This window comes from Thermobia domestica, chromosome 3 (assembly GCF_964235325.1).
Source record: "Thermobia domestica chromosome 3, izTheDome1.hap1.1, whole genome shotgun sequence".
Classification (NCBI taxonomy): Eukaryota; Metazoa; Arthropoda; class Insecta; order Zygentoma; family Lepismatidae; genus Thermobia; species Thermobia domestica.
Genome location: NC_137456.1, coordinates 243,723,759 through 243,795,847, shown reverse-complemented (window position 1 = coordinate 243,795,847; position 72,089 = coordinate 243,723,759). Strand labels below are relative to the sequence as shown.

The 72,089-nt window shown below is 35.9% G+C and overlaps 1 protein-coding gene across 1 annotated transcript; it reads right to left on the bottom strand.

Annotated features, from left to right (window-relative positions):
• Window positions 1-15,476: 15,476 nt before the first annotated feature.
• Window positions 15,477-70,475, bottom strand: LOC145680999 (uncharacterized). Its single transcript, XM_081752262.1, has 11 exons — window positions 70,221-70,475; window positions 65,774-65,907; window positions 59,906-60,153; window positions 56,879-56,984; window positions 53,592-53,817; window positions 46,210-47,837; window positions 41,844-41,986; window positions 37,596-37,729; window positions 29,394-29,716; window positions 22,515-23,314; window positions 15,477-15,804 (listed from the first exon to the last, which is right to left on the bottom strand). The coding sequence occupies exons 2-11, from the start codon at window positions 65,859-65,861 to the stop codon at window positions 15,664-15,666; spliced, it is 3,837 nt and encodes a 1,278-aa protein (XP_081608388.1). The 5' UTR covers window positions 65,862-65,907; window positions 70,221-70,475; the 3' UTR covers window positions 15,477-15,663.
• Between the last annotated feature and the right edge of the window lie 1,614 nt (window positions 70,476-72,089).

Sequence of the window (72,089 nt, the reverse complement as noted above, 5' to 3'; positions counted from 1 at the left end):
TTTTATATAAATTACTATGCTTTAGGCCAGGGTTCTCAACCTGGGAGTCGCGAAAATAAGCGGAAGAGATAAATATAATTAGAATCTAATACCGAAAAAATATTTTTAAATATGATTTTGAATTCTGTTTTCATAGGCATATTTTTATTTTTATACATACTGTTAAGAACAAAAAAATAGGTCTACTAAACATTTTCAAAAGATACAAAGTTGTTTAAAAATCAGTTTAAATGAAAGAGGTACGATATGAAACTAATGAGAACTGCATATTGAAATACCATTAAAAATACAAATACAACAAAAACTTGCATATTGAAATACAATTAAAATTGAAAGCTAATCAGATACCTGAACATGGTGTGATTTCACTATAGTGCGGCAATGTCCAGTTCGATCTTCGTGCTGCACATTATCAAATCATTTAAAATATTCAATAACTTTTTTCTAAACAAGTATCCGAGTTTTTAAACCAAATTAGAAATCACTTTATTTTTTATCATATGACCCAAAATTAAGGGAGACATGAAGATTTAAAAGTTTCAAATTGCCTCTGTTTTGAAACAGTATGACGGATCGGATTCGATGTTTGTAAAACGAATGAAATGACCAAATTTGGTTTTAATCCATTCCCTTTTAGGGAAGTTATTGTATCCACTATATACAAGAAATGGATTCTACTATTAGAAAAATAGATGAATATCGTGAGATCTCCGCAACAGGTATATTAAAAATCCCACACAGACTTATGACAAACCAGAAATTGTAAGAGGATCGCTGGCAAAAGGATGTGATAAAATGGGGGTCACGATAGGAATTAGGATGAAAACCACTGCTTTAGGTGAATTTGCCTCCACTGAATTCCAGTTTTACTAATTGTTAAAGTGGTGTAGTAAATTAAGACGAAGTTATTTCGCAAAATAAAATGTAATTTGTTTAGCAAATGTTTTGATTTTCTTACCCTACGTATTAGAAAATATTTTTTTATGAGAATTGCCTGCTATATTAATATATGTATTTCATTTCTTACTAAAGTTTTATTTATTTTCTTTAAAAACAAAGGCTGAGGAAAAGTTTAACAATTGCTTACACTTTCTAGATAATATGTCAACAATTGAGCTACTTATGTTACTATGAATACTAATTGCTCTGTTTATGAGACTATATGTAGGAATGCATTAATTAAGCTCTGTATATATATTGTTATTACTTGTAAAAAGACATGATGAATTCTTTCAGAAAAGGGTACGGAATAATTTATTATGGCCTACGAAAACAAGACAGAAAAAATAAATGCCCTAGTGAGACACCAACAGCTAGAGATGCAACGTTACTACCTCCTGTGTGTCCAAGCGTTGTAAGTGCCAAAGCCCCTTTTACTGCTTCAATAATTACTGTTAATGTCTCTGACCGAACTGACCAATCCAACGACACAACAAAAGCTGTTTCTAAAAACAAGAAGAACTTGAGAGGATCCATTTTAAAGGAGATTACTTACGTCCATCTTGGAAGTCCATTAATGTCCTATCAGTTCTTTTCTCCTCAAACTTCCAAAAACAAATCAGTCACAGTTGCCATGCCTCGGAAAGGTCACGAGTCAGCTTCAAGAACCATCGCAAGAACTGGAGGATGTCTTATTAATCTGGGAACCTCCATTCCACTTGATTTATTGAATTCTATAAGGGCATTCTCTCCGTTTCATACTGACACCTATCAAATTATGAGATCCCTGGACTCTGGTAGAGAATATGATCTGAAGCATTCAGCCATGAGACAAGTCAATGCATTTACTACCATATGCACCAAATTATACTTCCAGTACCATCAACATACAAAACAGCTAATAGGACCAGAAGCTTGTGCCCTCTCAAAGGTCACAAGTGGTCAAATAGATTCATCTTGGTATCCATGGACGACATACTACGTGGAAGATCATGAACTCCGAGAAGAGTTATGCATATTTACTAAGTATCAGCATTGCTTCTTGAGAGTAATGGATTTAGAGTACACGGAGCTCATTATTAACGATCAGCCCTTTTTAAGGATACATAATCAACCGATGTTGGTAAGTCCTGCGTTGATGTGTGTTGCGTTGCTTGTTGAAATACATTTCACTGACACTGTCAGCTTTGCAACTGGGAACAGATGTTTGGCTGAATGTAGTCAAGGCCTTCCAACATTACGAGCTCTGCAACTAATGTTGGTAACAACAACGGTTCACACGATGTCCACAGGAAAGCCAGCAGTCGACAGAGCTATTTCCGATGGTAATTCTGTCTCGCCTATTATTATTCCTGCTGTTAGCAATGGCGCCGCTGTAACATCTATGACAAATACAGCAGAGAATGATAGAGTAAGCGAGGGTGGAAGCCCAATGTTTGCAAAAGTGATGGAGCTTCGTGGCTATGAACATTATCATCTCTCAGATGCTCTGATAAAGCTCATCGTGAAAATTGAGACCAAAACCAGGAGCAATTTTCTGAAGCAGGTCATCAAGCTTCAGAGAAAACTTCTAAAGATCCAGGCATCGGACATAGTTGGAGAAGCAATAAAACTAGAAGAATACAGTCGAATGGTATATAAATGGATTGAAGATAGGGTGAGCACAATTGTTAAGGAGCATCTTCCGTGCCTTTCATCGAAACACGTACAAGAAGAAGAGAAAATACGTCTTTTAAAAAGAAATTTATTGGAAATTCCAAGTTTCGTTTCAAAATTACTTCAATATGAGAACCAACGTTTGGAAAAGTTGAAATCAAGTTTAGACCATCGAAGCACGATTTGGAAAAGGTTAATCTTTTGTACAGGAACATGAACGCCAATTCTCATCTTCTTGGACTCTGTAGGATTTTGTATGTCTGTGTTACTGTGTATATTGTATGTGTGTAATTTATAATTTGTTAATGTGTATATACAACTGTGCATAAACGTTAACTGTTTTATAAAAAAATAACAAAAATATTTTTAAAAAAACAAAAAATAGAAAATACAAAAAAAATATAAAATTTCCAAAAATTAAAAAAAAATGAATAACTTTAAAAATGCAAAAAATAATAATAATTGTAAACACTCCTGCATCGTGTACATAATGTAAATAATTGTAACATATCTTAGTGTTGTATTGTAAATATACCATACATACTGTATATAATGTAAATATTTGTAAAATATTTTACTGTTGGTGTAAATATGCTGTATATATTGTATATAAATGTAACATATGATAGTATATTGTAAATAGAATGTAAATGTATAAATATGTAAAATGTACATAACCTTTTGTAAATATGTAAATATGTACATAGTTAAATATGCCTTTTATTTCCGTTTTTCTTTTTCTTTTTCCTTTCCAGGCTACTAGCGTATCGAGGGTATACCTAAGGTGACCAGACGTCCCGTTTTAGCCGGGACAGTCCCTTCTTTCCAACCGTTGTCCCGTTTTTTTCTGATTCTAGAACGGGACGCCTAAATGTCCCGTTTTTAAGTAAAAATGACCTAGTTGTCCCGTAATTTATTATTCAAAATATAAATCGTCAATGCCAATTCTACTCTCTTCCGTACCAACACTCGTTGCCAAAGTTCAGCAGTGTCTAGAACTTCTGAATTTTTAAATGGGAATTAAGTGGTCGTGGCTCAAGTGGGAATTGAGTGGGAATTCTGAGTGTTCAACTAGTTAAAAGAATTGGTGGGTAGAACTTGAAATCTGGAATCATTATTCGTTGTGTGGTACACGTAAAGTTAGAAACAGTGTGTTATCACTCTTACTTGTGTATTTTGTAAATTGAAAACACTGCAGAGTCCCAAGTTAGATATCCCCCCCCCCTCGTAGCCGATTCGTATGCGTCCCGTTTTCGCAAGTGAAAATTCTGGTCACCTTGGGTATACCATGCTTCAGGACATATTGAATCAGATGATAAAATCAGTCCACAATACATGTATCCCATAAAGGTGAAAAACACATTATAAATGCAAGTATATAAGACTGAAAGAGGCAAAATCATTTAGAACAGGACAAGCATGTAATGCATTACCAAGGAACAGAAGTTCGTGGCAGTGCTAAAAATTCATATTTCTTAGCTAGCCATCATGCCGAACGAGGTACTCTCAGTCTTCTTCTACAATTCCTCGCACTAGGGTTTGGTAACACTGCTGGTATCCAGCGCCGAATTAGTGTCGTCTGCAACACTTCTATGCAACGAGTCACTCTAATTCCCGCATTAGTCGCTGGAGTGTAGCAGACAGTTAAACATGGAAGCTCCACTGTCGATCTGCACCAAGGAGGAAATTAAGACAGTGATTCGCTTTTTGTTTGTGTTAAACCTGCGGAAATTATTCGTCGAATGCAAGCACAGTACGGTGAGAGCTGTTTATCGCGAAACAAGATCTACGAATGGATAGAGCGTTTCAAACGGGGAAGAACTTTATGTGACGAGGAAAGATCGGGCAGGCCATCGATGTCAACGACTGAGGGCAATTTGAAAGTCGTTGAGGGTATGGTGATGGGAAACAGACGAATCATAGTGGATGAAATCGCCAATACTGAGGAGAAGAAAGAGACGAAACAAGCGCTCAGAGAAAGATTTGCAACCGATTCAGAAGTCATTGGTGCGATGCAAAATTGGTTACAGGTACAACGGAAAAACATTTTTTTTTCGACGGAATCAAAAAACTTGTAAAACGTTGGGAAAAATGCGTTGAAGTACAGGGAGATTATGTAGAAAAATAAGTATGATTCAGTTTTTTATCATTAGAATAAATGTACCTTTTCTCGGAAGTCCCTTTACTTTTTGACTTCTCCTCGTGTGATATCCTTCAAATAATTCCGCAGAAGTAATCCGGTATGATTTCATCGATTGATCTAAATGAGCAATGGAGGTCCTTTCACAACGTATCCAGATGGCTACATGGATAATAAGGACTTCTTAGAGGGGGCATACATGAATACTGAGGGGCAATGACAAATACGTCAAGAAGTACAACAAAACTGTTCGCTTATTTATGAAATATGTAACAGTCACAACTTCATTTACAAATCCAAAATTAGGAAAATTTGTCATTAGCATACAAATATTGAGGAAAAATTATCGTTTAGCCCTACATTCACACTAAACAAAAATTTCATACATTTTTCGATCAATTTTTGTGTCATTCTTTGTAGGTTTGTTTTCATTATCGTCCAGAAATAACAAGAACAAAAATACAAAACGTAAACCACTTGCATTTAATAGGAAAAAAAAAATAAAGAACACTACATATATAGATATAATTGAAAAAGTAGTTTCCTTTCTTTCTTCTTCATTTTTTTTAAACAATAATTAATGCAAGTTGCTTTGTGAGCTTGGAGCGCTATCTTGCATCAAACAGTTTTTGGTATTAGTAGAATGATTTTTTGTTACAAAAGCTCCATCACCCATCCTTGAAACAAAATACTGGCTTATGTCTTCACTGGATTCTATGATATCGATTCAGCGTTAATAGGAATTAAATTTCAAACAAATGAATTACATGTGTTATAATAAACCGTTCCTATACTTCTTGATATTTGCTTTTTATGCAATAGAAACAACTTTAACTTTCTCCGCTGATTTAGTAGCTAGGACGCCGGCCTCTGGTTCATGGGGTTCCAGATTCGAATTCCCGTGGAACAACCTTGAAATATGAACGCATTATGGTATGAAATTCAAACAGCTTCCACCTTAAACTGTAGTTCCGGGATGACAAACTCCAACAGACCAACTAACTGAAACAACTAATAATCGTATTTTTCAAAAATCAAAATGTGATAATTAATTGTGTAATAATATATGTATGTTAAGCTTCTTAATACCTTCCTTTCTATGCAACAAGAACAACATGTTATCTGTATTTGTTAAAAAATGACAATTCAGTATGTAATGCAATGCGTTTCTGGTATATTTTATATACCAGAGGTTTTCAAACTTTTTGCAGTTGAGACTCCCCTCACCAACCAAAATTTGAACGCACCTCCTGTCAAAAATGAAATATGTCAACAACATAAATGCATGTGTCCCTAAAAGAAAGACTATCACTATGATAAACTATGTTTCACTTATGTTTAAGCCAAAGGTGAAAGGGTAATCTCTGATCGTATGTGGAACAGAGGTGATACCAAGGCTTGGTCCACTATGTATTACTAAAGCAGAAGAGTGCAGACTTAAGTATGCGTGTTCCATTATAAATATAATCGTTTGCAGGATCTTTTCTTAAGGTTGGTGTAAAGGGACAAGCTTTGCCGGTAGATGTCACTACAGTCTTCGTATCTCTCTTATGTATTTTTTACCTTTCTTGAAAATTCAAAATTTCTCTTACAAATTTCGACCTTGAGACTTTAAATTTTTACAGAAGAAACTTCATTACCTATTGAAGACAGTAATCCGTGCCAATTTTTTATTTAGAATTTTGTTCATTGTTGAAATAGTTATACTATTAAAGGTTTTGATATCCATTTCAACAATGAAGAAAATTCTAAATAAAAAATCGGCACGGATTGTTGCCTTCGATAGGTTATGAAGTTCCTTCTCTAAAAATTTGAAGTCTTTAGGTTGAAATTTATAAGAGAAATCGTGAGTTTTTGTGAAAGGTAAAAAATACATGAGAGAGAGACGAAGAATATAGTGACATCTATCGGCAAAACTTGTCCCTTTAAACCAACCTTAAAAGTCCTCGCGCCTTCCCTGACAACCTTCGCTGCCTCCCCAGGGAGGCGCGCCGCACAGTTTGAAAACCCGTTATATACCATCAGCATATACTTTCACTTCTTTGTGCACTTCTGGACTCCACCCACTTTGCGAAGTATTTTGTTTCTTATTAATCGTATTCATTCCTTTATAAATTTGAACATGAATATATTATAGCGACTTTATGTAATATTAATGATGCAAATAAGCTTTATCCAACTACGCTTATTATGCCGCAAGTAAGTATTGCCATATTTTGCGCTAATGTATACACTTAATAAGTTTGGTGTATTATTAACTCGATATAGGCATTTAGCTGCTTTATGGCTATATAGTTAGCACTAACTCGCATTCGATTTCCGCTAATAGTTCGTATGGTTCAAATTTTCACGTAAAGCTATAGGTCCATGCCTCATATAGCATTGGTGTTGGGATAAAACTCCAAACAAACCGACTGACCTCGATACTTCAATATCCCTGTAAGCGAATGTCAAGTAAATACATATTATATGGTATACAGGCCTCCCAGCAGGACACTGAAAAAATATAGGACAGATTGGTTTATACAATAGAATATTATGCTCTGAAGCACAAATAAATAAGTAAATAAATAAATAAATAAAAATAAAATAAAAAATGTATTGTAAGAAAAGGCCACCCTTGATCCCAATAGGCAACTGGTAACAAGATTTAGATTAATACAGAATAAGAGTATTTACACCTTTTGCTTTTTAAACTTTAAATAGACCTGCTGTATTATTTTGGAAAAAAGAAACCGATTGAAATAAATAACTTGATTTACTGATTAAAGAAAAATGACCAACGTATTTCCCTCTCAAATAAACAATGTAAAAGAATTTCATCCATCATAGCTCTGCAAATTATATATACACTTCTAACAACTGTTATACAACGTAAATTTCAGGCCTTTTCCAGTTCATAAATAATTTCCAGGATTTTCACCCTTTTTCTGGTTTCCATGACTTTTCCCGGGCGTTTTCATAACACATTTTTATTTCCAGGTACTCCAGGACGCGTGGGAACAATGCATATTATGTACAGCAATATTGGAAGACGTTGGGAAAGTTGGTGAATACCAACACACCTCAATGGCAAGCCAATACTGCTGCAAACGCTGCTGAAAGAAAACGCTGATACAGCTTGCGTTATAAGAAACTGGAGCATGGAAAGGTTCCTCAGTTAAGCTTCGCTGGAGAGAACAAGCACATAGGAAACAAAGGAAAAAAGAGTGGACATGGGAGGATAGGAAAAGCAAATAAAAAAAAATAATAGTGAGAATTAGTGACTAGTCCTCAGGAAAAAAAAATGCTAAGACACATTTAGCATATTGCTATATGTAGCAATTTAAATCATCACTGGAATTGCCCTTGGCTTGTATTTTTAATAATTCAATGACTGAAAAATACAGGAAATAGAGGACAAGATTAAAATATAGGCTATATATAGGACAACTAGGAGGCCTGGGTATACTAGTGGCATATTTTAATTCGTATTATTTTCGTCTCGCCTCGAGACGAAATAGGGGTATATTTTTGAGAGATCATTTTCATTAGATGAGACGAGATATTCTTAAGTATTGTCTCGTGTCCTCTCGTTTCTTGCGGGTCGCTTCAATTACCAATCAGTTTGTAATTTGTATATAACAAATATCTTCAGACATGGTTATTTATAATAGGCTAATTCGGAACGATTTCACATATCATTCAATTAAAAGAGTTTACGGATTGGGGTGTCTAATGTCGCCGCATTACTCGTACGGAAGGGAATGTAGAATTTCAGTTGAGAAATCTTCGAGGGAAAAATAAATGGTTTACCGAGAAACATGTAGAGTCACGTATAGATACATGTCACGATACGACAGATCATTATTATCAAATATGTTCGCTTTATGTAGAACAAAATTAACTTAGAAGTTTTTTTTTTCTATGAGGATAATGCTTCGAGATTCTTAAATCATATCATCATCATCATTATAGGTATTCTGCCATTATTGGCAAATCACTTCCCTCAACCAAGAAGCTTTCATACACCCTTACTTCTTCAGTTAACTTCGTCTTCATATATTATTATTTTTGTGTTTTAATACCGTCCATCAACTGTATTTTTTTTTTTTTTACCACATTCCTCTTGAGTTGGACTGAATAACTCCAAATATTTTTGTAAAACAATCGACACCTATTTATACAAAAAGCATTATTTCTTAGTTTGAAGTTTTATTAGCTTGTATAAAACTACATTTCAGTTCGAATGCAAGTGTTTTACATGCACACAAATGAAGGAACATTTTTCATAGAATAAGAAATGCATTCACAGATCTCATTATCTACATTTCAACTACTTACAAACTACTACCTTATTGGAATTGTTGAGTATTATTGTTTAACACAAGCGATATTTTCGTATGAAGCAAAATGTTTCTTCGTGTGAGATTCTTTTACTGACTCGTTTCACATTATTACTATCACTCATTATTATTATTATATTATTATTATTATTATACTTTTTTCTAAGTTTACTGAAGAAAGGAAAAACACCCCTCCCTGTCGCACGCACGAATCTTTAAATTTATGTTTCATTTTTCCTATTATTTTTACCACTGATCCATCTGTTCGGTAGTTATTAGGGCTCACTTGCTGTCTTATATAGAAAATCTATCAAAGAAGCTTGATGTTCGAATATTTCGATTGAAAATCCCCCCCCCCCTTTACTTCAAATATACAGATGGTGATCAGAAAAATGGAAACACCTGTAGTTGGCAACACGTCAGACGTATGGGTTGGCAGTGGTGTCGTGGCGCCCGCAGCGCCGGACCGCTGGTGGTGGTGTGTTAGGTCAGTCTCCATACTACGTCAGGCGCAGTGGAACAGAAGTGTCCAGTGGCTGGAGCAGACGGAGGTACTGTAAAATAAGAGACATCTCAGATTTTCAAAGAGGGCAAATTGTTGGTGCGCGGTTATGTGGAGCGAGTGTGACGGCAGTGGCTACTGTGTTAGGTGTGTCGCGTGGGACAGTGTCGAAGGTGATGACGGCCTACACAACACACGGGAAAACCACATCGGGGAAGCGGAACAGTGGGCGGAAGAAAATCATGAGTGACAGGTCACACCGGGTATTAAAGCGCATTGTCACGCAGAATCGTCGCGCCACTGCGGAGCAAGTGACGGAGGAACTCAATCAGCACCTCCTCCACCCTGTTTCGACAATCACAGTCCGCCGCGAATTACATAACATGAACTTACGGGGTCGTGTTGCACGGGCCAAACCGCTCATCAGGGACCATAACGCTTTCGCACGCCGCAAAAGGTGCCACGACCATGCAACTAGGACCGTTGAGGACTGGAATCGTGTGATATTGTCGGATGAGTCATCCTTCACCCTATTCCCAACCACGGGCCGTGTTTATGTGTGGAGAACGCCCAAACAAGCTTATGATCTGCAGTGTCTCCGCCCAACTGTGAAACATGGCGGCGGCTCGGTGATGCTGTGGGCCGCCATATCATGGTTTTCATTGGGTCCTATAGTCACACTTAGCGGAAGAATCACTGCCAACGATTACGTCGCAATTTTAGGAGACCACTTGCATCCTATGGTCCGGATCTTGTTTCCGGACAATGACGCTATCTTCCAGGATGATAATGCACCTATTCACACAGCTGGCGTTGTTGCAGCGTGGTTTGAGGAACATCGGGATGAAGTTCAACACCTCCCCTGGCCCGCCCAATCCCCAGATCTCAACATAATTGAACATCTGTGGTCCGTCTTGGAAACACGACTCCGGCGACGATTTCCACCTCCACGAGGAATGGTTTAAAATTCCACTTGTTACCATTCACGACCTCTATGCCTCCATCCCACGTCGCATCAAGGCTGTTCGGAAGGCGAAAGGTGGCCCGACACCATATTAATCTGGTAAGTTGCAATTTCGTTCAGGTGTTTCCATTTTTCTGATCACCATCTGTATGTAAGTCAGTGTTTAGACAGAAATATTAGTAATCTGCAGCTAATATTTATAATAATGTTATGGCAGGAAAAGACTGGATAAGATCTAACAAAATGTTTTGACGTGGGCCATCATGTCACTAAGGAAAAGAAGAACAATCGAAATATGTAAGAATCATCTTGCAGAGGAGTGCTGGATGTTTGAAATAATCGGAGGAACCATGGGTTTATCTGTTGGGATGAGATAAAAAGAGCTTTATTATACAGAGGTTCATTGATTTATGTTGAGCTGACTGTGAAAGTAGTACTTACCTAGGAAATATCATGTTTCCACTACAGGTTGTTTTTGATCTCCAGGCTACTTCTACTGACTAATGCCCGGCATCGCAGTTTCCATTGAAGGAGACTGCCTTGCAGCTGGAGCTTGGGCACTGCATTCCACTCCTCTTTACAGGCTTTCCACAGACCGGAGACGGTGCGGATTCGACGATAGGAAAGGCGCCGCTTAAGGAGTCCAAAAGCACAATAGTACACTGGGCTGGCATCTGGACTCTTGGACAGGGATGTCAGAAGGAAATTGCCACAATTTCAATTACTTGTTCCATATGAGAAAGAGATGTTTTCGTCGTGTAGCCGGTTACCTCGTTTTGGTTCAGTTCAACCTGGTTCACGTCTTGTCCTTATAATGCTGAGATATACTGTGCTCAACTCCACAATGTGTTTATGCACCACTTATTAAAATAAATAAATGAAATACAAACACATAAACGACGTATCATCATCATTCGCATAAACAATTTTAGACCGCATATGGCACATATGACCACGACCACCGTTGCCATTCAATAGCTTCAACGGAAGGTTCTTCTACATCCGGCACATTCCTCAGATGTGGCTCCTAGAGATTACACAGGTCTGCTACCAAAAAGCTGTTTGCATAAGTTGGGCTGATTTTTACGCTTCTGGGTGCACCGAAGTCGAAAATGACCCCCGTTTCTTCCTGGGACGTCAAGTTTTTGCACAATCGAAATGTAACGTGGTCAAACAGGTAGCTGGAAATCGCTAAATTACAAATGCATCACACGAAAATAAAAATGAACATGGAAGATTAAATGCTTTTGTGCGCCCGGAAACATGAAAATACATATATATTGGTCCGGATGGGGATCATTGACACATATCTTAATGTGTCATGAATGAAAATACGAAATTACAAAGAAAAACTAAGAACAATAAATCTGTTCGTAAAACAAATTTAGTAAGATTACGTCTTAGATTTGTAAAACGTTGGTAAGTAGTTCTGGCTACACTGTTTGTTGCTCAAATACTACGAGTACGCGGGTTTTTGTTGGCCCTGATATTACAAAACTCATATCCGACAAAGACTTCATCAGTTCAATGACTCCAACTCAAAAAGAGGCTTGGATTGCTTTTACTGCCGTCATCAAAACGTTTTAGGGAAACCAAAAGGACCCAAGTGCAAAGAAATGGTTTGAGAATGTTGCACGCGTTCCGAAATCTTGGTTGCTCCATGAGTTTAAAGGTCCATTTTCTCAACTCCCACCTTGACTACTTTCCTGACAATGTGGGAGCAGTGAATGAAGAGCAGGGGGAGCGTTTCCATCAAGACATCAAAGAAATGGAACGACGGTATAAGGGAACTGGTGTTATGATGATGGCAGACTACTGCTGGATGTTGCTTAGGGATCTTCCAGCAGCCACCTACAAAAGGACAAGCTCCAAACGAAGTTTGACCTTTAAAAAACGACGATTTTGCAAGCAATCTGATTGAGGGTGGTATTACTTTTTTGTCTTCACGTGTGTGCGTGTTTCTATACATTAATTTGTGTTACGCTGTTAATGGTGTTTCTGTAAATCGCATATTTGTGTTCATATTTCAACAATGACCACCCGTTTGTTCGAAACCCAGACGTCCTAGGACAAAACGGATTCAGCGCGCCCCAACACATACGAATCAGTTAACTAAACCGAAACAGCTTAGCATTGTTTTATTTTTGCAGACCTGTGTTACTATCCTCTCCAGTCCCTGTCGAATGGACTTGTGGCACATCCTTAGAAAACAATGAACAGCTGCGAACTTCCACTGATGATTTCTACATATTCAAGCCACCGATTTTTTTCTTCTTCTTCCGTAAAGGCATCCTACACCTGCCTAAATGTTGGGAACAGATTGTCAATGCGGGGAAATATATCAGTAATATCTTGTCTGATTAGTTTAACCATCGAACAAGAAATGTATCAATGGATTCGAAATAACATGAACTAATAGAGAGAGAGAGTAATGATGAGTCAACCCAACAGAAATTACAGACACGTTACATTGACCACTTACTTTATGTGGCCATATATCTACAGAACCATACAATTCTAGTACTATTATTTTGCATGGTACTTTTAGAAATTATCAATTTCTGTGGAACCGAAACTGACAAAAATGAACAAAGATCAACATCATATTTCATATGTGTTATTTTCTTTTGGCGATAACTATACGATTATATAATTACAGAAGATTATATAGAAGAAGAAGCATCTTCGGTTGTAAGTTACGTTATCATTTCACGACTACTGGCTACAGCTATAAACTTTAGACAATCGACAGAGTATTAACTTTATGTATTTTGATATTTTCTATGTTATTATCTTTGTAGATAAATAGTTAATGTTCTTGCCTCTTATGTTTAAGATTAGAGTTCTTTTCTTGTCGAGAGCTCATTGTGTCCGGTTTCGACGCCAAATTATAGATCCACGTCTGACATATTCTTGGTTAAGAAAAGGTGTATTAAACTCTTATGCAAACGCTAATTTCTTTCAACGCTCTTGTAGTTACCGAACAAGCGTAGATGAACAGTTTTTGCTTTAGTTTTAAGATGGTAGGTTTCAAAATATCATCCCACAATCTTTATTAAAGTCTCCTTAGGGTTATTCCCTGAGTTCCATCAGAAAATGCGGAGATGTTATTTTTAATATAAGCACTGGTTACTTCCTTCTAAAACTTTCTTTCCATTTTCCAACTTTTACGAATTTAATTACAGAAAGACCTTTGGGTAGGGCTTCCAGACTTCCTGGTTTAACCAGACCAGTCCCAAATTTGCATTATCTGCCCTAACGGAACTGTTAAGGACTCTCCATGTCCAGTTTTCCTCAAAATATTAGAAAAATTCTACTTTATTAGTCACTGATACTCAAATACACTCACTTTTAGTGAGTGTTGCATTTTTTTAAAAACTAATTTTGACATATCTACAAGGGACAAATGCATACCTATGAATATACAGGAAATGGTCTTTCCTAGTAAGATAGTGAAATCGGCCCTTGATTCAAATTGGATCGCTATTGCCCCTAAAGGTTACCCTTGGCCTAAAACTTCCTCAAAGACCCCCTCCCCTTACCGAATTATCGTATCATACATGCTCAAAATTGAATATTTTTTAATTTTGGTGGGGGTGGTCGAAAAATTTTGAGTTTTACAGATTGTAGATACTATCTAGATGTAAATGTGCATATTTTTTTCAAAACCATCGATGCCTTTTTTTTTTTTGTGTGTGTGTGTGTGTGTGTTGAAAATTTCAAAAAATGGAGAAAAAAAATTTGGGGGGACACGTCGCTGATTTTTTGGTTAAAAAATTTGTTATACCCTTAGGTACAACATATATTTTTTTCGTGCCACGAAAGTGATGGCAACATTGTAAAAAAGAAATAAAACTGAAGACAAACGTGTTTTTCGTACAGTTTTCCCACCATTTTAGGGCCCTCGTGGTGAGGGCCCTTTCAAACAATCCTTTGACAATTTTCATTTCTCTTGCGTCCCCTCCGCTTCTGTCGTTGTTCGGTTGCTTCGATTGTGTCCATTTCGGAATAGAAACATCAAATACTGTATATCTCCGAACAGTGCTGCCATTTCAATCGACTCTTGCACAAGAAAATTACACAGTTCGCGGTAGACCGCTACCGATAGAGAACGCCACTGTGTGTGTGGCCAGTGAAGCAAGCACTGATAGATACGAGGAGCCGACCGAGGTGTGTAACTTCGTTGTGCAAGAGTCGGTTGAAGTGGAAGCACTGTTACGAAGATATATTTGGTGTTATTATTCCGAAACGGACACAATCGAAGCAGCCGAAGAACGACAGAGTCGGAAGGGACGCAAGAGAAAGGAAAATTGTGAACTCTGGCAAAGGATTGTTTGAAAGGGCCCTCAGTGAGTAAACTGCGCAAAAAACACGTTTGTTTTCAGTTTTATTTCTTTTTGACAATGTTGCCATCACTTTCAGGCCCCGCAAGAAATATATGTTGTACCTAAGGGTATAACAAAGTTTTGTAACCGAAAAATCAGCGACGTGCCCCCCCCCCAAAAAAAAAATAATTTTTTAAAAAATTTTCAACACGCAAAAAATAAAGAAAATATGCATCGATGATTTTGAAAAAAAAAAAGCACATTTACATCTAGATAGTATCTACAATCTGTGAAACTTTCAAAATTTTTCGACCACCCCCACCAAAATTTTAAAAATATTCAATTTTGAGCATGTATGATACGATAATTCAGTAAGGGGAGGGGGCCAAAGTTTTTTTGAGGTAGTTTTAGGTCAAGGGTAACCTTTAGGGACAATAGCGACCCAATTTGGATCAAGGGCCAATTTCACTATCTTACTAGGAAAGACCCTTTTCATAGAATATGCCGGTTTTCTAGTCTAAAACATATGGAAGCCTTACTCGTGTCGTGTCTCAAATAAAAGAAAACCAAACGGATTTCACTTTGAATGAATTAACAGAAAGGAAGATTTAAGAAAATTATCATATAGAAGAATGTAATATTTATTTTCCTACTTACAAAACATCATTTGGTCCGAATGTATATACACAAGATGTAATTCACATTATGAAAAATTAACTGAACATTCCCTTTAGGGAATTGTTAAGTCTTTAAGACACAAAATAATTACATCATGATTATAATTATCTGGAGGTCATTTTTTTTCAGTCTCTTTACTTATGTGTCGACGAGACACTATCTTCCTCGTCTAAACTTTTCAAGTCACGACGAACTTCTTGTTGGACTTGCTGCCATTTGGCGACTAGCGATGACACACCCTTCTTCTTAAGAGCAAGCCCTGGAGCTAATTTTGTCTGAAACAAAACAAGAAGTAGATATAAATACAATTCCAGGAAATGAATAACATATTTTATACATGTTTTCCACACAAAAAAATTTAAACAAAAATAAACCAATGAAATGCGAGGATGTTTTAAAATATATATTCACTATTGTTTAAACCATATATTAATTGAGTAATCAAAGATTTGGACTTGCAGAGAAACAAGCCAGGCTTACCACTATTTGGCGAGCAAAAATTTCCTGACTTTTACAGGTTTCCCAGGTCTATATACCGAGTGTATCAAAAGCCCGGGGTTGTAGGACAACTCATATTAATAAAGATGATATCAAAAAATGGGAAGTTCTTGGAAATAAGTGGTTTTCAATCTAAAAAGGTTGAATTTTTCCAGTCACACCAGCCGTTTGGGATCCACCTGATAATTCGGTCTGTGTTCTCTTTGAAGCACGGTGGTACTAATATTATACCACCTTTTAGAGAATTTTGCGGACGTTACACGGGGGTATACTTTTATTAGCAATGTTTTCTCTGGATAAGTAATTCTTTTCGCACCTAAGCAAATGTCACTTTTACAACACTGTTTTGGGTTGGCACCATTCCTATTGTACTGTCATCTGCGCCATTGTTTGCAGGAATTATTCTGTTGTTTTTTAGTGTAGACGACGTTCTCTGTGCTTCACTTCTCTGTCTGAAGCTTAGTTAGAAGACGTTTTCTTCATTTTGCAAGTTCGTTTGATAATTAGTGTTTCTGTAAAGTTCTTTGTGTGTGGTATATGTTTGTTACCACTGTGTGCTACTTTGAAATCTGTGGTAGTATATTTTCATTACCACCGTGCAAGTTCTCTGACCATTCTGTAAAGATCAAGACTGAAAGATAGCGACATAAAGGAAATTTTTTGTACTATACCATCTGATTCCGCATCAGAAACAGAAACTGATGATTCAGATTATGAAACACAACCACAATCATCATCAGCAGCATCATGTGAATTATCAGATGAAGTATGTACGAATCAGATGGAGCAGAATATCTTCCTGAATTAATCAGTACAACCTACCCCCGATGATTCCCTTCTCTACTAAATCGGGACCAAGTTCCTATATTACAGACATCAACAACCCTACTCCAATTGACCTATTGAAACAAGTATTCCCAAACGAACTAGTTGATTTGATTGCTTTCCAAATTAATCTGTATGCTAGACAGGCCGGAAAGCAATTCATTTCCACTACTGACGAAGAAATTCGAGTATTCCTAGGCATAAATTTGTTGATGGGAATAAAGAATCAGCTGTCTTACAGAGATTATTGGTCCAGTGCGTCTAACTTCATGATCATTATAGTGTTTCCCTAATGACAGCTCGACGTGTAGCGCCAAAAAGAAGTGGATGTGCTCAAGAGTATGAGGTGTCATTATGTATGTGTAAATCTAAAACATTTTCGAACAGTTCCATGGATACGAGTACGAAGGATACTACCGAGCATTTTTCAAATAAGACTGCGCTTTCTCTCAAGTTTTCAAATTGAACAGTGCCTTATATTCTTGTTCGTAAGTACAACACTGCAAAAATGTATGTTATACGAGTAAAGTTAAGGTGTAAAGGTTATTGTAGGTGTTTCTTTGTGTCTGTATATCTTATTTTCAGAGACATTTGTTTTTAGAAGGTTAGGTTGGGCTGGATTAAGAATTCATATTGTTGCATGGTGGTATTAAATATAGGGGAGCTTGCCCCAGTACCGAACAGTAGTAGTTTTTGCATTCCGGTGCAGTGGTTATTCTACATGCATCTATAGCATTTATCAACAGGGTAAGTGTTTGGCGGCACTTGTCTGTCGTGCGCCCCAGTCTCAAGTAAATCTCAGAAAATTAATCCTCGCTGGTGTCTTGCATTACGCATATAACTTTTACAGAAGATTTTCACCCTCTTCTGGTAAGTGAAATAAATTTATTTTATTCTCATAATATTTCTTAATAATTAAAGAAGCGTACAGTGTGGAAGCATTGACTAAAATTTCCACAGCCTTTAGTTGGTAATATTTTTTCCAATAGATCGTGTGGTCCCAATACCGGACACTCCGTATGTTCCCAGTACCGGACAAAAGAACTTACTTAATTAGTCTTAGCTGAGAAAATATTTAGGGTGAAATTTATTTTCAGGGTCTTGGTACAAGGATAGCTACATACAAGAAAGGGAAATGGGATGAAGTATGTATGAAGGAAGCTGTGGATAGTCTGTTAGCGGGAAACTGTAGTTCGGAGAGCTACTGGACAATTTGAACTGAAAGTACTAATATAGCTCATCCTATCAGCTAACAGTGTACGAACTGGATAATGTAATACCTATTAACATATCAAATAAATTGTATTTGACAACTACAACATAACATTTGCTTTCATATTCACAACCAGTCTTCCGTTTGATATTTGTAGTAATCTGTCTGGTACTGGGAACAGTTTTTTGAACAACGCAATTTTTAGCATTTTAGAAATCAAAGAATCTCATGTTCAAAGCTTATAATAAAAATGTTCTTGTTACACTATATTATTATCAATGCTGTGATTATTGTCAGCGTGTTTTCTTGTTCAATTTGTTGATTGGTTTTTAACCAAATAGAAAAAATGCTTAGGTGTACGGTACTGGGGCAAGCTCCCCTATACCACCCCATAGCTAAAAAATATAGGCCAGAAAAATTTGATTTTGCATTTTCCATTTTCTATAGCGTCAGTACAAAAGGAAAAAGTGTGTAATACGTGTAAATTCTACCAACGTAAAACTTGTGCTTCAAAGAGTTAAATGAAAAAACTACGTTTACAGTCCAACAGACTGTTCGTATGGAACATAGGATATGCAAAAAGGACGTGGAGAACGTGTACCTTGTGTGAGATAACCAAGAATACCTACAGTCATTTTCCCAACGATGATGATGTTTATATGGGAAGAGTTCAAGAGAACAGCCTGCTAAATTAACAACGTTGCTTTTTCATTTAACATGGGGCTCCTCACCAGTGTGATACCCAAATAGCTGGTGTGACTGGAAGAATTCCATCATTTCAGATCGAAAACCATCTACTCGATTTCCAAAAACTTCCCTCTCTTTCTAATTTTTCATATCTTTACTCATAATGGAGTTGGGCTATGGCCCCTGACTTTTCCTACACCCGGTACAATTAAAAAGAAAAAAGAAAATATTTTTTCTTGGACCAGGGAGTTCTTCATCTATGAGGGGCAGTCAAACGAAAACCGAACACACGCGAAAAAGTACAAATGAAATGCTTTATATTCGAAAGTAATTGTCAGACGCGTCAATACATTTATCTCACTGGGAGACGAGAAGATCAATTCCAGTCTTGTAGAAGGAGTTAGGTCGCTGATGGATCCACAACCTCGCCCACTCTTGCACTTTCTCGTTCGATTTAAACCGACGTCCACGAATTCCTTTCTTCAGGTCACCAAAAATGTAAAGATCTGGGCTGTACGGATGATGTTGAAGTGTTTCCCAGACAAAGCTCTAAAGCATATACCTCACCAGATTGGCAGTATGAAGACGGGCATTATCATGCAAAAGAATGATTCCGTCCGAAAGTATTCCAGGGCGTTTTGACTTTATAGCGCGTCTGTTTTCGCAAAGACGTTCGAGGAAGTCAACAAGCAGAGGGCCCTTGCAGTTGAAGAAGAAGGTCATCACAACTTTACCGGAACTTGTATGAACAGCTTTGGATTTCTTTGGCGGGGGAGAATTGGAGTATTTCCATTGTTGGCTTTGCCGTTTGCTCTCGGGCTCAAAATAGTGGCACCACGTTTCGTCTCCTGTAACGATATGGGACAAAAACGTATATTCTTCCTCGCGGTACCGAAACAGATACATCACACTTGAAGTCATTCTGTAAATCTTTCGATGCGGAATCCACTTCGTGCAATTTTTTTTCGGAACTGCAGGTGGTCTTTGATAATGGCATGCACGGAAACATGGCTAATTCCGACCTGAACACGAACTTCTTTCTCTGTGACTCGTCGGTTTTCCCGAATAAGACCATCGACTCGCGAGGGGAATGGCTTAATGGGCCTGTCCTGGGCGTGAAACGTCTTGCAGTGACGTATGTCCTCCTTGGAATCTCTTATGCCACTCCTGCACACTTGTCAGTAACATGTAGTGTTCGCCATACACAGCAGACATGCGACGATGAGTTTTGCGTGTCCCAACTCCTTCAGTCACCAGACAACGAACCATACCTCTTTGTCTTCTTTCCTTGCCTCCATTTCTAATGATGGACGAACACACTTTTCACTACGCTCACCTTTAGAGCAATAAACGAACAACTGTGTGCACCTGTGAGTTGGCACTATGCATTTCCTTTCCCGAGAGATGGCAGTATCGATAACAGCAGTGTTGCCAACTTTTGCGAAAAATGTGTTTTATGGAGGGTGTTCGGTTTTCGTTTGACTGTCCTTATGCTATGCAGGTACATGTATATAATGTGTATGTATAGGTAAAGAAATATTGAAAACAAATTAATTATTTTGAGAAGTATCCAATAAAATAACCAGGTAAGGTAAAAAAATGGTTCTGAGAAGCAAAAAATTGTACTTAAAATTCCCTGACTTTTTCCAGGATTTTTTTTCGAGTAAATTGAATTCCTCACTTCTCCAGGTAGGTGGGAACACTGCGAAAGGAACATATACATATACAGAACTGCTAGATGGCTGCAGTAACCCTGATAGAACAGTGATAAAAGTATACGTTTTACTAAAATGAAGACAAGAATTCCATTCCAACCTGTGCAGCGATCAGTTTTAACACTGTGCCACACACTGCTTTGTGCGAAACCGAATTAGTTTATATATATATAAACACAGTAGTACAAATTGCATATGAATCCTGAAAGATATAAATTAGATTCCAGATGTGTAGATGGTTAAAAAGAAAAGTCGAATGGATTCATTCCGATCAGTTTTCAACAAGTGATCCATGAAAAGGAACTAAACATTTAGGATATGGCGTAACACTAAAAGACTTTGTTCACTACTAACAACAGGCACAATAACACTCATAATTCAATTTTGACGAAATTTTACGTCGCGAAATAATATGGGTTCTCGTTAATACGCAATTTTTGCGGTTTCTCTTGATTTTTATCACAAACTATGCGGACAGCATGAAAATTATTATTACAGCCTATTTTGCAAGGAAAAAAGGAAATAAATAAACACCGTACTAGGACGACTGCTTACGATTCTATGGTTAAGTACTTCAAATGTGTGACACACTTTTCGTTTCGAATACTTTCAGACTGATTCCAAAGATACCTCATTTGGGAATACATCTTCCATTTTGTAAACACTATTCAAATATTTCCCCTATTTTCTTTCTTCGCTTGTTTTAAAAGACTTTTAATGGAAATTTCGAAAAATCTACGTCTCTATGCATGAATAATCTGGTATGAAAAGCATAGTCTATCAAGATCTACTTGCTCTTGCTATCTCGGAAGAGTACCAAATTTTTCATTCAGCTTGGAAAAAGTATATAGTGGTTAAAAAAAATGCACCGTTTCACTATTACTGAGTGGTTATAATGGGCGGTGGAAACTACAAATGAATCGTTCCCGGAAACCCGTCATTTTTGCCTTCACGTTCCACGGATTGTGCTCAATTAATATTATCAAGTACATGTCCCAGCGTAGCCAGTAATGTATCGGGATATAAAAGTAATTAAATATGTCGATCGGAAAGGGCAACGAAAGTCGACTATTTCTATCTTGGGAACATTCTTTAATTTCACTTCATTCATAATCAATCATTTGTCATCAATGGATTAACCAACACTGTATTTCCTATACTAATTTCAGCGATCATCGTTAAGGTTGAACTACAGAAAATAAAACAGTAGGTGACGCTTTTGTCCTTAACATCATAGCAACTCAATCTCACGGAACCACGTTTTGCTTTACAACTTCCAGGCACCTAGTAATAGTTTTGGTCTATAAGTAGAGTCCTTGCCTATCCTTACACTTTTTCTTTTCTTCTTTATTAGTGGACAATTTTGCCTTGTTAGTGTTGCATACAAACATGATAATACTCACGAAGTACATTTGCTGTTTCTTACATGAAACTATTTATAAATAAAAAAAAAAAAAGTAATGTTCTTAATAAAAATTTAGACAATGCTTTTGTAAAATACTGTATAGAGGAGTTCTCTTTTCAGGGAGGGGTAAATTGAAGAAATACGACTAAGACTAAAATTACTGGTCGCCCTTCCTAAGGCTGTGGTCTACGGAGTCTCATTTAAGCCTTAAATATTGAGCCGAGTACAAAATTTTAAAGTTCTAGTTAGTTTGAAAGTGAGAAATTCAACAAACAAACAAAAAGAAAAGTAACCTACTAAAAGCAGTGTAGTAAAAGTGGAAAAAAGACCAAAATCCAAGTTTAATGACACTGCGATTCTGATAGTTTACCAAAAATTTATAGTACAATTACTACTTCTCTTACCAGCAATAAAACTGTCCAAAAACTATTAACAGCCACACATGGACTGTAGGTAAGTCGAAATGTTGCCACCGTAACAGAACTTGTCTCTTTCTATTGCACTACGAGGCACAAGGAAGACTGACCTGTTCTTCTTTTGAATAATATTACCATTACATATTGACCTTCGACAAAAAGGTTCGTTTTGTTCGAAGTAAATATAATATGTTTTAGTATTGCTAACGATTTTCTTTCAACTTACCTTCTTTTTCTTTTTAGACGCTTCTGCTTCTTGCCGACTGTGCTGCAGAAGTTCTGGGTCTGGCACGGTTGAAGGCCCTGGAACAGGCTCAGCTGCACCATTTTGTTCAGCAGGGCCTTGTGGTATTGAACCTGAAGCTTCGAGGAACGCCAAATCTGAGTAGAATGATGCTAGTTCTGCACGGAGAGCGTCCTTTTTGGCAGGCGGCCGAGTGATGATATGGCTTGGAAGAGCAGACGCTGCATAAACAAGAGAGCTATTCAACTCTGCCCCACTGGCCCCGCTGCTACTAGACGACACCACAGATCCCTGATGGATACCTATAGCCGGAACAGTTTGTGGTATTGGATATGAAGTAGGAAGCTGACTATTATTCACTACAGTTAAGGGTTCTCCATCAACATCTGTTGAATCTGGAGGAGGAGGAGGTGATTTTGGAGGTGGAGGTGGTGGTAAGGTTGTAAGAGAAGAAAACTGGGAAGTTAATAGAGGCTGTGACGGTAATGGTGGTGCTGCACCAGGCAACAAAAGAGGAGAAGTAAATGATACTGCTGCAGCAGCTTCAAATATCTGTTCTTCAGGCTCCACACCTGGTGGCAGGGGCTGGTCTCTGGGAAGAGGAGGTCGAGGTGGTGTATCTTCCGGCGGCGGTGGTGGACTGGAAACTGGCGGGGGTGGAGGATCATCTGGAGGAAGAGGTGGCGGAGAGATTTCTGGATTTATGCTAGATCCACTAGCGCATGACGAATTAGATCTTGATGACCGGTCAGCCTTGCTATTACTTGGTGGCGATGAACAACCTTTAAAAAAATAATAATAATACTATAGATACATAAAAATACATACATATATGGTGTAACATATAATTTTAAATATCAATGGTAAGCACATAAAGCAACTATTATTTCTTACGTTAAAGCCAATTTTGGAACTCATACAGAGGTTGTAAATAAAATATTTGGCAAAATAAATAACACACATGTTTTTTGAACGCACATTCACAATCCTATTACCTAGTTATATTATAAATACTGCCAGAGGTTTGTGAATAACACAGAGAGTATTAACATCCAGGCAATTTATTTTGGTCATGTTTTATATTGATATGTTGTACACCTAACGCACGAATCTTTTTTCAAAATGTCCCCCTTGGCCTTGATGCAGGCACGAAGTCTGTCCCGCCACTGGTCAATGGCATTAAGTCCATGGGAAAATTGTTCACTGCTCGGGTCAAGGATTGTTTCAGACTGTCAACAGATGATGCAGTTTGTGGCAGATCTTTGCCTGAAGGACTGCCCAAAGTTCGTAGTCCATCGGGTTAAGGTCCGGGCTGCTAGAAGGCCAATGAGCGGTAGAAATGAAGTCGGGAACGTTCCGTGCCAGCCACTCCTCGGTTGTTTTCGCTTTGTGGCCTGGAGCGGAATCCTGCTGGAAGGTCCACCTTTCTCCAGGGAACATGGTGGCAGACAGTGGTTTCACTATAGGTGTTAGCACTGTGTCCTGGTACACCTTAGCATATGTTTTAACACTTTGTTCGCAAGAATGCAGCTGGGTTGTGCCTGGGTAGCTCACTCCCCACCAAACCATCACTGAAGCAAGATGATGTGGCCTCTGAACCCTTGGAGCTGCCTCAGCAGCTGCAGTAGATGACGTGGCATACACACGGTCATTTTGAGCGTTGTAGGCTTGCTCAGTTGTGAACATCTTTTCGTCAGTGAACAGAATCTTTCTGTGCAAATTTTTGGCGTAAGGCCGCAACAATCTCTTTGATTTAAAAACCCTCTGCGACATTAATGTTTGGGTCAGAAAGTGACCAGTCCGCCTCTTATACGCTCGTAGATGTAGGTCACTCCTGAGCACAGGAGACATGGTATTTCTGTTTATGTTCATCTCAGCAGCCATCACACTTTGTGATTTCTTCGAATTCTTGCTGCGACTACTTTCTGGACCTGCAGGATTCGTACCATTCGTGGTCTGCCACTCCTTGCGCGGTCAGCTGCCGTTCCAGTCTCTGTGTATCGCTGTATGGCGCGATACATGAATCTCTTGCTGATTTGTAGGGGTTTAAGGAGGTTGAAAATCTCACTTGCTGTCTTCCCGACCTTGTGTAATGCAATTACTGCTACACGATTTTCGTAATCGCCCCACTCCATCAGAACTCAGTACAATATCAACGTATGTCATGAACAGTCGAACAATACATACTACATGCATCTTCCTCTTTATACACAGATGGCAGCACTGTGCCACTCCGGATGCCTATAGTACCACTCCAAACTTTGTGACAGTATTTATGATATAACTAGGTACATGCGTTCAACGTTATCTCCTGTGTTGACCTGCACTGTTTTCCAAATCCCTGGCAACAGTCTTATGCTGTTGGAGAGGCTGTCTTTGTGGATCTAGACCAGCGTTTCCCAACCGGTGTGCCGCGGCACACTGGTGTGCCGCAAATGGACCGCTGGTGTGCCGCGAGGAAATCGAAACAAAATTATTAATTCTATAGCAACCAAATTGCAAAACATAGGGGGGAAAATGTACATTTTAGTATTTCACATTACTATGAATTTCTACTATGGAAAAAATTACTGTAATTGTAATATATTATTCTACATCTATTACTGTGTAGCAGACAGTATTTCGGCTCGTACACATTTCCACGTTTAGCTGCTATGTTATGCTTCAATTGAGAGTCATAGTAACACCGAGAAATAAAAGCACTTGTACGGTACGCGTCAAGTGAACGTTCGGAGAACATACTTTGGCACGTGAATGGCAGAACAATACTTTGTTCAACAGCTGTGTTTTGACTTCGACGCATCGCAAGCTCTGTGATTGCAATAATTATGCACCGGTTTTGGTTAAAACAGCAAAGTTAAAAGTACAAGACATTTGTTTGTTCGTTCGTTCGTTATTTAGTGATCTTCGTTCTTAGTGAAACGTTGGATACAGTTTTCGAAAAAGAAACCGTATTTTTAGAAATCTGCGTTCTGTATTTCATTGCATTTGTTTTCTATTTTAAAATTAGAATAAAAAATAAGCACAATGAATTAGCATAGGGGAAAACCAATTATCGAGCTTTCACCTCTGTGGAGGTGGAGATCAGTAACCACAGAAAAAAAAAAATACCATGGTATTTTATATTTGCAAATAATAATAATAATAATAATAATAATAATAATAATAATAATAATAATAATAATAATAATAATAATAATAATAATATCTATGAGTGTGCCGCGAAAATTCAAGTTACACCCGTAGTGTGCCGCAAGTTGAAAAAGGTTCGGAAACGCTGATTTAGACAATAAACTGCCCTACATAACGTAGCAGGGAAGGAATATCCGGAAACCTGATGCCTTGTGGTGTTAGGGGAGGAGTTCTGCTAACTGTGGAAACATATCAAAAAGGAGCCTCCCCGCTGGTCTAGTGGCTACGTGTACCTTTGGGAGAGCACAAAATAATAAGTTTACCGCCATTCACTTTCACTGACCATCCGTCTCCTTTAGCCTAAAGGGCATAACCGCGAGACGAAAATAAAATAATTTTTTTAGTTTAACATGTCAAAAATGAGGGGCTTATATTTGACGAGTATTGTGGATGTCCCAGCCAACAGTTGGGTCATTGTACTTGCCATGTGATAAAAACCGTGGCAAGTATATATATTGAAAATATATTGAATGAACAGCTGCTTCGGCTCCATTAGGAATACAAACTCCAAGTTGATGGGGAGACAAAAAGTTCTTAACTGGCTCTCGTATTCGGAAGCATATAATTTTAGCTGATATTCTGCGCCATATATTCCCTATGGCGATTGGTCTGATTCCACCATATTTCTTTTCAAGAGCAATAAGTTTGGCTCCGAAGAACAACGGACAAATTTCCAAGGGTACTTTTCCCATAACAATTAGATTGAAAAAAATCACCGAAGGCTTTTAATAGCTTTTCCTTAGATTCAAGTATTTGACATGATAAAAGATCTTTGAGAATGGAGGGCGAAGACTATCTAGACCTCCCGCGCTGCTAGATGGAAAAGAATTAATAGCATTTTTAACTTCGTTTACTGAAACTCCTTGAACTTTGTTTTGGTCTTCTGGAAGATTTGGGAAAGTAAATGTACCAGGGTGGGCTGGATATTTCTCCAACAACGACCCAAACACTGAAATGTCAGGGGTTGCTGCTGTATCATCTGATGTTAGTAGGCGAGCTTCTCCTCGGATGTCACCATCGGCTAGTTTGTTTTCTATAATCTTAAGATTTGAACTGTTGTGTTTAGGTATGGATTTCTTGACCTTTGGTGAATGTAAGGTTAAGGCGTCAATTCCTATAGTACACCAAAGACTAACTCTTCATTTTGCCCATGAGGTAAGATTCTTTATATTTTCACATTGTTTGGGAGCACTACAAATGGAAATATAAAATGGTTAAATATATATAGCATTCTTTTTTCCATTTGAAATAACTACTTGTTGTAACACCTCGGAAAGTGTATCGGCAACCGCACTTCGAGCACCACGAGGGACACGTCTTAGAATGTGTGAAGAGTATCTTAATGACGTCAATAGTTTATTCAAGTTAGACAACGTTAAATCCTGTGTGCTACCATTGCAGTTAGTGATGTTAGCATTTATGGCTCTACTATCAGGGGAACTATTATTATTGATATGATGACAATCTTCCTCTGCATTTATGACCGGATGCTTTTTACCTATATGAATGGCTATCCTCTTGCATTCACATATGTGTGTTTAGATGTTTTACCTAGAATGGAAGAAAGAAGGGTGGTTCTTCCCTCAAATGCTCATTCGAAACGTAAAGTTCCCCTGTAAAAATCCCTTGATTAACATACTATATGGAATAAAAGTAACACGTCTTGCAATTGTGATAATTCACAGGTCATTCACTTGGGATTTTTTTGTCTACTGTACTGCACCACAGATTTATTTTCAAACTGTGGAAAGTACAGAATAATTCCTTATCGCCATGAAGAGGTTACTAAACTGTTGAAGGAATAAGAAGACTGTCCATGTTCGTAAAAGGAAGGGTTCTGTCCCGTAAAACATATATTTTTGACTGTCCGTGTTGTGGAGTTGTCCGCCAAGGAAGGTTTCATTGTTTATCCAACTTGAATTTGATAACTATACACTAAGTTTTTAACTCAAGGTACGGCGAAAAGGAAGTTACACGCAAACGTTTTGATGTGATTCTCATGGGTTTCTGAATAACGAAGCCATCTGCTTAGTCTGAGCATTGATGGTCTGTGGGATCGTGTTAGTTACGCTTGATTCTGCAACTGATGGGATATAATGTCCAACAGTTTGAATCTGAAAATGTACGGGGCAAATGACGTAAAGTTGAAAAAAGTTTTCATTTTAAATAATACAGTAACAAATAACACAGTATTCAATGTTCATTACTTCAGTATATTATTAGTTAAAGAATGTTTGAATACTCTTAAAACTTTACTTTTCTTCTAACGAGCTTACCAATAAGAACATTGGAACTTTGAATCATGTTCTGGCAACAATGGCTGGATTGGTGAGACAGCTGTATCCAGTGGTCAAAGGCAAAATAGCACGGAAAGGTATAGAGTTCAACAATGCATATAAATTATTTAAATTTATATTACTCTGGACTTTCTGCTTGAAAGTTCCCAGGACGCGTTCTGTCGAGAATGATGATGTGAACTGGCTGTTTGAATCATGTGAGCTCTCTCTCTCTCCTGGATTATCTTTTATGGAGTTTTCATAAGTTTCAGCTGAAAATACACCACGAACAATTTGTAACGACCCATAAAATTTGGTCGTTCCAGAGCTTGTTTTGTATTGTTAGTTTAAGTTATTCGATATTTTCATTATTCGTTACGGTAATTTATATCGCATCATACCTCAAATGACGTTGAAATACGCTATGAGTATTAATATGTTGTCTATTTTGTTCTTTTTATCTTCAGAAGGAAAAGTGCTGAATGTAAATGCAACGTTAATGCATTAAGCGCACTTAAAACGGTAGAGCGCACCAAAATGACGGACATGTTTTGGGAAATGAAGGTAGTACATTAGTCCTAAACATTTATGACGGGATCAATGGATCTATTATCTTTATTTATGTGAATGATAACTTAAGTGAGTTAGTTTTGGAGTTCATTACGGAAAGCGATTTATTAATAATCATGGTAAATATCTTGTTAGTTCAAAAGTGTTGACGTTTGTAACCTGTAGTTTACCTCGTAATTGCACATATTGGTATATATATTTTTGATTGTGTTGTAGAACACGGAAAACTAAATCGCTTTTCCTCCTGCTGTAAATATATATTTACAGACCTTTGCCTCATATCGTATACTAAATTGTAAATAGATTAGAATTTCAGGTCCCTTAGAGCACCATAATATTATTCAATTGAGTTAATTTTTCTCGTAAGTTACTTTGGTCCAATATGAAACCAATTATTCTTTCTTTTTTGAGGGGTGGGGGTTAACTCAAAGTCGGATGTCGAAAAATACGGACCATATATATAATCACTTGTAGTTTTCATTCTATCTCGTTAGCTGTCACCTGTTATTACTACGATTTGTCAGTTTGTCATTAACATGAGGCATCTATCCGAGCCTGTAGTACCCGAAATCCAGGAGTTTTATTGTTATATGAAATTTTGCAAAATCGTGAACTGAAAGGAAACAATGAACGAACTATTGAGAATTTACCGCGTAATACATCCGCAAAAGTGGTGTAAGACTGAGTCTTAAAAACCCATTCCAACCACCGAAGCAGACGAGGAAAACTTCAACATTATCTTAAAACGTAATGCCATTGATTACTTTTGGATCTTACTGATAAACTCTTTAGATTTTTTTTTTCTTTCTCACTAATTACTTACCAGGTTTTGACAGATCAGAACTCGTCGAAGTAACTTCCCCCTTTTCTTTTGAATCTTCTGCTTTCTTTTTCTTTTTCTTCCGACTGGCAGCAGAATTCTTCCCATGCCATGTGTTTTCTGAAATTCTTGGCGGAGGAGGAACAGCTACGTCATCATTCCCTGACGAAATCATCGGCGGTGGCGGAGTTTTGGGCGGTTCGGGCGGCAACGAAGGATTTGAAGAAGCTACCTCTGACGCTGTTTGGGAGATGGATTCTATGCCAGGATACTCCCACTGTGTCTGACCAGTGGCTTCATTATGATAATAGTATCGCTTGTAGGTCCTATACCATATCGAGGGGGAAAAAAAGAATTCGTGTAATACGATGCAAAACAAAAGGAAATAATACATAAGTACAAATAATATTATTACAATATATTTTAAAATATTACCATAAATAATATATTGTCTTCTCCTCAATGCAAATGCTTTACAATGTAATTTACTGAGAATCAATCACTGAGTTTATAATGCACACACAGAAAAAAAATTCGGAATGTACTGTACCTTTTCCTTGTTCAATATTAACTGTTAATTCTAATTCACTATTTTTCATATTGTATATATTTACCAATTTTCCATTTTTCGCAATTTCAAAAAGAAAGAAAAAAAAAACGCTCAAAGAAGCAAATGCGTTAATATTAACACTGCAATTCCTTCGAACAAGGTAAATCCTTGGTGATGCTTCACTAAAGTTCGATGACATCTGCTTCTGAAACCGCTTTCAATTACAGGTAGCAACACTTGTTAAGTACATAATAGTGTAAAAGTAAACTAAAGAAAAATAATAATAATACAAAAAGGAAAACATTGAGTAGTGCGAAGGAATGCAATACGAAAGTGCAAACACCTTTTTCCTTTACCACGGCTACGTAACAACTACAAAAATTCGTTTTGAATTCCGATCGCTGCTAAAATGGTTCTTTGAAGTACTTTGTTTCTGCAAAGTTATGTATTCACATTCGTACGCCCGATTCTGATATATAGAAGTGATAGGAATTTTGGAATAGGTGAAGAAGAAACACGATTGTAATATACAACTGAAGGAAAGAGTACAGAATTTTCCAACCAAAGGAATGTATCTCTGTTTTTTATCTAAATATGATATTCCGTAAATATTATAAAGGTAACCCTAATACTGAACAATGTCAAATAAGAGGAGGGCTATTCAAATTAAATGTTGGGAGCTCAAGTTATGGATAACTTACAGCAATGATGAGTTGTTGAGCTTAAATTATTCACGTACCGTATTCCGATAAGTTTTTTTCTTTTTTTGCTTCTTCTTCTTTTTAACTTCAAAGAACTATAGAATCAAAGAGTATATAAAAACTTATAAAGGTAATGTCACTTAATGAGAAATATGATTATGAAATAACTTGAGGCCCTTTTAGATTAGACAACAACAAATGCAAACTTTTTTTTTTAATGCGTACGATATTCCTGAATTGAAAAGAGCGAACATGACGATCACACACCGCAGGTCTTCGCTTCAAAAGTGAGTGACTTACAATCAAATCACTGTGTATCTGTATGTTATGTTCTGAATATAGTACTATTATAAATACCTAGTAACTTGCTTATATACGCATTTTTTTTTTCGTATAATTTTTAAACAATGTTTAATTCTCTATCTTTATCCACCCAAGTTTATATTTTCGTTTTTCTTTTCTTTCTTCGTCAGTCATAGATCTAGTAATAACATACAAAGCAGTGTTTTAACATGCACGGTAATCAATGAATCAACCATGTTGATAGAAGTAATTACATTTCAGACTAATGTTTGCAAATTACTAGTAGTTTTCCATTTGACATTATGTGAAACGTATATTTATGAATGAATGGAATACGGATAGCCACTGTTACTTATGAAGATATTAATAACGGACTGACTCTATTACCGACTTCGGCCGAGATAATCGCTCTAGCTGTCTATTGCCAAACTCGAAATTCAAAGATTCGCTTTCGATCGAGAATTAACATGTGGAGTAACGGACATACATATGCACTAACAATGCAATTTTATAAGGCCCACTAGTGTGATCCTAATTAGCTCATTAACTGCTTAACACAGCGAATAAATAATAATAAAAAAATCGTAAATGTCGGTCTCAATAATGCAAATATTGTTAGTATTTTATATCGTTCTACACGTTCACTCTCCACAGCACAAGGTATTTACTCGTAACGCACAATGAAAGTGAAACTATTGAATTGATATGAACACTTCACAAACATTATTGGAGTTAGTTTTATTAGTAGATTAAAATGAATTGGTTGTTGCCATGAAAACCGACAGGACTAACGTGTGACTAGAAAACAGCTAACTGGATCTATTCCATTAAAGGCAACAGGGACCTGTATTAGAAGTAATTATAATTGCGTTATGTTCAAATTGTTAGTAAGTTAAAAGTTTTCATGAAATGAAATGAAATCTAAGTTTTACGTCCCATGCTTATGCCAGCTAGGCTAAAGGAGATGGTAATGATGAGAAATGAACGAAATAGTGCAATGAGGAAAGTGAGAGGAAACGGGAGAACCCCGAGAAAACCCACGCACACAGTGTTTGTCCACCATAAAGTTCACATGGCGCGAGCTGGGATCGAACCAATGACCCCATGCACCAGAGGGAAAAGTTTTCAAATTCGGTATAATATGCAATGACACATAATAAAGATTAATTAAATATCACATATCTTGCGTATTTTATTTAGAGAATCCTTATAATTTCGATACCTCATACAATCCTGATATCTTCACCACAGTGGGTGTCACTTACTTCCCTAATATTTGTATCACAGATTACAAGGCTTAACAACTTTTTAAGATACTTACTTCATTATGCTAGCACAAAGTGATCACTATTGTTTTGTGACACATGTTAAATAAATAAACTTCAATTTTTACCAACGTAAAAATACGAAGATTGTACTATCAACTTGGGGCTCATGTTCATATTTGTTACCTCTTTAAAAATAATTGAAGATCTCTTAAGAAATATCATAAAACTATACTGGTCACTTTTGTGTTTGTATAGTGATTTTATTATTATTATTGTTGTTGTTGTTGTAAAGCCTTATAACAATTAAAAGCAGGGAATTCGTGTTATTATTCAGTTCAAAATCGCTTGTCACAAATTCTGTTGAGGAATTTGAAACTTAAAATATATAAAACGATAATCATGTCTGTTGTTTACGGTTGCGAAACATGGTCACTTACTTGGGAGGAAGAACATAGATTGAAAGTATTTGAGAACAAGATACTGGGACGAATATTCGGACCCAAGAGGAACGATAATGAGGAATGGCGGAAGCTTCATAACGTGGAACTACATAATTTATACTGTTTACCGAACACTGTTAGGGTCATTAAATCTAGGAGGCTCAGGTGAGCAGACCATGTAGGCAGAATGGAAGAAAATAGAAACGCTTTCAAAGTTTTAACTGGCAATCCATTTGGAAAACGACCATTAGGAAGACTTAGGAGGAGATGGGAGGACAATATTTAGATGGATCTCGCAGAAATAGGAATACAAAGTAGAAACTAGATCCAGTTGGCTAAGGATAGAAGTCAGTGGAGAGCTTTTGTGAACGCGGCATTGAATCTTCGGGTTCCACAAGCCATAGAGTTAGTTAAGCCTTATAACCTGGGAAAGAAATATTAAGGAAGTAACATGAATTTTCCTCTCGACTTACTACTCAAAAGGTTACTAAAATCTGATGAATATACCAGGATTGTATGAGATGTCGAAATTATAAGAATTCTAAAATTAAAAATACGCAAAAGTACGTAGAGATTATTTAATTTCTGTCATACTGTTTACAATAGTTTGATTTTTAGAATGTTTTAAATAATGATGGGCAATATTCCATTAGTGTTACTCTATTTACAAATCATTAGGAACAGTGTTCTCAAAACTGTAAACCTGGTTCAATCATCTTTTAAATGAGACATTATGATACGGTACTCAGGTGATTAGGAACAGTGTTCTCAAAACTGTAAACCTGGTTCAATCATCTTTTAAATGAGACATTATGATACGGTACTCAGGTGATAAACTAAAAAGCTGTTAAACCTAAATGTGCTTTCGAATGAAACTCAGTAAGCAACAATGAAATTAAAAATAAAGGAAGAAAAATTACGTCTGTCGTGTTAAATGAAATTCAGCAACTTTTGGATATCTTTGCATCCGAAGCCCTATGAATTACCCGTAATCTTTTCCGAGTCCGTAGCAATACGGACAGCTGACCGAACTATTGAAAAGACAACAACAGCTTTTCCGATTATTCATCTTTCTTACCTTCTTAAGTATATGGCGCGTAAAGAAATATAAATATTGTGTTCTAACATTCCACGTTCTGCTCCTTCAGCTAAAAGTGGGTAATAGCAAGTGAATAATGAAGAATTGGTGGGGTAACAAGTGGAAGAATAAATACAAAGTAAAGCGAGATAATGCTGACTGCCAAAAACTCGCATGTCCTATGTTCGAATCCGGGACTTTTCTCCTCTCTAGCGGGCGTTCAGCCGCTACGCTATTATATTCCTGTGGTACGTGAAAAAATTATGGTACATTAAGCTTTTAAATGATGATAAAAAGCTGAATACAATAGTTTGATTGATGCTGTACTGTTGACAGAAAAACTGCATATTTACCTCGAGATATTTCATTTGTACGTATGTGCAGAAGGTATAAAATTTGAATTCGATTGCACAACATGGTATCAAACGTTAGTCGAAGAATTTCTTCAAATGCCATCCGGCCATGACGAGATTAAACAGCTACATCTAACTTTTCAAATAGTACCGTCAAACATACTTTATTACCTTCTAACATATTTCTTCCATCGTTTTTGTCCTTCGAACTACCTGATATTCTGCCAAGTTTTTATACAAAGTTATCATTTGATTTGGATTCTGACTGATTATGTAGTTCTATTTTGGTTTATTTTAGTTCTGACTTTTACTTTCTTATAATACATATTCGTAAGTAAATATAACAATAACAGTCCAGGAGTTACCAGTTGATCATCAAAGTGCACGGATGATAGAAGGTGATGATTAATACATATTCATGCTAGAACAAAAACAACACCCGTTCTCTCAACGACTGACCTACACCCTCCATTCCAAAAGAAACCGAACTTTTGAAAGCAAATAGTACCACTAGTGCCATCTGTTGTAATATTTTACCGGTAGATGGCGTAGTCCCTCATTGACAACTGGTATAAATGTCATGACATTTGGATGCACGGCAACAAAGTTATTGCGTTTCAACTGTCAGTGTGTTGCATACATCGGTCGGAAAATGAGTTTCAAACAACGAGCTGCAATTGAGTTTTGTGTTAAACTGGGTAAAACTTTTAGTGAAACGCACCAAATGCTACAAAATGCATATGGTGATGAGTGTCTGTCCCGTACGCAAGTTTACGAGTGGTTCAGGCGATTCAAATCGGGTAGAGAGACGCTGGATGATGACGAAAGATCAGGCCGTCCCAGAACCGGATTATCGGAAGAAAACATCGAAAAAGTGCGTGAATTCATCAAACATAAAAAATCGTCGGTGAAAGTTATTGAAATGGAATTAGGCATTCCTCAAACAACCGCATACCGCATTTTGACCGAAGTTTTGGGCCTTAAGAAGGTTAATTCGCGGTTTGTACCACACACTCACCGAAGACCAAAAAGTTGATCGAATTGCGCATTGCAAAGACATTGTTAAAAGTGCTCGGCAGGATCGAAACTTCTTGAAATCGATTGTAACTGGTGACGAGACGTGGTGTTTTGAATATGAGCCCGAAACAAAGCGGCAAAGTGCTGAATGGAGAGCGCCGGATGAAGGAACACCCAAAAAAGTCGCTTGGTGAAGTCAAAAGTTAAGGTGATGCTGATTTGTTTTTACGATTCAAAAGGAATTATCCACAAAGAATTTGTTCAGCCCGGCCAGACAGTCATTGGAGAGTTTTACTTGGGCGTCATGAAGCGTTTGCTGGCAAGAATTCGTCGTATTCGGCCCGAATATCGCGAAATCGGCAGTTAGACTCTTTTGGACGATAATGCACCATCACATCGTTCGCGACTTGTAACTGAATTTTTGGTCAAAAATCACATTATTCGGTTGCATCATCCGCCCTATTCACCAGATCTCGCTCCATGGGATTTCTATCTGTTTCCGAAACTGCATTTGGTGATGAAAGGAAACTGGCACGCATCGATTGATGCCATTGAGAAGGCGACGACCACAGTCCTAAAGACCATTCCAATAAAGGACATGGAGAAGTCGTTTGACAACTTGTTGGAGCGTGCAAATATGTGTATCGATGCAGAAGGGGAATACATTGATTAATAAAATTGATTTGTTCCAAAATGTACATTGCTTTTTTGTTTTTTTTTAAACGTTCGGTTTCTTTTGGAATGGAGGGTGTATAAGCATCAGACTGAAAAGGAAATAGGAAGAGCAAGAAAAATGTTTAAAAAAATTGAGGAACGTATATATGTATAAAATTTCAGACTACTTTGCATCCTGTTTAACATCATGGGAATGCAACTTTTTAGGTATGTTCTTAAAGAGTAAAAAATAAAAATTGGATGATTCACCGAAAGAATCAATAAGACTTTCGTCATTATTGATAACATAAAAAAAATTATTATAGCCGTCTTCATCATCATGATACTATTTTTTTAATAACAAACGATGTGCGATTAACACTTACAATTTCATACGTGAAAGATCAGAACATAAATATGTAGAAGGTAAATAAATACTTCAAGGACAACATGACTTCTAAAAAAATGCGGAAGTAATAAATCAGATCTTACAGGTACGGACACACCCCAAAAGACCTAGAAGCCATGACAGCTCAGTTGTTGTAAGGAAAGTACAAATAAATAAACTGAAAAAGTAAATGAACTGTAAAGACAGTCGCAAGATCAGAAAACTGCATCAATAAACATAAAACTGAAATTAAATTTACGCTTATAGGCTAAAGAGATTGTACATATATCAACACCCGGGCAGTGTATATCTAAGGTGTGGTAGCTAGTGACTGCCGCGAAGCTTAATAAGCAAAGCTAGAAACAAACATAAATGAGATGCTTATTATCCGTCATTCAAGAAATAAATAAATAAATAAATAAAAAGGATAATTGAAGTAACATTTTGTGCTGCTCGTATCGTGCTCCTGCCTAAACTTTTTCTTACGTTAACTTCATGTAAATATTCGAGTTACTTTCACTGATATAATTATACACATTAAACCTGATCTAGGTGCTTCGTTGCTACCTGAATTGAAAGTGATAATTATGCAGATGCTACTGCTGTTTCTTATACACGCACACATGATGGATAATGACGGAACTTAAGCGTAGAAGTAGCAGCAGACACTCCACAGGGTGGTTGATAACCATTCAGGGGATCCTGTCAAGAAAGATCAAAGCATAAATCTTGAAATGGTATAATGTCATTATAAAAGAAAGTACTGTAACAAGCATTTACAGAATCAAAAGAGAAAATGATCATAAATGTTTGTATTTAGGATATTCATACAAATTAAAATATGATTTTTTTAGAGAATTCTGTTAGAAAATAAATAATTTGAATTTATAAAAAAAATATTTCATGCCTTATGACTGAAAATTTTTGACTTAATTTATTTAATTTGAAGTATTCTCAACAGTATAATATACCTCTCATGCTACTGTTTCAAAGGAAGAAAGTGACATCCTTACCTTAGCGCAGTATTTTGTGCCGTCGACTCTTCTTTCTCCACAGACCGTCTTCTTCGCGGACTCCTTCTCAAGTGTATTATTTTTGGAAACCTCTAGTCAAGTTGACAACCCTCATGCTATTGCAGGCTTTACTCCATCCTCCCTCATTTTCACATCTGTCATCTCTTATTACCTTTTACAGCAATTCTACTTTACAGGCTAGCAAGAAACAGACTAGGATCTTTGCATTTGAACCAAACCACGGCCATTAACACTCATGGCTATTTGATTTTTATCTTCTTTAGGTACTTTATTTAAAAAAAAGAAAAATCCCTCACGTTAACTCATATTGCTTAACAATTTCCAAGTGGCAGAAGCCAACACTCAATACAAGACAGCACTTTGCAGTCTCTGTTAGAGAGAACAATTTGTAATAGGTATAAAAGAATGAAATTCCATACCTGTCCCATTGGCAAGACCAGCCTTGCGGAATCGCTTCAGCTTCGTGCTTTGCTAATTCTGCCGTGGTGGTTTGTAGCCAATAGAGGAAATAGGAGGATGTCAGAGCTCCTGCCTGCCACGCCGTGTACAGGGTCTACAATGGGAAAAGATAAGACAAGTACATATATATATATATATATATATATATATATATATATATATATATCTTACTACTTATTTGTTAGGATATTTATATTGAAGTCTGAGAGTGTAAGTGAGAAAAAGTTCTTACATGCAGACGATGCGTAGTTATTTTATGAACTGCTCAGTTTGTTTGATTGTTTGAATAAAAATTTTTAAATTTATGTGAAGTTGTAAATTTTGGTTATTTAGTCCTAATTGTAGATTTAGGTTATACAAGGTGAATCCAAAATCTAATTTGGACATTAATAGGTCGAAATGTGTAGCTGAGTACGGTCTTGAATAGACATATGAATTTGTTTAGTAAAATAAACGTTAACCAGATTTTTTAAGTGAAGATATCATGTTATCTGCTCATTCGTAGACCTAATTTCGCAACTGAAGAATAATGTATGTATTGGGTTTTTGTGCAACAATAATATATAATATTCCTGTTCTTATTTAAATAATTATCAAAAGAATGAATGGTGGTTCAATGATAAAACACACTACTTTGGAAAGAGGGGTTCCTGGGTTCATTATAGTCCAAGTGCGTTTCTGGTGGACAATATTATATCCATGAGTTTCCTCGAAGTTGTTCTGTTTTCTCCCACTGTCTCGTTCCATTACCTTTACTTCATTCATCTGTCTCCTTAGTTTAAAGATATACCTGCGGGACGTTAACTAAAGAGACTTTGTAAACAAGAATTTAATTTCACCTTTCTATATTACATGTTTTCCTCCACATCATATTTAGTATGTCTTAAAATAAGGATAACACTTGACTCGCACACTAACATTATTACATGTCATTATTTCTTATTCCAAAACTCATTACACTTTAATTTTAGCGAATTCATCGAATATTAAAGATTCAGCTAAAAATGGATTAATCAAACCAGAAAGCGTCCTTTTTGTCATTTGATTTTTATTTATTAGTTTACTTCTACAAATAGTCAGCAGATAATTAGTCATTATTGCTAACAGAATAAAGAAAGAAAAATACGTCTCATAATTCAATTGATAGAAGAATTCGGTAAACAATCTAGAAACAAGGAGTTAGTATCAATCGTCCATCCAGTAGTTAATTTTTCTGTTATTCCATCCTTGGCATCCTTGTTCTATACCTACTGATGCATTATTCACATATAATTACCGTATTTGTTTACGACATAATTTGCAGTACTGCACATTTTGTGCACCTTAATTTTTAAAGTTTTATTTTAAACTTTATTTCTGATACGTGTATTTCATGCACATACTTTTTTCTAAGCATGGTATGAATTTTTCTTACTTAAATACACCATCTGTTGAATTACCTATGGGCAGTTATAGAACTGGGCCGGTATGAACTGATATGACATACTGATAGCCAATTATTATCGCACAAAGCATATCGACAATAAAAATTTAAAACAAGTGCTCATCCGATCCCACAATGAACTACCTAATGTCTAATGGTATCTCCTTTATTACAGTCGCGCGCGGGACAAGTAACTGCCATATATTGTCCTTACTTCCGTAGGTCTCTAGAGTAGTTCCATGTGACGTGAGGAGTTGGAGCATGTAACCCAGGGACATATGACTCAGGATGATACAAAGCACACCAACTAAATGGTAGCAGCTACATATTGGAGTGGGGAGACAGAGAATCATATTGCTGTAAACGCGCTATACAAATGTAACAAGACACCAGTAGACATTTGCGAGCTCTTAAAGCCGTTGCAAATCCGAAAATATTTTGTGTATCGCACCCAAACCGTCCAGAGGCTCGTATGTTGCTACCAGAGCAAGAACGAGTAGGACAAGTGAAACAAGGATTCAAGAAAGCTTTAACGCCATTGCCTAAAAAATTCGAAGCAGAAAATCATGGCAAGGGAAATCTAAATTTCCAGAGTGACGAAAAAAATTATGGGAAAGAATTCCCGGTTTTTCAGAACATTTTTTAAAGATTCTCCCTGACATACAGACTTTCCCATCTTGATGGAAAAACAAGACCGGAAAGCATGACAACGATGATACAGAGGTAATATATTTTTTTCTAATAAACCACACAAATGAATAATATAAGAAATAAATACAATGCATTTTACTCTGAAATTACAAAACACATAAGCAATAAAAAATCCTACACAAAGCAAGAAATATCTTTCCTGAAACTTTAATCACATGGTAAAAGTTTCGTCACATATCAACGGAAAACTCACAGTGAGACACTCACCGAGAAAGGGTATAAATGTTTTGTATGTACATAAAACTGGTTGCGGTACATTACCCACACATCTTTAGAAAAATATCAGTAGTATTATGTAATTTATATCACTTCTCCGAACACTTTATCTCCTCATCAATACTGCGCATATCTTCCCCTATTTTATTCACTTAGCTTCATGCTCGTTGAAAATGATCTTTTTTTTTCTATCTTCAGCTTCTTTTTTCCCCACTTTTCCTCTCGTTGTTGATTTATTGCTTCTGCAAAACAAATACGAGCATTTCGTAGATAACGAATCCTGGATTTCTTTATGAAGTTTCTCAAAGTCACCCGAAGAAGCTACTGAATCGTACACAAGTCTCAGTACTACTGAAGTTTGTTCTTTTAAATTATCTGCTGCTCATTATGTATTGATTGAAAATTTTCTTTCGAGATTTGAGTTTTCATGTGAGAAAATCGTGACCATTTTAACTACATCTTTAAATCATTTTACTCTGAAATATCCACATTCTTTAGCCAAAGGTCATCCAAACACTGACCAGTCCTAGAATACTGACTCATAATTGTTTTCCAATTCGAACGAAACTCTTTGAACTCCCTCACAACTCTATCTGCTTTATTGCAATCTAACCATTATTTTCAACTACTTCAGCTAAAAGATACTTCGTGTGATTCACTGCGACATCAAACCCTGCAGAAACATTAAGATCTAAACATGAAAGAGCTCTAGTCAGTTTATATCTTAAAGCAGACTTCTTTAGAAGTTTTAGAACAAATTACTGTTGTCACTTTCAGCAATTTCGGCGAAATTCAGCGAAATCCGTATACATGAACTCAAAGAACTAAACATTCCTGGTTTTAAAAACTTGTTTTGCATCACAATTTTTATCATGTCCGACAAATTGTAAAAGAAATGAACTGAGAGGAAATTCAGTCTTTAATTCAGTAAGGAAAGGTTCTACTTATGAAGCAAGTGCTTTAAAAAGTTAAGTTTAGGAATAAACATTTTATCTCCTTCCCACACCTGACACGATCTGACAGCTCGAAAATAATTACTTTCTTATTCTTCCTGACTCGCTGAATATACGGATAAATGGTGATGGCTCGCTAAACAACACTTCTATTTTCAAGCAAACACAACGCAGAACTATACTGGAAAATTTTTCTGAGCCTCTATAGGAGTGCACTCGGTTCGGCGTGCTGGAATTTCCTGAACAATGCTATACATTTCATTCTTTTTCATATGGATTTTGTTTGAACTCAGTGACAACGAACATTACATATATACTTTCATATAACATCTCCACTGAGATGTGTTAGGTTGAAGCTCCACTAAGACACCCAACACCAATAACTTGGTCTCCCCTGAGAGTCTATATTGGCGCTACTCTGACTTACCTTTCTATATTGGTGCTCCATTATGTTATTTTCACAATTATTATTCGGTTACCATCGAGACATGATAGTACGTTTAATGGTGGAATGAAGAACGTGGGAGAAAACGGCAGAACACCCACAAAACCCATGCACATGGTGTTTGTTCGCCACAAAGCTCACTTGGCGCGAGCTGGGATCGAACAAAGCTACGTACCAGAGGTAACAGCAACCGTGGCGCTCTTGTATTATGTTCAGACGAACACGGTGCTCCAGAAAACTTTTCCTACATGAGGAGTCATTTGTATTCTTTGTTTTGAATGTTCTTGGCACCGACATTACATAAAATTGTAAGGCCCTGAGGACTGATTTCTTTCAAAAAACACACGATGACTAAAAGGTCAATGAACGTAGTGAGTAAATTTGTGCGTCTAGCCCAATATTAGATTAATGAAAACGTACGAAGTAAGTTTCTAAAACTTAAGGAAGGAAATTTAATTACCTCTGTTTGTATACCAATAACATGTATAGGTGTCATTTGTTCTTTACTCTGTCCCAGAAATTGCACCTTCTCCAGTATCACTTCCGCTAAATTGACAATGACCGGATGGTTCGCATCCGGAACATTTTCTGCCTTTACTGTTGCTGAAAGATTCAAAAATATTTATATGACTTAATCCTACACAGTAAGAAAATATTCAAATGCATTCTAAAACAAATCAAGGATTAACTTTGCAATTCATGTTAGCATACTTTTATTTTAAAAAAAGCTCAAAGCTATATATTTTTCCACGTCTATCTTTTATTTGAACATTTAAAACTACAAACATAATTTATGAACTATTCTCATGTTCAAAACTTAAGGGAATGTTAACTTGATTCTGTGAATGTCAGACACCGAGCAGGCATATCAGAATGAAATTACTTCAGTCCGTTCGGAGACACAGGTGCATTTTATGACTACGATAACACGTAGCGGAAAAAAAAAGGTAACCAGTGAGTTGTGGTTTTCGTAGTGAAGATATCCTAGGAACACACAAGGCCCAGAGTACATTAAGTGAATAATGTAATACGCGGTCAGACCATCAGTAGATTAGAAATGGGAAAAAGTTAACAGAGTGTGGTTAAAGACTTGAATGTTCTTCGCAGGGTTTTGTCACGACTGTGAACCATTTCTTGGCTGGTAAAACATTGAAAGGCAGTATGGTGGAGATCTTCGACGTGCAAGAATGCAGAGTAAGGATCTTTATCTGGTCTTAAATCCCAGACAAAGACAAACGAGAACAACCTTGCAGTTGCCTCTGGGACCTATGTACCTAGGTATAGTCAAACGGGAAACTGTATATCGGTAGTTACATGAATGCACATTGTACGCTCACCGACCTACCAGGTCCATTCCGCTCATACAACAGTAGCGCCTTCAGTGGTGTATACCCCACAGTAAGTGGACTCCACAGCAGTTTATCCTTGAGTGATGAGACACGATTCAATTTGAAGAGAGATGTACTTGGGCGACGAATTGCAGCTTTAACACGTCCACCATGGTAACTGTACAGGGTGCCTGAGCAGAACTAGGAGCTGACTATTGGTCTAATCCGTAGTATGGGTAAACGCTGTGCAGCATGCATAGCTGTTCGCGGTAACTACACCCTATACTGAACATTTCAGCCAGTAAAAATCCGGACTTGTGACGACCACAGATGGTAACTTACGTAAATGTATTCAGTCAGATTTTATAGTGGTAATGTATCATAGCACGTCTGCTTTGTCCACAAGCATCTGTTCCACGCTTCTCTAAGCTAACAGAAACATTTTTGCACTAGTTGTTCATGATTGTTATTGTTATTCGCACATTCTTTTAAGTTTTGGACACGAATGTTTGATACGGAAACTTGCAAATACACAAGTTTAATTCTCGGAAATATCCTACCTAGGTATATAGGAAGGTAAAATTTACTGGTAATATTATCATTTCACAGCAAATACAGTGTTACTTGATAAGTTAATTCCAGCAATATATATATATATATATATATATATATATATATATATATGACAATGCGTCTCCGTACTGCTCTTCACCGATGAGTCCATTTCTTTTTGTGTCTACAGGGTTACCTTTTTACTCTTATCTTCCGTAAGCACGGCTCTACAGAAACAGCCGGTAGTTTAAAAATGCAAGGATTAATCAGGAATTAAAATACAAATTAAATGAATGGTAATATTCCTGAACGAATTCACATATATACCTACATTTTAATTCCTAAATTAGTTTCAACCTCTTAAGAAGAAAGAAAGAATAAGGAAACGTTCTCGCAGACACAATACATAAAATACCTGCAAATATCCTACATATATCCAAACATAGTACTAATGAAACCAAAATCATTCGCCTGTATCGGCTTGTATTACTTAAAACTTCTGTGTATTTGAGTAGTAAGAACACGATCAGTTGGACTTTTTTTTTAATTAATTAACTCTGTAATACGAAGACAAAGAATGTGAGATCTTTGATGTCTGCGTTCTTCCTTCATACATAACTGATGAGGTGAACAGAAGTAGTTCTTGAAAACTTCTCACACGATTAAATAATGCGACATATTATAGGTTATTTAGTGTATTGCGTTTACGAAAAACATGTTAGACAGTTTTTTGACTACAGTAAATGCCGACATTTCGAACATAATGAGGAGAATATACAAATAAAATAAAAAGCAAATGCAGTATTCAGAACAACATTAATACATGCAGTGCGAATTGAAAAACGAAAATTTTGTTGATATTTTAACACCCTTAATTACCTAATGCCTACCCTAGTGCTTTACAGAATGCGTTTCATACAATATGCAGTTTATTTTTGCATTTTTTATAAATCTATTCCTGTGTTTTTAAAAATAAGATCACCAAACTAAAATTACTTTTTGAAACAAAAACAGAAACATGTAAGTTACTGTCTGGGCCAAAGTAGCCTTATAGTTGTCATTACTGGTTTCACGTTTTAGATATAATTTTCCTAAATAATTATTCCAAACTAGTATTCTATATTAATATCTAAGTTTTAGAAATGATACTATTTTTTTTCATAAGAGTTTGGGTTTTTAGTGTCTTTTTTTTTATTTTTTATAGATAATTATCAGCAATGGCAAACAATTTAAATCAAGAGCAAAAGTGGACCCCCATGACTGGTACATCGTCTTTTCCAGGACAAAGAGGCAGCACCGAATACGTGCACCTGACTTAACACCAACGGATTTTTTTGAAAGGGGAGATGCGGTTTTTTTTTTTATGCATCTCAGGAGCATTTATTGAAATTGATATGTATTGTTTCGTACTGTGTGTCACCGTGTTATGGAAAAGTTCTAAGCATGTTGCAATGTTAAACGAGGGCAATTTCAACACTTAAAGAGACTGAATTATATTAAAAGAGGTAAGGAAATCGAAGTCTTCTTTCGTTTTTAAGCGTTACATCCCACAGTTATGCCAGCTAGGCTAAGGGAGACGGTGATGAGAAATGAATGAAATGGTGGAATGCAGAATGTGGGAGGAAACGGGAGAACTCCGAAAAACCCACGCATACGGTGTTTGTCCATACCAAATTTCACTTGGTGAGAGCTGGAGTAGAACCAGGGACCCCATGCACCAGAGGTGAACGCTCTACCCCTGAGCCACCGCGGCCCGGTAAATGAAGTCTTATATGAATGTGTCTAAATAGTAATGAACAAATATGACTATAACAAATACATATAAATGTACTGTACAGTGCACTCTTACTTAGTGTAAGGGTACTTTTGGCCCACTCTGTATAAAGTAATGTAAAATTTCAGACTGCAAGCACAGAAGCGAGAGAATATGTAAACTTCAATTTTACACTTTAAAATTTAGCTTTGGATTGCACACGTAAATTGATGAAATCTTCATATAATAAATTTAATGATTTGGTAGCAAAAAGAATTATTAAACTCTTGGAGTTATGCTTACAAACCAATTATTTCATCTTCAATGAAAAGGTTTACAAAGAGGTTCAGGGTCTTGGTGTGGGTAACTCTTTATTAACTAACACCGTATTGATCCATGTTGAGCACAGTTCAAATTTGTAAAATATTACGGGTACGTTGATTGCACTATTATATTTGCAAAACAGAAGAACAATCTGAAGCACTTTTTCTTTAGGTTTAACGTCCTACGATTATGTATCGAGGCTAAGCGAAACGATGATGATCGTGAATGAAATGGTAGAATGAGGAAAGAGGGAAGAAACTGGTAACTCCTAGAAAACGTACGCATGCTGTCTGTCAACCACAAGCTTATTTGGCTTGCAAACACTTCTTAAATCAAGTACATCCAATACGAAAAAGATAACCAACCAAATCTATGGCCTACGGAATAAAGGTTCAATGCCGCATTCACAAAAGCTCTCCAGTAACTTTTGGTGCTTTCTAGTCGTTTCCTTTCTCTTCTCTCGTCCCGCATAAATTTGTATAATGAAAAAGACAATAGTTTGAATTTCTTGGTTTTGACGTTCAGCTGAGAATAATTCATTTCTAATATAAAGTAACCGACATCAAGTAACTATTACATTCACAAAGAGTCTGCTTACTCGTATGAGACGAAAGCCACATATAATATCCATTTAGAAACACTTACATAGTAGGAATTTGTTACTTTTTTTCTGTTACGAAAGAAGGGAGAGGAAAAAAGGCTAGGCTGCACCAAATCAGAATTTTTCTTACAGAAATCTGTCGAATTTATCAATTATTTACAACTATTTCGTAAAATACATTCTTTATAATTTTACGTAAGGTCTGCCACCAAAAATAAGCCACTTCCGCTCCAAGATTGAATAGAGAAAATAAATACTATATACTTACGAGCATTCACTTCCAATGGAGCAGTCACTATCTCACTCTTAGTAGTCGCTTCCAGTTTTTTTGGTTCGCTAACTTTCTTGTTTACTTCCTCTTTGGGATGTGACAGATTCATAGTTTCTGCTTTTACAAACTGAATCATGCCTTTTGGACGTGTAGTTGTTTTGGTAGCAAGATCAGAATCAAAATTAGAACTGGTTTGGGGACTTCCTTGGAAACCAAATCCAGGATGTCTCATATTACTACTTGACCCAGGGTCAGAATTATATTGTGGCCATGTAGTTGTATAGCTTGCACTTGCTAGTTTCTGAGTTTCTCCAGTCCCACTTGTTGATGGTAACTCGATTCCCAAGCGCTTTTTCCGTTGGAATGCTTTATTGCTGGTTGTAGAATCGGGAAGATTTACTTCCATGGGTTTAGGCTGAGCTTCTGCTGGTAGTTCTACTTTAGCAGTTGACGGAAACAATACAGAGGAATTTTCTTTAGGATGATCAGCTGGAGTCTTTGAAGACGATGGAACGGCTGGAAAAGAGTGATGGGAAAAACTTGACTCACTATATTCCGCTATGGGGAATAATTGTTTCTGTTTTCTTTCCTTCGTTGGTGACTTATTTTCTTCACTATCAGAATCATTTCCGTAACCTGCAATTAAGGCAAAGGAAGTAGTCTTTGGACTATTTTCTCCACTCCTATTTGAGGTAACACTGCTTTTCACTTTTGCTTCGCGAGACTCTGCGTGGTAGTCTGGAGGAAGTTCCTGTTCAATTTGAGCTATCACATCTTCTGCTATTGATTTCTCAATTTGCGCTATATGCGATGGCTCGATATATTGTTTTACTTCTTCTGGAATATCACCTCCGAGTTCTTTTAAAATTTTAGCTTTACTTCGTAATTTGGACAATATGGCTACTTCATTTTCATCTATACAACTTAAATCTTCTTCACTTGCAGAACCATGAGAACGAGGAGATGCATCACATTCTGCGAAATTGTCTACTCTGGAATCCAATCGAGACACACTCGATTCACAAGCCTCGTTCTCTGTCACTGAATTTGAGTTCTTTTGTTTATCTTCACTAGAATCGGGTACGGAATATTTGTCATATTCCACGCTGGTACTTTCTTCGGCTGATTCTTCGTAGAAGTTAGATGACAATGTCCCAACAAGTTCACTGGAAGATACATTCGGAGGCTGAGGCGATATTCGACCTTCTGTGAGAACTGTATTTTCCACTTCCCGCTTTCCCCGAAATTTTGGTCCATTAAGTTCTCTAGCTGGTAAAACCTTAGGCCCAATTACAGGTTGTTCATTCTCTGGTAACTGAGGTCCGATTTGTACTTGGTCACTTGGAAGTTTGGGTCCTATTAAGGGTTCTATGCAAGGAAGCTGAGGTCCCACTGGCGTAGAAAGCTGGTCTGGCATGTGAGGTCCGATCTGAGATTTTGATGTGCTCGCTCCTTGAGATGCAAACGGCAGTGTCGGTCCTATGAATTCTGGCTGGTTATGTTTAATTGCAGACTGTACTGATTTGCCTTTTGCACCTTTCCGTCTCTTTGCTGGCCTAGGGTTGGGTTCATCATCCGAATCTTCTTCAGATGGTGGGCCGTACGAAGTAATCATTTCGATTTTCCTGAAACAGACGTATGCAGAGAAAAATTACTATTGTATTCAGTGTATCATAATACATTATCTAAATAAATAAATAAATAAAAGAATAAACGAAGTTTTTTTTTTAACGCGATTACACAACCTAATGTATGGTCAACAATTATTATTATTATATTATATACACATGCTTTGCAACTAATGAGCCGCTGCCAATACTTGCCTGTAAACATGATAAAGTACAATGCTAAATATTAAATAATATCTCCATAATGCTCAAATTCCACGTTTTAGTTTTCCTTCATTCTAAAAGTGTACGTAAAATTTAAAAATAAATAAACTGCCACATGATAATTTTCTTGATCTCGAGAAAAAGCTACCAGTTTTGTCACCGTTATATGCACTAAGAATGTGAAATGAAGAGAACAACCTTACCTCAGGATAAAAGTGAACGTTCCATGTAGTAAGGGCGAACTCAACAAAGGCTTGTTTTCTGAAAACGCGCTCTGAACATCAAAATAATCGTCCATTTGTTTTGAAACTGTTATTTTCTAAGAGAAAGAGGAACAACTTCCACACACTATACATATAGATACAACTGGGTGCCACAGAGTAGTTTGGTATTACTACTCGAACATCTCAAATGTAATATTCGATCGTTCATATTTACTACCAGGATCGCAATTGTATTATTTATCAGCTTGCACGCCTAACCTCTGATTTTGACACTATGTGACCAATTTTCCAGTATTACAGTTTTGGTTATACTTAACTAAACTAATCACTGGCGTGACAGTCCTTTCTGGGGCTGAGCTGCTTCCATGCCATCTGTTAGCGACCGGCTGAACTACGTTAAGCCTAGCGACGAACATGTGCTCAGTATGTTGCGTCGTTCTATCTCTACCAGGCGTATCATCAGGAGCTTTCTGGATCTAGTGGGCATCACGTCTTTTATTCACATGATTCCCCAGTTTGTCTCACGACACGGAATTAACGTCAAAAATTGCGATGCACCGGTCGGGAATCGAACACGGAACCATAGGACATGAGTACAACGCTCTAACCACTAGACTACGGAGCCTCCAATTTATATTTATATAACATCAAATACATTAGCAAAATGCTACCACAAGAACGGACAATCGGATACTATCGATTCATGTATCCACTTATGATAAAGGACATTGCAATTGCCGTTTATTCCTTGTTTTCCATGAATTTTCACTCCTCGTAAACAGAAATTACGAAGTTTTAAAATTTACTATACAGGAAGAGGCTTCGTCAGTTAAGAAAGAAGTGTGTAAGAATTTGAAATTGTATTACCTCCTTCCCACTTACATCAGAGCTATTTCTAGCTCAGAAGTTTGAAAGCTTACTTTCTTGTTTACAGAAACAACAGTTCAGAGCCACGTACGAGACACGACTATAGATAAGAACGCTCTTTATATTTTACAGATTGTTTAATCACCTACACATCTATACTGAAACTAGTATACACCACATGTCTGTTCCTTCAACACACATTCAAAAATTTCAGGGTATGTAATATAAAATCAATCAATCTACCTATCTATCTATGGTGCCTTCCATTTCAATTCAGGCAGAGCATGTACCATCACCATCTCAGATATTGTTGAAACTGTTTTAATGCAACTACCCATATTTTTGTTTTCTCGAAAAAAATTTTCCCGCCAAATAATGGGCCATCAAAGACTGGGAGTACAATTTCTGAATTGTAGAAGACATGGAAAATGGTCAACTTCGGAGCCCCACCATTCAGTTATGGAGACAGGTTGAGTTAAAATTCTTGTTGTGGTATGTAGATAGGGATATAAATAAACTATATTTTATTATAGTTTGGTTTGCGCACGCATATCTTTTTGTACATAACTTAACAAATGAACGTCAGTTTATCTGAAAAGTCGAAGTTTGCGAATTTTTTTCGAGCACTTCTGGTTCGAATTTTAAAATTCTGTTTTCACGGTTGGTAAGACCTAGTTACCCGCTGTCAGAAAAAAATTTGTATCGCTTCTGTGTGCAATCGTTTCGTCGCAAAAAATTCGAGAAATTGTAAAATTTTCAAAAATCGTCATTTTGGGGTGCCATTTTCTCGAAAACACCATACTTTAAAATTCTGAAATTTTGTCAGATGGTTCAACTTTACATGAATAATAAACATACCAAATATCATTCTCGACCAATGCTTCATGAATTAACTACAGCCTTTTGAAATTAGCTAAGTTTTGTTAACTTTGATGTTACAGTTCGCAACACTGGAAACAATAAAAGTGCGACGATTTGATGATGTTTGTGGTTCACATTCATTAAATGACGAATAAAAGGTTTTCCTAACTTCTTTTTATTATTTTGATCAAAAATGGTCTCTGAAATAGTAAAATGAGCCTCCCCTACTCCTCCGTTTTCTTCAACAGAAGTAATCTGAGATGGAAATTACGATTACGAAACACACAAATTTTAAGTTTACTTGAAACGGCCATCCAATAAATTCAGATAATCTGTAAAAAGCCTGAACTATTACCTCAGTGATGATTTGGAATGCTTTAGACAAAGTCTCAATTAAGCGCGATGTCATTACAGTGATCGAAAATGGACAAAAAGTTAAAAAATCGAAACGTTTTCTTACACGTTTCACCAAAGAAATTTACGGACTTCTTAAACAGAACAATCCCAGCATAAGAATGGGTCACTCGAAATTTTATAGCATTCGACCAGCTGTCAGTCTGTAACCTGCGAGGGAAATGTGTGTGTGTATTTTGCAAATTTTAAGTTAGCTGCTACTGCGTTGCAACAAATCAAAGGTATTGAAGCTGTCATAAGTGATCTGTTTTATTTAGCAGTATGATCCGTAGAAAATGACAGCTGTCTTCTTCAAGAATGTGGTGAATGTCCTGGAGTGGAAGGAATAAGTGTGGAGTCTATAATTATTAATCCTGATGAAAATGAAAGTGTTACGTATGCCATATGGGAAAACAATGATCTCGTTAAAAAACTGTGCCACTTTCTGTTTTCGTATCGTACGTTGCTGGTTTAACTGTAAGAATTGTAATTCATGACTACATCAAGAAAATCCAAAGAGAATTAATTGCTACGGAAAAGCTCTGCAAAGTGAAATTCAGAGTTATCACCGAAAAAGCGAGCAAATTTACGGCAGTTATTATTATCAACAACTGCCAGTTTTGTTGTAATAAGCGATGACAAACACACGATTCGGCTCATGTACTCAAAGACAAGGTTCTAAAAATACTCGAAGAAAAGCGAAAATATAGGTTATAGAAAAAGGTTCGAATATGTTAAAATAAGTGTCTACAATTTCCCAAACGGTGTCAGTGATTTCTGATGGTGTTGCATCCCACTTGAAAAATCGCTTTCAGATGTTCGATGCAAACAGGTCCGATAAAACAATGAAACCGGCCATGCAAGTCTCTCTGCGACGGTATGGGGGGGGGGAAGGGGGGGGGGAAGAAGAATTCGTGAATATAGTGCAAGTACAAACTTCGGGTATTACTCTCGTTTTGTTGCCTGGAACTGAATTCGACAATTTCCGGAAATGATAAAAATGAAAGAATGGGAAAGTGTGTGACCGGTAACTGTATTCAACGAAGTCACCTTTGGCTTTCGGAAAATGGCGAAGCTTTTATCAGTAACGGGTCACCCTCAATTAACTTCATGCTTCCCCCAAAATCGAGCTTCTGCAATTCAAAGCGCAAATTTAAGAAGCTGCAAAAAGGAACTTTTGTTACATACATATATGATAACTAGTGGTGGGTAACGGAAATATTATGAATAAATCATGAATTACGCGGGTTTCCAGAAGAGCATAAGAGAAGTGAAAATAAGTGTCTTGTGACTATCAACAGTGTGCTACGAGTTGTGAGTATACGAACACCTATTGGAGCATCTGCACGATTACATGCTGTTAGCGAAGAAGACACCAACCAAGCAAATGATTGGTTCATGTGAAAAAAAAAAAAAAAAAAGTGAAATTTTGTTTCCGAAGACCATTTTAGGTAAGTGAACTTAAAATTTGTGTGTTTCGTAATCATAATTTCCATTTCAGATTACTTCTGTTGAAGAAAACGGCGGAGTAGGGGGAGGCTCATTTTACTACTTCAGAGACCATTTTTGATCAAAATAATAAAAAGAAGTTAGGAAAACCTTTTATTCTTCATTTAATGAATGTGAACCACAAACATCATCAAATCGTCGAACTTTTATTGTTTCCAGTGTTGCGAACTGTAACATCAAAGTTAACAAAACTTCGCTAACTTCAAAAGACTGTAGTTAATTCATGAAGCATTGGTCGAGAGTGATATTTGGTATGTTTATTATTCATGTAAAGTTGAACCATCTGACAAAATTTCAGAATTTTAAAGTATGGTGTTTTCGAGAAAATGGCACCCCAAAATGACGATTTTTGAAAATTTTACAATTTCTCGAATTTTTTGCGACGAAACGGTTGCACACAGAAGCGATACAATTTTTTTTTCTGACAGCGGGTAACTAGGTCTTACCAACCGTGAAAACAGAATTTTAAAATTCGAACCGGAAGTGCTCGAAAAAAAATCGCAAACTTCGACTTTTCAGAAAAACTGACGTTCATTTGTTAAGTTATGTACAAAACAATATGCATGCGCAAACCAAATTATAATAAAATATAGTTTATTTATATCCCTATCTACATACCACAACAAGAATTATAACTCTACCTGTCTCCGTAGCTGAATGGTGGGACTCCGAAGTTGGCAATTTTCCATGTCTTCTACAATTCATAAATTGTACTCCCCGTCTTTGATGGCCCATTACTTGCCGGGAAATTTTTTTTCCACAAAACAAAAAAAAATATGGGTCTCTTAGAAACATGTCTAGTTGCTATAAAAAAAAAAAGTTTCAACAATATCTGAGATGGTGATGGTACAATTTTACTTTTTTTTTTAGCCTGAGTTGAAATGGAAGGCACTCTATCTATCTATCTATCTATCTATATATATATATATATATATATATAATTTTGCCTTAACACTAAGTCAAAATATTAAGTTCTGTTAATCAATTGAACAAAAAGCCAAGCATATGAAAGAAATTTACATAATATATAGTTTTTCAGTAATTCTAGATTTTTACTGGCCAATCATTACAGTGTCTTCTAGTTACTTACGAAGAATACCCCTGTACTAGTGATCAGTAAGTTCAAACAAACATTTTCCTTGCTAATTTGCGAGTACTAAATTTAGTGGTTACATATGTTTTCCTGTAAAATTTTGTTTCGTCTATTACAGCTGAATGTAACAACTTAGTCGCCTTTAATAGGCAAAATTAAAATATTACACAAAAACGGATATCAACATTCAACTCAGCTCTAAAGATTTTCAAAATTAAATCCTTATCGCAGCTGCTACAATTTTCATGGAAGTGCATAACAACGTATGTTTCTGTTTGAAATCATACATCTACAGATTAAGTTAGAAATCTAAGTAAAACAGAACGTGAAAGGACCAGTTTAAAACATAATGATTTCATGCAGACATGTAACTTAACCTCAACTTTTTTTCTCATGAAGAACTTTTGACCACCTTATTTTCGCGGTGTTGGATTCAGGAAAGAAAACGGGAAGTACTGGATAGCCAATATTTCTTTTAATGTATTCTAACTAATTTTTATTTAAAAATAGGGAAGCTGTGAACCTATTAGTAACTTTAAATCTTATTTTTCTCTCTGATGAAAACACAGCAAACCAAAATCATGAGAAATTATTACTTACTCATCTTCAGAGTCGCTGGATTTATGCTTTTTATTTTTACTTGCTTTCTGTGAGTTTTTCGCTGCATCGTTATCTGCTTTCTGGGAACCCCCCGCTGCTTGCAAAGACCACTGCATTCGTTCTACATAGGCCTTATATTCATCTGGCATTTCCCACGTTACTTCGTTCGTTTCCATATTCCAATAATAAATATATCCTGTGCCCTCATCGTAACATTCCTGCCACACTGTAAAAGAATATTCAGTGTTACATATATACTTTAATGCGTACAAAATATAATTCTGCTGTTACACGCAGAAAAATAAAGTCGAGAATAAGATATAATTCAAGCCTCAAAAACTGCAATACATGATAAAGAGATTGACAGATTTCTGATCTTCAATAACTTTTCATTTGATTTTTATTATTATTTTCTCTGTTATCCTGCTTTCAGAACAGCTAATAAACTTCGTGTTTGTATAACTGAAATCATACGTAGTTTAACTTCCAGGGTTATACTATCTACGCTACATGAGGCTAATTGTAAATGTAAATAAACGATAATTAAATAGCTGCAAGTGTGATGACAAAATGAGAGGGATCGAAATAGTTTCACGAACACACAAGAATAATGTGTGTGTTAACAGTTACATGACTTGAGATAGAATCTTACAAGATTCTAAGATGGAATCTTGTGTTGTTTGAATGCACAAAACAAACAAAAAATGCAATCCTTATTTACACAATAAAAGCGAGACTTCTTAATATTACTAACTTATTATATCACACTGATTTTGTCTATTACAAAAGCTTTATAAATTGGGAAATTTATTTATAATTAAACTATTTATAATATATAGTTACGCCTCTGAGAAGAATGAGGAATTCACATTCGTTCGTCTAAGAAATCAATGTATCGTATGTAAGAATATCTTTTTCAGAATATTTACAAAAGATATTTTCAAAACGATAACATATCTTTTCGAGTAGAAAAATACTAAGAACAACTAAATAAATTTATATTGTGTCCTTTAAGAGTTAATAATTCAGAGAGCTATTAATCAGAAAGCAATGTAAAGAAATTGATTAATCTACAACAAAATGTTAATTAGCAATGGAGCTACGAACGGACAAGCGGTGGATGAATGGGTTAGTGTCATCATGTAACTAGAACATAGAGTTCTCAACATTGCCTGAATGGGTACCTGGGTTCGTCACATAAAATGGAATGATGTTAATTGGAGAGAAAAGTGCTTATTGAATCTTTTGGTTTAAGTAAAATCAATTTTATTTAAATGGAAGAGTTAATTAATTTATTTGAAGTTTCCTCTCAAGAAAAATGCTAATCGGGAAAGTGAATTTAAAAAGTACCGTTAATACCAAATTAACATAGCTCAACCATTGTTACAAATTTGTGTGAAACAGGTGCAATAGTGTGAAGGTGGTTGAATCTGACTCTGATGTTACTAAACGGGACGTTAACTCGCAAATTTAGTATTCACTTACAATTGACGGAAAAAGAATTAAAATCATGAGTAATTTGCTCAATTAGGTTCTTTAAATTAATTAAACAGTTTAAGATTATTGAATTGTTGCTTCTGTAAGTGGAGAGTTAAAATGTAAGGAGAACCAGCCCCTTTCCCCATTCAACATTAATTTGGCGGGAAATCCTTAAAAATGCAAATTTAATCACAATTACTTCTAATCGTGCAAAAAATCACTTGTTCCGTGCATCTGTACACACATTGGCAAAGCTTTTTTGATAGTATAAATTTCTATTTTAATATTAAATGAACACAATGAAAAGAAGCTTACAAGGCATTAACAGAGAAAGAGTTATAAGTATTAAAATTAAATAGTTTCTTTAACGCGTTAATGCACTTTCAAAAGTAATAACTAGAAGTTTCAATTTAAAAACTGATTGCGCGAACGAAGTGAAGAGCCATTAACATAATTTAACGTTCTTGCAGTAATAAGTTAGTTTCTGAGGGAGAACAGGAGCACGTAAGATTGAACTCAAATTAAATCCTAAGCGCTTTCTTTTCAAATTAGTTACGTAAAGTGGTTATAGAAACATACTGAAGAGCATTTAATAAACTTCATTAACTCATACTGCATGGTACATGTACTGGTTTGGGTCGCTAATGCTTTCGCCTTTAGTACAAGCGATCCCGGGCACGATTCCTGGTGAAAACATTCGATTGTGAAAGTGTAAATCTTTTCCAGGCCAGCTGTTCTGAGTGAGGTCTTCCTCATTCACACTAGGGAAATGCCGGGATGGTCTAACATAATGGTTCCAGGCTGCTTCCTTCCTTCCTCTTCAATTTCCCGTCCCGATGATTGCCGATGACGTCATCCCTCATACGTGACAGACTACCATGGTCATAGATGTCGAAACTCCAGAAATCTAATCTTAATCGTAAGCAGTGGTTCGGAACAGTCAGGGAAGTTGTCCCCTACCCTGTGGGTATGAACAGTATTAGTCTACTGCTATCTGTCTGAAATTTCTTGTTACATATATTTGGTAAGTAAACTGAAACAAAATTTATTTAGTAGTAATAGTATTGAGTAGTACACATGTAGTACACATAGGAGCATATTAATCGAAATCATATTACCACTGACTGAAATAAAAGTTGATCAACTGATCTTAAAAGATCCATAACAAACTGAAGGAGATAAATTCAGTTATTTGTTGGTTGGATATAAATTTGAATATCAATTGCGATATCACTATTGCGTTCTCACTTTGAAAATTGAACTTTCTTGATAAGTGTTAATTGCTGCTAGTAATCTTTTGATCACATTAATTTTGAGAATTAACTATAAATTGAGAAACAAAATTCCAAATTCAGTATCGCTTATCAATTATATTTATATTTTTGCCAGTATTTATATGAAAATACTCACACAACAAGTTTAATTTTGCAAATCTTTATTATTATTATTTCTAAATTGATTGTAACTTGAAACGTCAACATTTCCAAAATTTTGAATGAAAAGAATGAAAAGGTTAAATACAGACTTTCGAGAGTGGTCACCTTGTTCACAAGCTACAGAATAAAAAAGTCAAACGTGATGTACCATGATCGGATATTTCACTTCTTTTTACCCATGCCCTATGCACGAAATGACGGTCTCAAAAGTTTGAATAGTATCAAGTTAATCTTTTGTTCATAACTATCAAGGAAATATACAAACTTTTTAAAATTTTATTTCCATTCATATACATATCCACGCTGGAAACTTCCTGGTCCTAATGCTTTTACAATTAGTACTCTCAATGCTGTGAATATAGTGATGCTTACCGAATTGCATTCCATCAGTGGAATTCATTTTCGCCTGCATAGCAGATGCTTCATGATGTGTTTCTTTAACAGTTGTTGAATCATCATTTGAAATTGCTTGGATTTCCTGTGAAAATATTAAAAGTAAAAGTCAACACACATGAATAAAGCACTCTTTCCACTGATTTGAAAGCAACATACCACTTCCTTTTAGTTCGAGCTGAATTACAGCATGCTTAACCTCATTTTGGCGATTTTTTAACTTGTAAAATCACCCATTACACTTTTTTTTTCAACTTTTTTTAACGAGTTACTACAATGCACTATTTTTAAAGTGATTTTATGTGAACAGACACTTTATATTTACTTTTCGTATTCCTTCAATGTCGCAATTAATTTATAGATAAGGAATAAATTGAGCATGCATCAGCAGCAACTCTTTTCTTTTTTTTCAATAACATTTTCACTCATTTGAATCAGGGCAAAGGAGTGACGCCAGTTATCAATGAACCCAGAGCAAAAGTACTTTTCACCTCCAAGGCCATCATTTAAACGTCGAATTTTCACTGCCAGCTGCCAGTATTGTCGAGACTTAGGCAAGGAAAAAGGATGAGTATATGGAAATTAACATTTCGCTCCCGAATTTAACAGTAAATTTCATCTTCCCGTCAGTTTAATGTATTTTTAAAAGATGTATATCAGCTAGCAGAAATAAGGTAGGCATGAGAAATATATTGCAAATAAACCCTAAAACATTCTATTTTCAAATAAACAACATTTATTGGTATTTGTAAAAAACTTCATTTAGGATGAAGTATTATTTAGTTGGTAAATGAGTATGTGGCCTTACTCAATAACTGCAGCCTTTCAATATAAACTAAGTGTAGAATTATTGGTAGTTGTAAACGTAAGTATAATTGCTATTCCAACTAATCTAGTCCTTTATTCGCAACCCGACTGTAAATATATTCACTAAATATATTATTCTCATACACCGCTAAGGCTCTTGAACCATCTAATCTTCAATTATTTAACAGTCTGATATTTGTTGAACAAACCACCGTAATATTAACTTGACAAAACCCGAACATCAATCATATACATAAATTATTTCTAATGCAGTGTTCAGTCGTTAAAACTGAACACTTTCCACTGCTATATAATATTTAACTACTGAACTCGTAACAGCATTATTGGATAGAATTGTTACAGTATTACCGAGCTAGACGAGACCGAGTCCTACTCGGCTCAGGATCGAAAGTAAAAAACAACCAATTTGTTAGTACGATTATCCGGTTACACAATATAACGTTAACTCAAAAGCAGTAGCTGCCACGAAGTGTCATTCACCATGCTATTATTATTATTATCACAAATCTGATAAAACTTGAATCTAGTTGAATAGGTAAGATTTTTTTTTTTTTTTTTTTTTTTTAATATTTATGGTTTATTAAGTAGTGCAGATAAGGATACCGGTGAATCCCTTTTAACTGAATATTAATAACAAGGACTTGTAATGGACCTTCACAAAAAAATGGTCAACGAGGGATTAAACAAAGGCACTACGTCACAGGGTTGGCTGGTTTAAACCATGGTTTAAAGAAGCTGTTTCTTTCAAAAAACTGGTTTAAACGAAAACAAAAATTAAAAATGCTTTAAATCGTGTGAACTTCAGGGTGACGTCTCCACATATCACACCATCTGAATTCCATTTATCTACTTTTCACCTTCTAATCAAGGGGTCCCGTGTTCAATTCTCGGTCGAACCACAGCCCATCTTTCAAGTGTAAATCACGTAGCGATTCGTTGAGTTGAGTTGATTTTGAGTTTAACGTCCCGTTCAGCAGCGAGGCTATATGAGACGTGGACCTACTGATTAACGTGGAATCCGAACCTCATGAGCTCCCGCCGGGAATCGAACCCGGGTCTCCCACGCCAAAGGCGCGTACGCTAACCGCTTAGCCACAGAGGAGCTCACGTAGCGATTCGAGCTATCCCTTTAAGCGAAAGTCTTCTCCATGATAACCTTGGTATTTCAGAAGGATGTTAAGCCTAAACATACGAAACGAAACCAAATTATATATTTCTACTTGCCTGAATGCCTGTTGTTTTTATAAAGAAGCCAAGGTTGCTTAAATATATTGATAAAAAATTGGTAAAATGCACCAACTGCCTACGTAGCTTCCAACATCAGCTTGGATTCGACTTTGTTTTAATGTTATTGAATGATATCTACATACCAAATTTGTAATTTAATATCTGTTTTAGCGTAGTGATTATGATACGTTGACCTTAAAATTTTACATATAAATACATTTAAAGTAATAACAGGATTTTCCCAATGGCTAAGGCGGGAGTTTCTCGATTTATATATAGTTCAATAGGCCTATAATGTTTTTACTTGTGTAACTTTTTATCATTTTGTCCTTCTGAAATGACTCTTGACAATTATATTAACAACTAGGCCTATTTAAAGATCAGTACAACGTATTTTTATCAGGAGTCCTTTGTGAGTGAGTCGGCAATCGCATTTGTGACCTATTAGTCCCGGTTTCGTGTCGAAATGGACAATTTCTCTTGGATGTAAGCCGAGAAACTGTTTGGATTCCGCTTTAAGCTTATGTGACCCCTTCCAGCATAACCTTGTTGTTGCATTATAACACCAAGACGAAACAAACTTAATTTCTGTCCATATCTAATATAAATATATAGAGAATCATTTAAACCAAAAAAACCGGGTTTAAACCAAAAAAAAAAAAAAAAAAACTGGTTTTTTAATAAAAACCATGGTTTTTACCATCCCTGCTGAAACTGAGGAAAATTGGTAACTGTCAGAAATACTTCATGCGAGATCCGAATCCGAGATCTCCCAATTACAAATACAGAACTCTCACTACTCAATAAACTGAACGTAGCGTCATGTTTTGAATGACAACATTCCTTCAGATATTCACCTTTTAAAACTGAATATCTACGTAACGCCTTAATTACACAGAAAACTAACCACAACCAAGGTTCAATTTATTTAAGTATGACATACACACATACCTTCATAAAATCCTCGACTTGAGCAACTAACTGTTTCGGTCCTTCTTTCTTGTTGTTTTCAGGTAGCTCCTCCTCGTCGTCGTCGCTGTCGGAATGGTACTGTCCCAACAAGCCACTAAGTGGATTGTTGGACTGAGCAGTGGACGTGGAAGCTTTCCCAGTCGTGGAAGTGATTGTTGTGGACGATGCTGATTCTTCTGATTCGCCATTGTGACTATTATGATCGGCTACTATCTGTTGATACTTTGCTGCAGAATATGACAATATTAATCATAAGAATCAGAAAAAAACACAACGTTTACTCTGAGTAGGTAAAACTACTCCTCAAATTATTATATACAAATATTAGTCAATTTTACCAAAACTTATAATTAGTATTAATACTAAAAATTAATGTTTTTAGAAATGAGACTTCGGAACCTTTTAATAGCAGCAAATACCACTTCGCAGGGCAATAAAATAAAGAGTAGATAAGGTTTAATGTGAGATTTCACATTATTTATCACAATTCGCATAAGTAAAGTGATATTTTTTGAGTTAATTGAACGTTCAGAGAAGTTTGAGACCTATGCCATTCAAGCGCCTAAAGGAGCTGCTCTATTTGTCCTTTGTGTTCCCTCTCCTTGCATGATTTTCCAATTGTTCTGAACAAAACTGTGAATTACAAAGAAATGAAGCAAAAGGCCAGTACTCGCCACACACACACACACACACACACACACACACACACACACACACACACACAAAAAGAAATTCTAAGTGGCGCTTTCGGAAGCCCTGCTTCCATCTTTAACTTTGAAACAATTCGAAGAGGTTTTAAAACATGGGAGAGAAATGTGGATAGGTATAGGTATATATATATATATATATATATATATATATATATATATATATATATATATATATATATATAAAATGTTAAAACGATTTAAAATATGTGAAGCACAAGCCTTCTGTCAAAAATAAACACTGTGCTGTGGCCAATCATGACCCCCTACATACTGAAAAAGTAATTTTTCGATGTCTATCCGTCTGTTCGTCCTCATATGCACTCACTTAAAAGCCTTATCGTTCAACATATATCCACCAAATATCAAACTTTGTTTTTTAATAAGACTCTCCAGATGAGTTTTTCGAATTTTGCTTCTACCACCAAATATAAGGTTAGTTTGTTAAAGGATGAAAATTTAAAATAATAATAATAAAAAAAAGTTGATTTTCTCGAAAACGGTTCTAACGATTTTATTTTTCATAAATTAATATTTCAGTAACACCCCTTTCATATAGTATAAGCCATTTCTCTGGGAAAAGTTCAAAGGGATAATTTACTACTGACGGTTGTAACTGGTCTTTTCGGACAATTACTTCAAAAACCACTCAGGTGATTTTGTTCATATTTCATAAATAAATATTTCACTATCAAACTTACATATAGTACAAATCCTTTTTCATTAAAAGATTCACAAGGAGTAGTGTGCTCAGGAGAATACTTCTTTTTCTTTGACTTTTTTTTTTCTCTGTGTGTGTGTGTGTATGTGTAAAAGCATATTAGGATTTTGTTCATAGTTCGTAAATAAATATTTCAGTAATAACTAAACAATGATGATTTTATTTAAGAAGTGAGAGCAAGAAAGATTAGTACGGTGGTCTGTACCTTTATTTTTATTCTGTATTATCTATCAGAAGTATTGTCACTGCCCTTACTATTTCATTCTTATAATTTATATATTTCAAGCCTTGTCTCAGTTTTTGTATCTTTTTCCTATAAACTCTTTATGCCTTCAACCTCGCAACACTATCACATAACTGCTTTCTAATATGGCACCCAGCTTACCACTTCACAGCTACTTCTCTGCCCACGTTCTTTTCTTTCTATTGTTTAACCTTATTGGCTGATAAAACGTCAACTTTAGTGTTGTGTGATAATATACCATTTTCTGCCAAGTAATTAATATGATTATTGAATATGTTTAAAATTTAACATAATTAACGATACACTTTAGACGTTTCTATAGAATGCACCTGTGTCGCTTATATTCAGCATAACTCTCAATAACAAATAATAAGCAATAATAATATGTTATACATACAAAAGTAACGTTTAAAAGCCAAATTTTGCTCATGTCAAATGCTTCTCTCTATAAGCTTTAGAAAAAAAAATCACTATTATGCCCTTAAGGCTAAGGGAGATGGATGATTAAGGCAAACGAATAATGATGGAAGAATTGGTAGAATCAGATGTCAGAGGAAACGGGAATAGCACGAGAAAATTCATGGACACAATGTTGTCTACCACAAACTTACTTGAGCAGGGTTCGAACCAGGAACCCCACGCATCTGAGGTAAGCGCTCTACCACTGAGCTACCGTGCCTCCTAAGCTTTAGAAAGTAATGCATCATAATAAAAGAAACTCCACTGATTTATCTTATGTCAAGTGGACGGATTTGGAAAATGAATTAGATTTGAGCACCTTCACACTGGTTGGGAGTTTAACGTTCACCAGCACATCGAACATATATAAGACGTGGATCTGCAATTTAGCGTGAGACCCGAACCAAATAAACTCTCAAGGACAAGCCTCCCACGCTGAAGGTGTGTACTCTTAACTATACAGCCACGAGGAAGCTTTCGACCATTTCAAATTTTACGGAATTCTGTGTGGAATTTGCATATCGTTGTAGAAAACATGGTGCCACCTTTAGTTCAATGTCTGTTGTGACTGATTCTCTGTAGCTCCTTTATAAAAAGGGTGTCTGCATGCATGCGAAGAAATTCTACGCCAAGTAAATCATTTTTGAAAGCAATGATAAAACTACAGGTCTCCCACTTTGGTACGCTATAAACATGTATTAGAATCCGATATTCATATACATCCTACAAATCTTGTCTTGAGGTAAACCGTAAAAAGAAATGTACTATGAATTATCGAAGTTTAGGCATACAAAAACAAACATTAATTGTACTGTTTGTAAGAACACTTTGTGCTGCGAAAGATAAGTTCTTATATTTAGAGAATATCATGCATCACAGATGGGTAAACAATGTCACACAATATATATATATTTTTTAAAGGCAGATATCTTAGGTGTACCTTTTCTGCCTTTGTTTTAGTTTGCAATTACTCGAAAACGCAACTTTTGGGCTACACAATCAATTCATAATCTGGATTTCTGGCACCGTCCTCCCGGTGAATACGAACAATTTGTTGATGTGTATTTTTCGCACACATTAAAAATTATCACTTGTTCTAAGTTTGTGGAAAGGCTATATGGCACATTTACGAAATGTTCGAAATTTACTTTCGTACCGTTTCTGTTCATACCCTTCATCAAAATCTAATGCTCCTAGTGGCCCAACTGCAACGAAGGTGGATTCAAATCACACAATGCAAAAACTGTGTGCGGTTTGGAATCTAACGACTGTATGCTTACACACTGCAAGCAGTGCTCTGATTAAAATAAACTCGAAAATCTGATTTGATAGAGACAGATTTAACGAGAATGGTTTGGATGAACTGGTCAAATGTGAGCAGATGATTCCAATTTACGGAGACACACACAGGAGTCTATGAAGGACTTCATCGATGAAGACTGTGTCACAATTCTATCGCCTGACTAGCCACCACCTTATAGCTGAACATAAAAACTACATATAAACACTGTGTTAAATGACACGGTAGCATCATCCTCTGACCAGAATAATATATTATAAGGTAAGTTTCACAGAAGAGGAAGCAAAACTAACCCTGCACTAATTTAGTTTATGATGAAAAGGAGCTTCAGAGACTCAGCATCTGCACAACCAGCGGTTGTAGTCTTTTCTCTCTATGAAGCTGATAGAATACTTGAAGACTAAGCTGTTTCTAAAATGAAACATACACGGACTAGTTTTAGTGACGACTCAAACGGCCAATAACAGAAATTCAAGTAAAATTTAAAATAAATAAAAATATAAAATAAAATACAAAAGTAACCGTGTAAACTGTGGAACCACAGCTTTATGGAACTTCTTTGGAACATAACATGGAAAGCTATTCTATGGTTGACAATTGAGGCACAACCAAATTTAGGCTACGAGCTAGGTAAAACAGTAGCCTTACAATAAAAATAATATACTAACGTTAAAAGATCCATTTGACAGAATCAGGTGAGTCTTTTACTCTTTATTTCAAAAGCAATTTAAAAAATTCCAACCAGCCCAATCAAGAACAAGGGTTTGATGGATGCCATACAACTGCTGCAATAACAGTGAACTACAACTAGCAGGCTCTCTATAGCTAAGTAAAGGTTACAGTGCAATTTCAACATATTGATGAACATGTTGCTCACTATATGCACGCTTATTTTATTTTTTTCACAAGCGCAAGCGCATAGTAATCCGTGAGTGAACAATACTATATGATTCATAGTCAGTGTGCATGAAATTGACGTCATCTATCCTACAGGTAGTATGTATCTTGGATTTATGACAATAGATGGTGGGTGGAAAATACATGTTACAGGTCTTCTTTAGCTTTCGTATTCTCATGGCCTTGCTCATTCTCATTGTCACACACACACACACACACACACACACACACACACACACACACACACACACACACACACACACACACACACACACACACACACACACACACACACACACACACACACACACACACACACACACACACACACACACACACACACACACACACACACACACACACACACACACACACACACACACACACACACACACACACACACACACACACACACAAAAAGTACACTTCTGTCATTTCGTAAATATCATCAACTTCATAGACTGACATTATATATACCAATGGGTATCCAAACTATGATTAACATCCACTTGAAGCTTCAATAGAATTTAAAATTTTGTAACTGAGCCGTAATTTCTCTTTTCTTCTTTACAAATTTTTCAACTTGTCTTGCATTAAATGTAATGGTATTTAATTCTTCATCAACGTTCAAGCTATTGGCAGATTTTGCACGCGAAAAATACACGAAACTTTGCAACGTATTTCTGCTCACAAGTAGAATTAAAAATAAGAATGAATGAAAATTCTACCTACATGTATTTTATAATTCAGAAGTCGATCTCTTCATCTACTGCGAAATACACAAGATCTCAGAAGACAGCTGAGTTAGAACTTAAGACAAACTGTCGTGTGGTATTTCTTGATAAAGGTACAAAATGTTTTCTGATATATGACTTCAATTGAGCATAAGGATCATGAAATCATGTTTTAATCACCATACAATAAATATTTCCGTACTACTGAAATTTAAATTCTTCTACGGAAAAGTTTTGCCAAGTTTTAATAGCTAGTAACTTCTGATTTTCCAGTAACTTTTGAAATAACTGCATTTGAAGCTTCCTTCTACGTTTATATGAAGTACAGACTAATTTTGGATATTATGACAATACGGCCGTGTGTCCATCTTGAATAAAGAAAAATACAGCTTTCTTACAAGGCTGGCTAGAATATTTATTATAAAAAATTGAACTAGAAAAGTAACAGTTTCGGAAGTACAGCACTTCCTTCCTTCCTCAGACTATAATGAGTGTAGTCTGAGGAAGGAAGTGTTATACTTCCGAAACTGTTACTTTTCCAGTTTAATTTTTTATAATAAATATCCTAGCCAGCCCTGTAAGAAAGCTGTATTTTTCTTTAGACTAATTTTCTTTATTCTACAAAAAAAAAAAAAAAAAAAAAACATTGAAAATAAGCCTTAAAAAATTAAACAGTAATCTAATTTTAAAGTTTAGTAAAAAGTTATTCTTGCACGTTACATTTAACCCCCGGGCGATAACATGAATCGCAATGACTTAGTAAACAAAATACTTAATGGACTTACTTTGCCACGTTCTCCTCGGAGAATCCGATCTCTCATGAATATTCAACACTTGTTTCCTTCCTGTAACTGGGCGACGCTTCATTCCCATTCTATAAAGCTCTTACTCTTGAAATTAAATGTGTACATGGCTTAACCTGTTTAACGGACAAACAAATATTCAAATGAGGATCAGCTACAACAAAAAAATCAAACATTTCAATCATATTTTGTTCTATTTCACAGAAATGTAATCTTACCATTTAACGCATGTTGTTTTTAGTTATGGCACCATTAATGAAACAGCAATAATAACACATTAAAAAAAAAAAAAAACTTAAAGACATGATGCTGAGTAACACTGTCAACCATGACAACCTGTTTTCCATAAGATACACACCGAATTTAAAATTGAAAAAAAAAGAAAAACCCTCCAAAAATATACTTCAAAACTTGAATTGAAATGATAATCTTAATGTGATTAAAATTATTTTCCTTCAATCGCGTTTATCAGTACATGCATAGTTTTAGAATTGGCTTAAATATGTTTTTATCAAGAGGAGATTTAACGAACGGAATATCACTGAAAATTATTTTTTTAAAAAAAGTCTGGTAATCATACATAACCGCCGTAACTGTAGTCTGTTGTGTTTGTTTTTGAACTCTTTACTTACAGAAGTAAAATTCTACACATATAACCCATTTTCTCAACACTACATGTGCATAACTATATACTTACAAAAAACTTCAACAAGGAAACAAAATCTTCTCTTATGACGATTACAAATACACAAATCAGACTTATATATATATAAATCAAAATTTGAATAAAAAAAAAGGCTTTACGTAAAGAAAATTACTATATTAAAGTTCCATCTCTATTATTACAACTCTACACTTTCATTATTCCATATAAAAACGAAAAAGAAGCTGTATTAGAAAGGAGATCGCGATCTTGCGCATCTGGTCGAGTATGTGACGTATTGTAGGATTATTCTATGCCACGAAGGTTTTTTAGTCGTGATACCTATTCTACGAATCAAATTGGCAATGGAAATGAGATTATTAAAAAGTCAACACAATAAAACTTTATATATATCTGGCTCCTGACATTGAACTACCATTCCACTACTTGCCTGGCGTATTTTAAGGTGACACTAAAAGAATTCTGAGTAAGAGCAGGCGGCCAAGAGATCTGATTCTTGAATGTAATAGGGGTCCTGTTCAATATTATATAAGAATACACATCCCTTTGTTTATCTACAAAATTATACACTTCCTTCTTTCTAGAAATCGAAATGTAAGCGAAAGCCAATCCTACAAAGTGTACCTCACGAAACGCGGGTGGGACTTCACGGATTCCCTTATGGTTAAAATCAGGGTGGATTGATTTAATCAGTCTGATTTAAATTACTTGATTTTTTAAATAAAAATCGTTGATTTAAATCGAATTCCGAAATAAATTAATTTAAAATGAAAATAAATAAAATCTCGTTTCTGTTCTGTTATTTCGATTATGAAAGTTAATAATCATAATACAATGAGACTCAAATGTACAGTATAGTATGAAAACAAGTGTCATGCAGAGGATAATTAGGGAAAATCCCGTTTTGAACAGGTAATGGAGCAATCCTGCTTTATTCTTTTCGTAACATTGGGTTTGGGTTTAAAAATCGTTAACTATTCCAACGAGGAAATCACCATCGACATTTAAGACGAAAATTCTTTTTTGTGCGTGTCTGATTGTGTTCCCAGATAATAGGGCGGCGTATTTAGAGGGGTTCTATCCCCGCTCCATTTTTTATTATTTATTTATTTTTATTGTTTGTTAATTTTATAACTTTAGGCGAAATTTATGTATTTCATGCAGCAAGCTAGTTCTGAGTTTTTTAAAACAGGCCCCTGCCAAATATCAGTAACTTCTGTGAAAAAAAGTGTCATTTTGATAAACGTTGCTGTACTTTTTCCTTAATGTTTAACCTTTTAAATTATATCACCTATTTTTAGGTGATAGGGTAGGATCTTCATTATTCGATTAAAAATGTACAAATAAGGCTTTTTACTTCGTTTTCTTCAAGACTGGAGGCATTTTAGAAGACGTAACATATGCTTTCACGCCTTTCTGCGTTGAGGTATAGTGTGTTATGACGTCATAAATTTAAAAAGATATTTTTTGTTATGCGTATGATTATTATTATTATTATTTGGCGGGTTACATTTTTCATTCAGAAGACTGAAATTTTGCACACTCGTTCAGTGCACCCCTTAATAATTTTCAGATGTTTTGAAATCTCTGCGTGGAAACAGCGGGGTCTAGAGGGGCAAAAATGTTTAAAAAAGGATATTTTTAACAAAAATAGCTTTTTCGTGATTTTTCCGCCTCAGATGGAGACATATGAATCGCACCGTTTGAAAGGTTGTTCTATTCTGAAGAAAATTAAGTACATACTATGCTCCTAGGATAAATAGAGATGTCTCAAGAAACTTACCTGAGATCCTGTTTTATACGGAAATCTGGGGTATTTGCGGAATACTATTTTTCGCGGGCTTACTTTTGCACCTACAAATTTTGAAATTTTGAAATTTTGCACATTTACTCAGTGCATCCCTCAGTATTTTTTAGATTTGTTTCAGATCTCTGCCTTAAAACAGGGGAGGGATCCACAGAGGTAAAAAAAATAAAAAAAAATAAATAAATAAATACATCTTTATAACAGAGAATTCCTTTTTTCGTGATTTTCCCGCCCCAGATACATGATGGAGACATTTGAAGGGTACCGTTTGAAAATTTGTTTTATTCTGAAGAGAAGAATGTACAAAATCATGATCCTAGGACAAATAGGGATGTCTGAGGAAATTTTTATATTACATCCGGGTCATCTGGGGCATTGTGGGAATGTTCTTAGCTCATTGTTAAATAGTTTCCTCACCCTTACTACTCAAGATAGAAGCTTGAAATTTTGTACACCCCTTAGTATTTCGCAGTTGATTTTCAGATCTGTGTGTTAACACAGGGGAATCCAGAGGGGATAAAATTTTTTTTAAAAAAGTAAAAAAAAAAAAAAAAAAATGCCGATTACTCTCAAAATTTCCCGCTTCAGGGACATGAAAAGGAAATGTGAATGTTACCGTTTCAAAAACTGTTGTATTCTAAAGAGAGTGATGTATGTACCATGATCCTAGATTAAATAGGGATAATATTGCAGCTGCTTGACTAAAAGTCTATAATTTACCTTTAAAAAGAGCTATAATTTAAAAGGGTTAAGAAACATTGTTTGAGATTGATATAGGTTAGCGATTGGGGATAATTGAAAATTCAACCCCAATACTTTCACTTAAATGGCATAATTAGCATTTAATACTAACTCCTAATGCTTTTTCTTCAGTTCGCGACCTGTATTATACGAGGAGACTTTTAAATCACAAAAATGATTTTTTTTAAAAAAAATCATGATTTTTTTCCCACCTTGGTTAAAATCGTTGAGTGCATATGGAAAAGAACTGTGTAGGAAATTAAATTCCACTGGCGAAGAAACTTTTCACAATATACGAAACCAGTATTTCAGGAAAAGTTCTAGATTACTGGTCCCCCACGTAGGTTAGTAGCTGGGTTGGTTCTTTCTGTACTTAAGTTTATACCTTTAATTTACACAGTGTTGTCGAGCGAGCGTCAGCGAGTGAAGGCGGGTTAGAGCCCCAAAGGGCATGTTGTTTTCTGTGTTTATTACTGCTCAATGGGAAGGGGGACCAGTAATCTAGAACCTTGCCGTATTTCACGTTTACAAGGCCAACACTTGGGTTAAAATAAAGAAGTGCATATCAATGAGAACTCTTAACATATAATTGCAACCAGCGAAACATTTCTGTACGAAAATTGTATGTTTACAACTATAGTTACAAATGTGAAACCACGAAAAGTGTTCTAATCTATGTCACTTTACCCGATATCAAGTACTTTTTTGACCATCCTCATTTATGAGCATACACTCGATCACAGACGTGCCTACTCCTGCCCTCATTCGGTTCGATAGCGTTCTGACTTTTAGTGGGCACCCAGCACAAATAAATTTGTACTTTTTGCACAGTTTACTTGGCATATGCTCTAAGTTATGTGATTATTTTGCACTATTCTCGTTTTAATGCCTACCCTCCATTGCTGACGCGCCTGCTCAAGAAAAAAGTGAGATTTATTTCAACTTGACGGACTATTTTTATGCACCAAATTGCCTAATGTATATTAGCCAGGATAAAATTCATATGAGAAATAAACTCTTCACAAAATCAACAGACGACAATTTATTCTTGAAAACACAACCAAATACTACTTTGACGAGGAATTCACTGAGTTCACCCTATCGATCATATTTTCACAGAAAAACAAATCAGCAAACTCGCTAGCACTATTCTCTCTTACAATCGCACATATCTACAATACTAGAAATAACAAATTCTACATAAATATAATACACACCTAACTAATGAACACAAACTGTATCGAAGTTAAAATCCTTGGTTCATTTATTTTCATTTTTATATATTAATCATATATCGCATAATAAAAACCTTGATTAATTGCGATCACATATAATACTACAAGAAATACAATAAAGTAAGCACTGAACTAAACAAATAACATTTGAGATTATTAGCCAAAGCTTTCACAACACATAACAGATTTCCACCATTTTACGTAATGACTTCATTTCTTCCTTTTCTCAACAAACATGAAACGTAATTATCACTGTTGCCAAGCTAGACTTTATGAGATTGGTGATTGATAAGTTTGTGATTCCTCCAGTGCGCATTCTTATCTGATTCGTTCAGTCAGATATTTGAAAATCGTTCAGAAAGTGAAATTGACGAAATTTGAAAAATGACGTGTCAAGGCTTTCTTACGGAAAATTTTGTCAGAGAGGTTCAAAAAGTGAGGGCCTGTACTGGGAAACCTTATTTGGTATTTTGGCATTAAGGATTTAAACTTACCTAGTTCCAGGGAGAGCTAAGCCTCCTCAAACATTCTACGTGTGCCCATTCCTCAACTGTCCTCGCAAAATTTGTCAATCAGAACACAACGCAAATAATGCAACAAAGCATCATGCTAAAAGTCTGACTATCTGCAGGAAACAAGTTAGTCGAACTCTTTAGTACGGCTCTAATCACACCTCATTACAACTCTCCATAAGGCCCTTTGAGTTTTATGTCCCACGTTACACCGGTTAGGCTAAAGGAGACGATAATGATGAGTAATGAATGAAAATGGTGGAATGAAGAAAATGGGGGAAACGGGAGAGCCCCAAGAAAACCCCTCGCACACGGTGTTTGTCCACCGAAAAGCTCACTCGGCGGGGGCGGGGATCGAACCCGGGACCACAAGCACCAGAGGTGAACGTTCTACCACTGAGCCACCGCGGCCCAACAGTGAATCCTCTTGATTATCATTGGTTCTATTGAAAATAGCCAAATTAGCTAGGTGGCCCACTTACAGAAAACGAGTGAGGTTAGCGTGATCAGAACTTCTAATATTGATTGATAGTAAAGTTTTCTCAGCTTTAACCCCCCCAAAATAATAATAATAATAATAATAATAATAATAATAATAATAATAATAATAATAATAATAATAATAATAATAATAATAATAATAATAATAATAAGTAGCATGTGTTCAGCCTAGTGTTGTAAAATTTCCGGAAATTTTGTACCTGCTGGTAAAAAGGCGTTTTTCCGTTTTTTCCCGAAAAAAATGAAAAATTTTTTTCAAATCTTTGTATTAGGATAGTTGTTAGTAATGGAACCGTTTTTTTTTCCCGAACGCGTGAAAAATGTAAGTTGAGAAATTTTAATATTGTAAATACTTAAAAAAAGAAGCACTCGAAAATAAAACTGTTGTAATAATTCTTGAAAATTAATAGTCATCACTCATTTCCCTTAAGTGTGTTTTAGTTGTTTATTCCAGGTTTGTGACTTAATTACAGAACTTTTGCAATTGCATACACATCTACCATCATGAAGCATTTCTGTTGCAACAAAAAGAGCTCTTGAATGAAACTGAGTTCTTTGATCTGGTGAAATGATCATTTTAGCCAAATTCCTTGGTTTAAGAAAGAGTAGTAGGAAAATTTCACCAATACTCATGCACTATTCAAATACAGACTTTAATATAAACTTTATGTATAAAATTTTGCACGTAAACAATGAAAATGACTACTCTTCTCTTAACAACTCTTGAACCACCAGACTGATCTCGATAAAAGTTTTCATCATAGGTTCTGACCTGGGATGGATTTCTCCATTCAGTTTGAAGGTGCAACTTGGAGGAAGGAAGTGTGGATATATATTG

Excerpts from the sequence above, each read along its gene's own strand:
- LOC145680999 (XM_081752262.1), bottom strand. The coding sequence starts at position 65,861 with ATGGGAATGAAGCGTCGCCCAGTTACAGGAAGGAAACAAGTGTTGAAT. Across the intron at positions 53,818-56,878 it reads CACTGATGGAATGCAATTCG|TGTGGCAGGAATGTTACGAT; the intron begins GTAAGCATCACT and ends ATTCTTTTACAG. Across the intron at positions 47,838-53,591 it reads TCCAGCGACTCTGAAGATGA|GAAAATCGAAATGATTACTT; the intron begins GTAAGTAATAAT and ends CGTCTGTTTCAG.